Here is a 69,745-nt window from a genome sequence, read left to right as displayed (position 1 = left end):
ACGGAAAATGCAAGAGTACCTTCTGATAGTGCTCATGTTGAACTAGATTCAACTTTCAACCTCTTGGATGATATTTTTCCAGATATTAGTGCAAATATGAATGAGGAACATGAAGAAGGGTCGCCTGGGCAACCTATGGACACTGATAGACCATCAGCTTCAAGTGGAAATTCTAAAAAAGGAGAAGGTTTTGATGAGATGTTTGCTGACTACAATCAAGAGCTATATCCTGGATGCGATAAATTCACGAAGTTGTCCTTTATACTGAAGTTATACCATATAAAATGTATGTGTGGCATTAGTGACAAGGGGATATCCATGGTGCTTGATTTGATGAAAGAAGCATTTTCACATGCCAAATTGCCAGATTCATTTAATGACATGAAAAAGGTTATTCGCAAATTAGGAATGACTTATGAGTCAATTCATGCATGTCCAAACGATTGTATGTTATATTGGGAAGCTGATGCAGAAAGGGAAGTTTGTAAAGTCTGTGAGGCCTCTCGTTGGAAAGATACAAAGAGCACAGAAGTATCTGGATCAGGAAAAAAGAAGAAGAGATCTCCTGCAAAAATTTTGCGTTACTTTCCCCTGAAGCCACGGTTACAGCGTTTATTTATGTCATCAAAAACTGCTGCCCACATGAGATGGCATGGATCTGCTACTAACAATGATGGTAAACTACGACATCCAAGAGACGGAAGGGCTTGGAAGGAGTTTGATAAGAAATATCCTGACTTTGCATCTGATCCAAGAAATGTCAGACTAGGGTTGGCGACTGATGGTTTTAACCCATTTGGTACAATGAGTAGTAGTTATAGCATCTGGCCAGTGATATTATTTCCTTATAACTTTCCACCGTGGATGTCAATGAAGCAGACGTCAATGATTCTCTCGATGGTTATCCCCGGAAAACACATGCCTGGTAATGATATTGATGTTTACTTGCAGCCACTCATCAAAGATCTGAAGGAGCTATGGTCTGATGGTATTAAAACGCTAGATGCTTCCACAAAACAAACATTTGACATGCGAGCAGCCATCATGTGGACAGTAAGCGATTTTCCGGGTTTAGGAAATTTGTCGGGTTGGAATACGTATACAGCATCAGCTTGCCCAACCTGTAACTTTGATGGAATCGGACAACGTTTACGACATGGAAAAAAAATTGTTTTATTGGTCATCGTCGTTTTCTTCCTCTAGATCATGGCTTTCGGCAGAATCGAGCAGATTTTGATGGAAAATTAGAAACCAGATCTCCACCAGCCAAATTGACAGGTTCCACAATTATTCATCAATTAGAGCAAGTTAATGTTACTCTTGGTAAAAAAGATAAGTCTGTGGTAGTTGGAAGAAAGAGAGACAGAAGTGATGCCGGAGGATCTAGTACTCAGCAGTGGAAGAAAAAAAGCATATTTTTTGAGCTGCCTTATTGGGAATTTACAATGTTGCGACATAACTTGGATGTCATGCATATAGAGAAGAATGTGTTTGATAATTTAGTCTACACATTGTTGGATGACAAAACAAAATCGAAAGATAATCTGAATGCCAGAAAAGATCTTCGTGAGCTAAATATACGTTCTGACTTGTGGCCTGATGATAATGAAAAATATCAAGCTGCATGTTTTTCTCTTAACAATCATGGGAAAGACATTTTCTTAAGTGTCTTAAAGAATGTTAAACTGCCAGATGGTTATGCTTCTAACTTGTCAAGTTGTGTTGATGTTAACAGTCGAAAGCTATCAGGTTTAAAAAGCCACGACTGTCACGTGATAATGAGAGATTTATTATCAGTCGCAATTCGGAATCTGCTCCCTACAGATGTGTCATCAGCCATTGTCGAGCTTTGCCAAATTTTTAGAGATATATCTGCAAAAGTTCTTGATATAGATGAGCTTGATAAATTACAAGATCGTACTGTTATGACTTTATGTCGTCTGGAGATGTTTTTTCCTCCATCGTTTTTCACAGTGATGGTACATTTAATAGTACATCTGACAGAAGAAGCAAAACTTGGTGGACCAGTTCCATTTCGTTGGATGTATCCGATTGAGAGGTGCGTTGTTTTTATTATGTATATGTCTGTATATGTATATACACAAAACTGGAAACTTACATGATTCAGTTATTTACAGGACTCTAGGATACTTCAAATCATATGTTCGAAATCGTGCCAAGCCTGAAGGTTCTATAAGTGAGCAATATTTAGCTGATGAGTGTATAACATTTTGCTCAATGTATCTAAATGATATAGAGACACGATTTAATCGGATTGGACGCGTTGATGATCAACCTCCAGTTGAGATTAGTATAAGAACAAATTCAGAACTTCCACATATTTTTCCAAACCATGGAAGATTTGTTGGAGCAGGTCAAGTTTATTCTCTTAATCATGTAGAGAGGCAGCAAGCACATCGACATATATTAGTCAACTGTCAACTTCTTGATCACTTAAGAGAGTAAGGTTCTATAATTATTTTAGTTATTTTTTCTTGACGTCCTAATGTACATGTTTTTTTAACTGTTTGTATAGGAAATACAAAAATGAATTGTTGACAAAACAATCTCATCAGGGCAGGAGGAATCGTGCTATCGACATTGACCGAGAAGTTCATATTAATTTTTCAGAATGGATCAGACAGAAAGTACAGACTAATGAGATAGATGGGATAACTGATGATTTACGATGCTTGGCTATGGGTCCGTCTGAGAAAGTTTTAAAGTACACAGCTTACAATGTCAATGGTTTCAAATTTCGGGCAACAGAAAGAGAAGCTAACCTGAAAACACAAAATAGTGGTGTGTATGTGGCTGCTGAGACTATGAGCTATGCTAGTTCTCGTGATTCAAACCCAAGAACAGGAACTGTTAATTACTATGGAAATCTGATTGAAGTTATGGAGCTAAATTACTATGAAGTTTTCAAAGTTGTATTATTTAAGTGTAACTGGGTAAAGGTGATGTATCTCTCTAATTCTATTTTTTTGGTATTGTATTGTATTCTTCACTTTAAATAATGAGAAGGAGATCGTTGATTCATAGATTTGTTGATTTCAATTATTTTAGATCATGGATTACATGGACTCAGAAACACAAGAACCAGATGATTTACCATATCTGGAAACAGAGTACGACATGCCTCCTCCACTTGCTGCCGAATGCAAAAGTTTCAAATGGAAAATAGAAGTTATAGGTAATATAACTAAAAACTATTTCTTTCATTTACTTGAAATTTATTTTCTTAAAACTGTTTATTTTCTTAAAACTGTTATGTTATTTAGTCATCAAATATTTTTAATGTGTAGAGAAAGTTAAATTGAAATTCAGAGAACATATTATTAAACGTAGTCACTACGGCACCGTCATTTCTGTGGGCAAGGAAGATTCAGTTATAGTCAATTTATTTGCTATACCGTATTAACTTAGTTTATCAAGAGAGCTAATGTTTATTCTCCACAATGTCTTGTCTAGATAATCAGCTTTTTTTGTTGCAATGCTAGAATTATTTATATATGCTCCGTTCATAAAAAAAATAGATACTTCATGCTAATTTAGCCTATTATATAACACATATTTTGTTTTTATTAACAAGATACTGCTGGGAAAATCGAAGGCAAAATGATAACATCTAAAGAAGTTTGGAAAATTCAAAATAGCAAAGTGATTGTTCATTTTGACGAAGTTAGTGGCCAGCCAATCGGAGAGTCGGGAGGTCTACTAGGGTCATGGTTAGGTCAACTAAGCAATGATGTGAATTTGCTACCCATTAACTACAGTGACTGGAGAATGGTTAATCCTCACATAAAAAATAAAGTCTGGGAAGTAATACAGGTAATACATAACATTTAATCTCTTTATAAATTTTCAACTTTGAGATGTAAGATAATTTATTCGTATGATGAACATGGTTTGGTTTTTTATTATTATTTCAGTCCAAATTCTGGTTTTATGATCCAGCGACGAGAAAAGTGTTTGTGATGAGTGCATTAGGTAGCAGATGCAAAGATGTCAAACTACGTCTTTGGAAAGAATACAAGCGAGACAGTCTAAGTGAGACATTGCTCAATCGACCAGAAAATGTTCCTGAAAATCAATGGGGTCATTTCGTTCACATGAGATTCACTGAAAAGTGGAAGGTACAGTTTTATTTGTTAGATATTTATACATAGTTCTATATCAAATACAAGCAATATTTTTGTATGTGAGATTACAGAAAATGCAAGAGAGGAATACAGAAAGCCAAAAGAAAAATATCATGCCTCATGTATGTGGAAGAAAAAGTTTTTCAAGGAAAAGAAATGATATTGTAAGTAATGTAAAGTTAGTTTATTATATATTGATATAAACTACTTTACTATACTAATATTATATATATTTATGCATGTTACAAAGACAATCAAGACTGGAAAACGACCATGTCGAGCAGAGTTTTTTATCGAGACTCGTACAAAACCTAATGGAAGCTTTGTATGTGAAGAAGCAAAAACACGGGCGGTTAGTTTCAGTCAATATTATCATAGGTTTGTATGTTAATTCTACTTGATATTTATTCTTCATTTGTGGTTTAGGAAAAACTTACGACGTTGTTGGGCCAAAAGTCACATGTGACAAACAATGCTATTGCTTGTTTGGATGATGAATATGCACAAGTTTTTGGTCCAGAGCGTCCAGGACGAGTACGGTGTGTTGGTCGTGGACCTACACCTTCAAAATTAGTGAACCATTCACCTGTTACGAGACAAGAGATAGAGAATTCAGAAATGGTTATTGACCTGAAGTCACAAGTGAAAGAATTATCAGATCAAGTCAAGGGAATGACTACATTCATCCAACAAGTAATTGGTACTTCAACTGGTGAACAGGTAATAATATATTTTATAAGTTAATTGTATTTTTATACTTTTGATATATGTAAACTAATATATGCTGAACTAATTATTTAGGCAAGAGTATGGGCTTCAAGTTTTGCTGTAGCTTTTGCTAACATACCAAACCCAGCTTTTGCCAACGTACCATCTCCACCAAATCCAAATCAGGTAAATTATAATTAATTTTAGTTTTATAATAAATAATTATTCAAAATATTAACTGATTTGTTGTATAATTCTATTTCAGGAACGGAGTGATGATGCTGTTAGAGACTAAGACTCAGACGTTGGAAGCAATGGCAGTGATCTTCATCAACATTAGTTTAATAATATTTTCAGTAACTTTCAGTTTATTTTATTTTTATGAATTTGCATGATGGATTAGTTGATTTGATTTCTAATACTTTATTTATTATCTAAATCAGGTTTTACTCATTTAATTAATTTTCCTGCATTTTATATATATTTTAAATCATAAAAATGTAAATAAAAATAATATTTGTATCATTTATATATAAGTGAAATATATTAAAATCATTTATGAAAACTGATATAGATTTAGCATAAATTATATACAAATGATGATAGAAATTTAAATCACTAAATTGTAAATGATACAATTATAAAAATCACTTCTTAAAACTGATATAAATTTAACATCAATACGTAAAATGATAATAATACTTTAAATCACTTGCTTTAAATGATATAATTATTAAAATCACTTTTAAAAAAATGATTTAAGGTTAACATCAATTGTTTAAAATGATATATTATTTAAAATCGCTTGTTATAAATGATACAATTACTAATATCATTTCTAAGAATTGATGTTACAGTTACATCAGTTTATAATAAATGATTTAACAATTCAAATCAGTTTTTCTAATTGACACTAATACTAAAATCATTTCGCATAACTGATCTTAAAGTTAACATCATTTTCTTACAAATGATACATTTTAAAATCATTTAAAATAATTGATGTAAATATATAATTTTATTGCATCAGTTTTGATTAAAATAATGTAAATTATTTGCATCACCACTTTCAGAGTCATTTATTTAACTGATGTAAAAGTTTTTTACATCATTTATAACTAATGCAAATATATAAAATAAATGATGTAAACTAGTCTTTTTTTTTGTAGTGTTAGTCTTATATTATTCAAACTTTTATGTTTTATTAATTTTATTTTCGGATTTTGAAGATTAAGTATATTTGGATTTTTGTTAAAAAAATTACATAATTAAAATGGATACTCGAATCCGAACCGAATCTGCAATGATTCAAACCAAATTCAAATCAAAATTTGTAAATATCCGAATCATATTTAAATTTCTAAGTCTAAAAATCTGAAATCCGAATAAATCAACTGAATCCGAACGGATATTTAATGTCCATCCCTTGAAAAACTATACAAAAAATCTCTTATTATAATGTAAAATAAATAATCTAATCGATTATTTTACTACATAAGTTTTTTTGTGTAAGAGCGTGAGGAAAAAAGAAAGAATACAAACCCCTCTGAGCCTTGAGTGTTTTGATAGTTAATCCTAATAGTTAAGTCTAATGAGTAGAAAGAAGCTCATTAGTTAGTTATATAAGCCCAATTAGAAACACAAGAGTAAGAAGGTTGAACGGAGTTCGTGGAGACGCGATTAAGAGGAGGAGAACCAGAATCTGATCATCTGAGATGATTGACCCGGATTTATATCACGCTTGGAGTGTATCCAGTTGCGGGTGGTTCTGTCAATAGTGGTGATGATGGAGGTGTAAGGTTTGAAGCATTGACGATGGATGTAGAGAGTTAGTTAGTTGCCAGACCACAATAGAGAGTTTTGATCGCCGCCTGATTGCAGAGGACGCAAGTGGGGTCCACCATTAAGCCACATGATATCAGTCTGTCCTTTGAGGGGATCCGGTTGAGCACAATGAGCCATGTTAAGAAGCTGTTCCTTGGGATACCAGACCACAGATGCCCAAGGTACACTTACTTAATGATGCTTTAGAATATTATAATTATAATATACATATCACCAGTCTTGAACTTAGTCCAATTGCAACTATCCACTCTGTTGAATCTGCATCATTAGAAAGGTTAATCGAAGTTAGGAATGTCTGGATACACAGTTGCCTGTCTGAACGAGCCGGTCTTATGTTCCAAACCCCTTCCGTGCAGATATCTGAGAGTGATGCATTTAAGGGAACTCCCATAGTGTTTGAAGCTCTCGGTGATAGGTAGTCAAGTAGCTTTCCATTGAGTGACCAGTTGTCTGTCCAAACTTTTACCACATTCCCGGATCCAATCTTGACTTTGATCCATTTATATGCTTCATTTCCTAGTTTCAGTAGTTTGTTTACAAACCATGAGTATAGCTGTTTTGGCTTTGTTGACCAGAAGTTGTTGACTGAGCCATTTAAGATTTCTGATCTAAACCACGCAACCTATATTGATCCGGAGCAGCTGAATAGTAACCAAATTAGTTTCATTGTGCAGGATTTGTTCCAAGAGATCAAGTCGCGACAGCCTAGTCCACCTTCAGCTTTTGCAAGTGTAACTTTTTCCCCAGCAACTCTTGCTGAATGGGAGCCATCTGACGAGCCATGCCATAGGAATGAGCTACAGAGGGAATTGATCCCTTTGATGCATTGCTTTGGGTAGCGTGTGTTGTTACATGTATATATGAATACAAAAAATATCTGTCTTCGAATGTGTTGTGTTACTAGTTCTCTACTCTCTACGTATATACTTGGAGTTTGTGATTCTTTTAGCTCTTTTAAAAGTTCTGCATATACACTTGGGCTTGGTTCGAAAAAGCGAGCGTTTCTGGGGCCATGGCGCTAAGCGCCTCATGGCGAGGACCTCATCACTTCGGGACCCCATTGCCAGGCGAGGTACATAGATCCCCGCTTTTCCTTGATTTTCCTCGCTTTTTTGTTTCCTTAAAGCGCTAAAAGCGGCGCGATTTGTTGTACCTATATAAAAAAAAAGTGATTCAAAATTGTACACTTAACAAAACGGTTTACGAAGAATATCTGGTGTATCTAAATATACTCTTATCACGTATTAGGCGTGTAGAGGAGGGTATCCACAATCCCACTAACTTAGCCCACAATCCCACTAACCATATTTCATCTCCCATATAATAACTTTACAAACCTTAAGTTAAACTCATTAGCTTCTCTTCTCTTGAACTTACGGCAGTAGCATATCATTTCCAAGGTTTTAAGTTGATAGTATTAGTAACTCTCTTCTTTTGATAGTAACTCTCTTCTTTTGCGACATTATTTCTTGCCTACATGTTTATGATCTTTTCTTGTTTATAACATGGTTTGATTCTCCTTATGTCAGTAGCTTTTCTTTAGTATAAGTGTATGATCTTTCTTGTTTATAACACGCGTTTGATTCTCCTTATGTCAGTAGTTTTTCTTTAATATAAGTGCATGATCTTTCTTGTTTATAACATTTGTTTGATTCTCCTTATGTCAGTGGCTTTTCTTTAATATAAGTTTAGAATCATGTTCTTTAACGTTAGTTTAGTATCATGTCTTGTTTATAGTCAATAGCTTCTTCTCATTCAATGTTTGTCTATGTTGTAGTTGTGATCATGTCTGACGCTGGAGCTGGAGCTGGATCATCTCAAAGAGGAGGGTCTCAAGGAGTAGGACAACAAGTGGATCCGGGAAAGAAGTATGGAACCATGGTTAACAATAACGTCAACCACTGGAAGTGTATCTTCTGCTACAAGGTGTTAACTGCTGGAATTTCACGGTTGAAACAACATCTTGTTGGCGGGCACAAGAATGCAAGGAAGTGTCCAATCTGTCCAGAACATGTCAGAGTTGAGCTGCAGAATTACATAACCAGAAGAGCTGAAGAAAGAGCAGTTCTCACAATAAAGTACCAACCTGCCGTGCATGAAGATGATCTTGGATGGTGATCAGCCAATACAAAAGGCTATCAAGAGGAAGAACCATGGTCCTGTGGACAAGTTCGTGATGTCACTGCCTCCTGATGTGTTGAAAGGCAGAAAGGATATGAAAGGGGTGTTTGGAGCTTGTGACAAAGACTTAAGAGACAACGTGTGTGGAGCCATAGCAAGGTGGTTCTACGATGCTGGGATTCCTTTCAATGCTACCTCTCATGACAGTTTCAAGAAGATGACAGAGCTGGTCGAGCAGTATGGTATGGGGTCAAAGCCTCCTTCTCATTATGAGCTCGGTATCCTTTACTTCAAAAGGAAGTCGCCAATGTTCAATGAATAACTGAATGAATAATTCTGAAAATTTGATAAGTAATACTATTATTGAAAAGTCTATAAACTTTGTTTGCATATAAACATTAATAAAAAGTCTAATATAAAAAATTAGCTAAAATTTTTCACTCAAATTTGATGTCAAAGTTAATGGCCTGAGTAACTTATGTTATAGGTAGGACCTGATTTTTAGTCAAGTCGTCTTTTGAGTCCAAAATGAGTAAATAAACCGACAAATGTGGGAGACCCTAGTTGCATGCATAAAGACTACTATCATAGACTCAAATCCATCCCTTCCTTGAAGCTGGTAAAGCACAAGCTTTAGGCCACCAATTAGTAAAATAAATTTTGTGCCACATGTCTAAAATGTATATTGGTCAAGCGGCTTTATTTCTTAGTTAGGAGCTATTCATTTACTCGTTCGTATAATCCATCTGAGTAGAGTGAAGACACAACTTGATGTTTATTTTATGTATTAAAATGCCACTTCCAACTGGATCACTTAAATTCTTTAAAAACCACTTTAAATTCTTGTCTAAATGAGAATGAGTTTTCATGAAAGGTTATCATGAATTATAATAATCTTGACACTAAGTTTTTGTGTATGTTTTTATTTTAATAATAATTTCCTAATTGTGTAGTTCTAATGAAAATAGTATAAATAATACTAATACGGGCTAAAATATTTAATACAGAATATTAACAGATTATATACGTCAAATTAGTAGCTATTTAAATGTGACAAAGTTTTTGTAATAGAGAAACCAAAATGACCGAATTGAGAAATTGTAATAATACTAATAATTTGAGTGACGGATTCAAGACTTTTTTTAGTATGTAAGTGTAACGAATTGATGACAACGTTGTAGTCACTATTTAGGAAAATTAGTAACTAAGTTTTGTTGCAATTAATTACAAAATGGACGCATTTTAGTCGTCACCAAAGCCAACGGTTTAAGACCAGATTTTTAGTCAATAATTGTGACGGTTTTGTTACTTATATTTTTGTCACTTTTACTGACAAACTAGTTACTAGAATTATTTGTTACAAACTTAGACGTTTTTTGTTACCGCATAAATTTGTGACGACATTATTGCGACTATTCATAGATGGTAACAATTCTGTCACAATGGTTATATTGTTACGGAATTATTTTTATTGTGACTAAAAAATTGGTCACAATATAAATATTTTCTTGTAGTGAACATAACAATTAATATAGTACAGATCTCTATGTAAAGATTTTGTTATCTTAGCTAATGAATTAGACGATACATTTTTCAGAAGGAAGAATAAACACAATTATAATCGAGAAGTTCGGAAATATATTCTTCAGTCTTGATATATCTTTCAATCCAGTAGAAAAGTTTGGCCACGCTCCGGGATTTTGAATAGTTGAGCTTAGATCTTTACGGCCAGTGCCAAAAATCGGTCGTTAGTTGTATCATGCACTCCATTGCCTATAAAAGCACCTTAAGTTCCTAATGTAGTGATGAAATTTTTCTTTGTTGATTTCTTGCTCCCAAATGTTGAATTTCTCCTCTGGAGTTTTTTCATGTCCATCCACAACCACTGAAGAATGCGTCATGTGTCCATAATCTATCTATCATACATCTCTCTGAGATTGTAGCTTGCTCAGAAGATTGTCGCACAAATTATATTATTTCTTGTCTATTGTTAGCATTGAACCAAGCAATAAATTCAGATTCCGCATGTCTAACAGTTTCCAACAGGTCTTTGTCTATCCCTATGAATAGTTTATCATTTTTTGCTTTCTGGATATACTATAAAATCCAATAGTATGGACCTTTATCCAATTCAGGGTCTTCAGTATAATTTTTGCGGGAATAGATAATATATATTTGTGTAATGACTTACGCCAAAAAAATCAAAGGTAAAGACCGGTTGCTGCTAGAGACCTTTGTAAAGCCGGTGAGAATTAAAAAAATGCATGGTTAATAGTGTCATATTCTGCTCCACATCCAAATATCATGTAATTACATATTTTAAAACTAAAGAAATATTTTATGTAAAACTATATTTTATGTCAAAAATAATCCTGGTCATATTATATGAAACCCGAAAACCAAACCAAAACGAACCATAAAAACCAAGACTGAAACCGGACCAAAAATTACAAAACCCAAACGGTTCCTATATTTCAAAACCTGAAAAACCAAAAACAAAACCGAAACCAAACCGGGACCGAACCGAGAACTGAACGGCTACCCTAATTTTTTGAATATATTAAAAATATATATATATATTTTAATTTTAGTATATACAAAATATAATTTATAAATAAGAAATATTCAAAAGAATCCGAACTATCCGAATTACCCTTATATTTTTTGGGTTTTTTCTGGGTTTAACTCGGATTTTCGGAATTTTTTTGATTTTTTGGACTTTAAACCCGAACCAAACCTGATTTATTTATAATACGGTTCCAGTTCGGGGTTTATAAGAAAAATAGAAACCTGGCCCAAATCCGACATTACTCGAACGGAACCAATCTGAAAAATGTCTGGTTCTTAAATTGTTCCTAAACATCCCAACCCGAATATGCCAAAAACCGAATAAACCGAAACAACCTGAAACGAAAACCCGAATTCCTAGGACTAGTCAAAAACACAAAAAAAAAACACTTTCTCCACGGAAATTGTGGAATCACATATTTTTCAAAACCACAAAATTAAGTTTTTCCCACCAATGTCACGGAATCACATTTTCCCACCAAAATAAAAAAAAAAACAATTCCCACCAAAATCACAAAATCATTTTTGCCATTAAAACCTCAAAATCATTTGCTAAAATCGCAAATCACTTTTTCAGCCGGAGTCGCAGAACCACATTTTCCTGTTAAAACCACAAAAAAAAATTTCCCACAAAAATCGTAGACACATTTTCCCCAAAAAATCACTTTTCTGCCAAAGTCGTGAAATCACATTTTTGGCTAAAACCGTAAAATAACTTTTCCGTCAAATCCAGAATCACATTTTATTGTCAAAACCGCAAAATCACTTTTTAGTCAAAATCGTGGAATCACATTTTCTCCATAAAACCGTAAAATTATATTTTTTGCTGTCAAAATCGCAAAATTCATTTCCCGCTAAAACACACACCTTTCTGTTAAAGCTGTAAAATAAAATTGTCCCACCAAAATCACTGAATTACATTTTCCCACAAAAATTGCAAAATTACTCTTTCCGCCAAAATCACAAATCACATTTTACCGCCAAAACCGCAAAATGTGATTTTAAAATTTAATAAAATCACTTTTCCAGCAAAGTCTTGAAATAATATTTTTCCGCCATAACCGTATAATCACTTTTTGCCAAAATATCAGAACATTTTCTCATCAAAATCACAAATCGCTAAATCACTTTTCAGTCAATATTGTGGAATCACATTTTCTCGTCAAAACCGTAAAATCATATTTTTCCTACAAAACCCGCAAAATCTACTTTACCGCTATAAACACAAAATCACTTTTTTCTGCCAAAATTGAGTATCATGTTTTCCGATCAAACCGTAAAAAAAAATTTCCTACCAAAATCGCTGAATCATATTTTCCCACTAAAACTGCAAAATCACTTTTCTGCGAAAATGTAAATTCACATTTTACCGTTAAAACCGTAAAATCATATTTCAGCTAAAACTGTAAAATTATCTTTTCAGCTAAAACCATAAAAAGATTTTCCAGCAAAATTAATTTTTCCTGTCAAAGTCGCAGAATCATATTTTGCCAAAACCGCAAAATTACATTTTCATCAAAATTACACCAATTTGCATTTATTCTAAATATAATAAATGTATGATTAAGATCCAAATATAAATCATGTCTATCTAGTCTTTTTCATTAACAAGTGCATCTGAATCTAGATGCAAATTCAAAAAATAATCAAATTAACACGGTTGCAACTTCATCTGGATGCACAAGCAGCACAACCTAAATATAAATAGACAACATCCTGATATACATCAAAATCAAATACTATTAAAAAGGAAGAAGTGTTAAAAAATTTACCTATGAAAGTTGTTTGTACCCTTTTATTTAACTCATTATTTTTTGGTCTTACCTTAAATTTAAACTAACAATATGTTACCATATATTTCTCTAACAATAATTTATTCAATTCATTTATTTATTCAAATTTCACTCCTACATCCTAATTATTACTATTACTATATTTACCATTTTGATTTTTAATCGCAAAAGCATTAAAACTAATGTTTTATATTATCATTTTTATCATATAATATATGATTTAAAGTAAGAGAAGTTACACGACATATATGTGTACATTCTAACTTCCTCTTTTCTTTATAATAAAGTAATCATATCATATATAAATTTTCTCACTAAAATCTCATATCATATACTAAACTTTCAACCGTCTATAGTTTGATAGATATTTTCATATTTAAAAATTAGTTTTCTGAATATTCATGTTACCTTCAAAAATTTAGAAATTCATTGGTTCTGTTAAAGCTAACCCGACTTCACGATATCAATATTGATTATTCACGATTTTGAAAATTATTGGTTTAGATATTATACTTTTCACTTAAAAATGAATCAAAACTATTAAAAGGGAAGAAGTTTTTTAAAATCTAATATATAAAGTTTTTAGAGTCATGTATAACTATTTATTATTTTTTTGGTGATACCATTAATCATTCTAACCATACAATATTTTAAATATTTTTAACATATCCTAATATTATTCTGTATGATACCTTTTCTAAGAAAAATATTTTATCAACCATGTTTTTTTACAATAATGTACTTGAAACTCCAAACAAATACCCAAAAAATTCAAATACCTAAAAATTCAAAATCTTATCCAAAATCTGACATGATGAACTGAAAAATACCGAAAATTTTATTCATATAACCAATTTTTTTAATTTGAAAATTTACCTAAAATCAAAAACTATAATCGTAAACCAAAAACTTAGAAAAATATCCATAATACCGGAAACATATTCGAAATATCCAAATATACCTAATAAACACAACATATTTATGATCGGGTCTAGGGTATGATCCAGACTCAAACAAAGACCTGCGGATCCAAAAAAAACCAATAGGTTATCTTCTCTGGACCTGAACTAAACCTATATTTTCGGGTCGGTTCATTTTTATTTTGATCCGGATATAATTCTCATACCTAAAAGAAACTTTTACGTAAAAGTGTATATATAAATTCTCAAATAAACTAATTCATAGATTATATAACTGTTAAAGATTATATTTTTCGATATAATAAGACTTTATATTATAATATAATCCAATAAACCCGCGCTTTCCAAGTGTGGGTCAAAATCTAGTAAGACATTAAAATGAATCTTCTGAATGTATTTTTCAGATGTACAAACAAACAAACACCGTGCTATCTAAATGGAGATGATTTGTCACTTTTTGTTTTGGTTTATTAATTCCTATTTATTATCCTATTTTCCTCACTTTTATAAATGTTCAACAAAATAATTTGTGTTCTCTTCTTTTATTTATCTCATTTTTGTTTGACTAATGGTTTTTTAACCTATGTGATTTTGATTTTTGAAGCCATCTTTTACAAACAAAAAAATTCAATCAATATACTAATAAATTATAATTAATAAACTTAAAAGAACCAAGTAAAACTCAACATTTTTTTTTAAAAAAAGTGTTCATGCTTTAGATGTTAGAAACCAAATATTTTAGCATATCCAAACTATTAAATATAAAAATAATTAAGTACAATCAGAACTTTAGTAATGATACATATTTTATATTATTATTTTTTTCAAAATTCAAAGATTAATGTAGGGCCACATTTTAAAATATTCTTTAAGCCACTACAATATTAAAAAAAAGGCGCTGATAGACCGGTTGGTAACTTTACGTATTAATCAAATCGTACAGTTTATTTTTTTTGTGTAAAGAAAAATCAAAAGTCTATTCTAGTCATGTAACTCGTCAATTTTGTGAACCATCTGCTTTCTCGTGATGGAAAAACAGAGTTAAAATCACTGGAGAAAGTTTCTTAACTACCCACAAGTAAACAATCGGGTTTCATGTTCTTTTATATACGCTAACAGTGAATATCAAAAATGATTATATGAGTTTGTGGTTTAGATGGATCAGAACAGTAAAAACATTGTAAATTCTGATACTTCATATCTGAGAGCTTTTTTTACGTCTCAATTACTATATAACATAATACCAATGGTAAATCTTTATCAGAACTACACTACTCATGTCAAAAACATATTTGATGGTTACATGTTCTTGACTTAATAACATCGCCGGTACATACTCAGCGGAGGTCCTACTCAAGAAAATAATATTTATAATGTACAAAAACTTTTATAATTCAATATTTTATCATTTTATGAAATATATAAAATATATAAAAGTTTAAAAAACTGATTTTAAAATAATTGTTTTTCACTTTTTTTCATTTTAAACAATTTGTTTTTGTTTAATGTGAAGTTTTTTTTTCTAAGTTTCAAATACCATCATATGAGGTGACATTCCGACTCATTGTTTTTTCACTATAAAATATCATCCAAATTTTATTGACAAAATCAATATTTTTCAATAAACTAGAATTTGAGAGAACTTATACAAATGACAAATCTAATAAGTTTAATTTTCAATATAATTTTTAAATACTAGATACAATAAAAAAGGGATTTGAATGAAAAAAACAAAATAAAATAAGAAAGGTTTTGAAAAGAAAAAATCTCAAATCTTTGATCCAATAAGACTCCCCATTGTTGACTTATCACATAAGATAAAATGAATCATCTACCTTTTACGATAAATTTTTTAGAACAATCAAATCACTCAGGTTGTTAGATTTTAGTGTATTTTCATTTTATTTTTGTATCAACTGTCCATCAATCCAAGTGTTTTGGGATGTTAGTATGAGAAGCAAGTCTTAGTCTGTAGGTTTTTAGATTTTAGTATATTTTCATTTTATTTGTGTATCATATCTTTTATTATTTTAATGTTTTGTGTTTTTGACGTTTTTACTTAGGTTATGAATATTGGACCTCTAGAATTATAAAAAGTGATTAATATCAATCTACAATAAGAAGAAGTGATTTATTTCAAATCCAAATTATCTAATGATATTTTGTTATTTATAGAGAAGATTTTGATCTATCATATGCACCCCTTAAATAAATAAATAAAAAGTAAATACATAAATTGTCAATATAAATACTAAAATTAGATGATTGTTAATATTCATTTAAAATTTGTATTAAGTTCAATATTTAGATTTAAATTTAAATTAATATTTATATCAAAATTTGTTAGATATATGTTAGTCCGCACAAGTTGTATAGACACACCTAGTATTTAAATATTTTAGCATACGATGTTTAAACATTTTAGCCAGACACTTCTAAAAATACCACGATTTGAAGTTTTTGTTAACTTTCATTTAGACCGTCTCTAATTTATTATCTATTTTTTTTTAAATAGAATAATTTGTAATAAAGATAAACTTTACCCTAGTGTATTTTCTAAAATAGTATTTTCTAATTGTAGAGAAAAAATGTTATTTATTCTCTGATTATAAAGGAAAAATAAAAATCTCTGTTATATAACAAAAATAGAGATAAATTGAAAATTAATTTACCTCTAATTATTATATAAACAAATATATAAATAATTGGATAGGCTCAATTAGCATAAACTGTATATTTGAATACCACTTAAGTTTACCTCTCGTTGTAATTAAATCAGATACAAGTTCACAAACCAGAGACCTGGTGGTACACCACAAAATAGCTATGACTATTTTGTTTCTTGCTTTGGTTTTAAATATATTATATGAGTGCAGTGACAAATGCAAGCAAAAATACAAAGACCAAAACCCATTAATGAGACGCGTAAAGGAGAAATTTCTACCGGAGACTTATGCATGAAACTAAGGTCTACCACATTTGTCCCCTTGCTTACGAATTTTCGACGCAAAAGACCCGTGATATGGCTCTACGGTTGCTATATAGGAAGCTCATTGCATTTAAGGGATCACGATAGAGTTGAGAGAGAGAGAAAAAAAAAGAGGGCTAAGATAAACAAAAAGAAGACAGAATGGGTAAGAACAATACCAAAATCCTCATCACAGCTCTTGTGATGGTTGTAACCGCCGCGATGATGATTGAAGAAGCTACGAGCATTCCCATATGTGGCGTCAACACAAACGACTTGAAGAAATGTAGTCCAGCTGTCACTGGAAACAACCCACCACCTCCCACTCCCCAATGCTGCAAGGTGGCCAAAGCCGCTAATCTTGAATGTCTCTGCCCGTACTTCACCAGGTCCGGGCTTGACCCGGCCAAAATCAAGGCTCTAGGGACCAATTGTGGCATTACTAAAAAACCCTCCTGTTTGCCATGGTAAAAATCAGTAAAGTTATTGGAAACTGGTTGAACATAGGGAGAAAGTCTTACGCTAATTTTGTTTATTCTTTCTTTAAAAACGCAGATTGAAGAACTGAGCTGGAAGGGACAAATGCTGGCCTGCCACAAGATTAAGTCTCTAAGTTATTATGTCTTTTGTTGTTCTATTCGAATAAACCACCAGATTTTGCAATTATTTTTCAGTCACCTTTTTCTAAATAAAAAAACCGTGTTCTATATATTTAATAAATAAATAAAGTACTGTTTTGTCTTAATCCATTGTGTTATTTACTTACTTTAATATCCAAAATCAATAAAGAAAGAAATACAAAACCATTAAAATTCGTATCAACTAAAATGTTGGAACGAGAATGTTCTTAAAAATTGAAAGTTTCATATCTTGTCGAACTTGGTCATGGTTGAAGTTTTTGTACGTGAAAGTAACAAATAATTGTGACTAGTTATGAGTTAAGGAAAATGATGTAAAGAAAAACATCACACACAAAATCAGATTTAGTCTAACCAAGTATTGATTTTTTAAAAAGAAATTTTCATATCAGACCAAGAATTAAAAACATAATAAGATTGCTAGAAAAAATCAGAAAAGCTTTACAAGAAAAAAAATTCATGAAATCAATTGAAAAATAGAATTCAGGTGCCAATTAAAATGATCACATTATTTTACATGCAACTCTAATCTCTTTCACTCGACTGTGTCGTGTTTTTGTAATAGTTACCAATAATTTTTATAAGAATATACATATTATTGGTTATAGACTACGTCAATTTTGCAAGATGTCCAACAATATTGCCACGACGCCTGGTCATTTTTATTGGTATTCTTAAAGTATAATCCAATAATTATGTATGTTAAATAAGCCAAGAATATTTGTTTTACATTAATTTTATTTTGCTTTATATTAGCAAAAGAAAATAAGTATGGGTAAATATTTGGATCCGAAGAACCGAACTGAACAAGATTTGAAAGTAATACTAAACACAAACTAAGGAGGGTGTATTCAACTAAGAGTTTCACATGATTTGTATTAAAATGACAAATCCAGTGTTATTCAAACGAGGATTTTAAAAACATTTTAAAATCAAGTGTTACTGAACTTGTCATTTTATAAAACACTCTGAAATCCACTGTTATTGAACAAAATTAAAGTTGGAGATTTTTGAGTGTTTTTAGGGTGTTTGAGAAGTGTTTCTTAGTTATAAAATTAAAAATCCAAATCCCATGGTTTTATATGATATACTAGAATAGTTTAACAAAAATCAGACCAAATTCTAATATTCATCTAAAATCATCTAAAAATTCACTAAAATATATCACTTCAAATTTTAGATTCAATACACCCCGTAAAACTGATTAAGTACTCAGATAGATCTTTAATATCTAGATAAACAGACTCTAATATAAAAAAAACTAAAATATTTTAGATACCAAAATATGTAAATCACAATTATACACTTAAATATATTAATTATTATAAATTTTATTTCTAATAAATATTCAAAAATATGAAAATAACTAAAAATTATCAATATAACCACAATTAAATATTTAAAAATAACAGTAAATGTTGAAAACACTGATAATATTTATTTGGTCTCTATCCAAATATTTACAAAAAAGTCACAACTAAAGCAGTACACATGCAAATCACAAACATACCACAAACAAAACTATTATAGATTATTCTTCTACAAAGATATGCTTAGACTCCACTTGATATGAAAGAAAACTTCGTCAGAAGACTTCTAGGAAGACTTTTTTGAAGTCGTTTGGAAGACTTCCTGGATATCTTCTACCGCATTATATTTTACAAGACTTCCGAGAATACTTCCCATAAGTCTTTCAAAGTCTGATCCAGATCTGAAAACATGTATATCAAAGCCAGATCTGAAAAACATGCATATCATATCAGAAAACGTTCAAATGGCTTAAAAACAGAAAAAATGAGTGAAAAATTAGATAGATATAATTTTATAGAACACACAAAGTACATATCCAAGTGTAACATGAGACTATCATTAACCCCAGTCTCTTAACTGGGGTTCTTAGATTTGGCTAAGAGACGGTTCTTAGCTTTTTTTAGATTTTAACTCAGAAAAATTAAGAACCGTCTCTTAAATAAGAGATATAAGAGCCGTCTCTTAGCAAAAAAATGTAAAAAGAAAACAAAAAATCAAAAAAAAATGTCAAATCATAAGTTAAGAACTCCGTCTAAGAGATCGGGGTGAATGATGACCTGAGAACCATCTGATTAAAAACCTGCAACAAAAAGATAAATTAGTGAGAAAGACATGAGACAAAAATGAAAATTTCATATAAAGTTTAGTGTTTTCAAGTCAAAGAGATTAGAGTGGGTTTGGAGAGTTTTAGTTTGAGAAAAATGTATGAACTTTATGCAACAGAAGGTTACCAAATGAAGAAAAATCATACATAAAACTTACCAAAACGCTCGAATCTGTTAAGAAATGGAGACATGAGAGAAGACTCCGTCAGAAGACTTCCTGGAAGTCGTCTGGAAGACTTCCTGGAAGTCGCCTGGAAAACTTCCTGGAAGTCGCCTGGAAGACTTCCTGGAAGTCGCCTGGAAGACTTCCTGGAAGTCGCCTGGAATTTTTGTAGCCCATAAGTCTCCCAGATATGAAAAACCTGCATATCCAAATTCAGATCTGAAAAACCTGCATATCCAAATCCAGATCTGAAAAATGTGCATAGCCAAAAACGTTCAAATCACTTAAAAGCAGAGAAAATGAGTGAAAGATTTGATAGATCTACCTTTATAGAACACACAAAAATACATATCCAAAATTAATAGATTTACCTTTAAATGAGTGGAAGATGAGAACCATGTGATGAAAAACCTACAAAAACAAGATAAATTAGTGAGAAAGACATGAGACAAAAACAATCAATTGATATAAACTATAAAGTTTGATGTTTATAAGTTCAAAGAGATTAGAGAGGTTGGAGAGTTTTAGAAAGAGGAACATTACATTTTTTTTTTGCAGCCATTTGTGAGGAGAAGAGAGAATGTGAAAATATTTTTTTATATAGAGAGACAAAAAATATAATTAGGTTAAATATTTTCGATTCAGAAGACTTCACGGACGACTTACTAGTAAGTCTTCCAGAAGACTTCAATATTTTTAGCGGGAAACTAAAATAGAAGACTTTCTAGATTACTTACATGTTAGTCGTCTAGACCCTAAACATAACATTTAAACTAAATTAACTAAGTAAACACTTCATAAATTCAAATTAAACTTAAAAATTGTTTATATACACATAAATAAACACATATAGGTAAAAACTTAATTTTTCAAAAAAATATTTAATCTTTCCAAAATCTAACCCTAAGAATACGTACAATACTACAACATATGTTGTCAAACCCTAAATCAAAGAATATCATGATTAACTACTTTGACTCATCTATGTTGAAAACTATTTAATTTTATTATATCTTAATTTACATCACTTAAAACTATTTATAATTACATGATTTTAATTTTTCACTTGTCAAAATATTTTTTAAACAATTTATAAATTAGTTTTAAGATCAACAACACCAGACGACTTACCTGGAAGTCGTCCATACGACTTTCAGTATCTCAGAAGACTCAAAGGACTTACCGGGGCTATATTCGTAAAAATGAGTTATGATTTTTTGTTTGGTCACAAAGGGTTGAGTGTATTTTCACAAGGCTTTAAGGTTAGTTTTGCATTTGATTTAAGTTTAGGTATAAGTATGCATTTCATTCAAGTTTTGAGTCATATTTGGAAAATTTCCCTATAAATTAATATATAAACTCTTAGTAATCAAAAAAAAAAACTCTTAGTAATCATAATTCACTTTATAAACTCTCATAAACCAATTTATAAATCCTTCAAAAAAATTACAAACGTTTATAAACTATTTAGAAATTTTTTTTGTTATAGTTTTTATAATGTATATTTTTTTAAAAACAATTAATAAACCTATATAAACTCTTATTTAAGGGGTACATTTTTATAAGAGTTGATAAATGATACAAACCCTGTTAAATTCTTACAAAGGAAATTCCAAGTTTATAAACATTTATAAGATTCTATAAATTGATTTATAAGGGTTTCTAAATTTATTTTGAAGGAATTATAAACTGATCTATTAGGATTTATAAATTTATTTATAATGGTTTATAAATGGGTTTATAAGTGTCTATGAATTGATTTATAAATGTTATACATGTTTATAAACTGATTTAAGGGTTTATAAGTAGAATAATCTGACTTTTGTTTTATGTGTTACATAATGATTTATAAAGATTTATAGTTTGATTTATAAAAGTTTATAAACTAATTTAAAGTTTATTAACTTATTTATTCGGGTTTATAAACTGATTTATGAGAGTTTGAAAATTAATTTTAAGGGTTTCTAAGTTGAGTCATTAGTATTTATCAACAGACTTTTATTTTATGTGTTATAAAATGATTTATATAGCTTTATAATTTGAATTATAAAAGTTTATAAACTGATTTAAAATTTATAAACTGATTTATTAGGGTTTATAAATTGGTTTATTAGAGTTTGAAATCCGATTTAAGGGTTTCTAAATTGAAATACTAGCGTTTATCAACTGACTTTTGTTTATGTTATAAACTATGATTTGAGATGTTTGAGATTATTGCATTAACTGAGTGTTTGGATCACTAGGTGTAGTTGAATCTATCAAACTCGTCTCTCTACAATCACATTCACAATATAACTCATAAACAGAACATTTCTAGCAATTGGAACATTTTGACTTGGAACAAAACATCACAGTAATACCTTCAGTAACATATCCACAGTTTTATTATTGCTATATTTCCGCTAAACTTCATGGGATTCATCATCCGAGATGCTGCTATGACCACTACAGCTATTGGTTCTGCTGCTAAAACTCTTGTCAAGATGATAGCTTGAATCAGTGATCTCTATACGCTCATCAGTATCCAACCATGTTTTTCTTTACGAAGATGACAACATCTTCTTCAATAGTTCATGCTTTCTTATAGTTTTCCTGAAAACTAACACCATCACCACTCTCCCTTTCGCTTTGTTTCTTGGATCTAAAACACACCATATTAACAAATCAAATTAGTTTCAGGTCAGACGAACAACATAAAATCACACAATAAAGAATGACTCATTGACTATACTTCAAATCAAATCAACTCTCTAGAGAATCATACTTAACAGACCAAGCTAGAACATGTATTAATCAAATCAAAAGCACCGTAGATGAACATGTATGAACTTTCATTCAAAATCACGAATTTGGCAGACAAAACTATCCCAAAGCTATCCAACATGCAAAAATTAATTGAAAAAAGCAAAGATTTACAGTGAGTGATAAAAAAATATACCCATTTGATTGGATTAAGAACACAACAATAAAAAATCCAAACTTTAAGGAATCTATATATGATTAGACACAAACTCAAACAAACAAGAAAGGTCGCCTAAACGTGTGTGTGATTGAAAAACTGAAACTCATTGTCAATGCAAACGAAATCTGATGGTAACCAAAAGGTGGCTCTAGATCTTATCTATCACTTCCCTGATCACATAGTAATCCATTAAGACACCAGAAATAACACATCAAAAGCTCGATGAAGACGACGACGGCGAGGCTCGATGAAGACGACGATGAAACTTGATGAAATGTCGATGGCGAAGATTGATGAAGACGGTGGTGAAGCTTCTGCGTCTCTTCTTTGAGGGATGAGAATTAGATAATTATGAATGTTATTTTAGTCATTGTCATTTTATCTCTCTAGGTATTTATGAAAATGTTCATCTACATAAGGTACATTTGAAAAGTAGTATCCAAATTGTGGTAAAATTGATATTTTTTATTATTTATATTTATATCTAAAAATAAGGGTAGAAAAATCTTTTTGCCTATTTAGTGAATTTGTTTTGTCATTTTTTCTTTCTGGGAACTTTTTTGGTGAATTTTTGTAAAAAAAACTATTGGACAGAATTGTCCTATTCTTTTTGATACTTTCTATTATATTATTTTTTGAACGGTACTTCCTATTATATAAATTTAGATTAAAATTAGAGTTATTCTTGGGTTCACCCCCTAGTGTAAACATTTAGGTTCACCAACCAATATAATTTCAAATTTGATATCTTTTAAAAAAGAAAACAGAGTATTGTCAAGTTATATTATGTTTTTTAAAAAAAAGTAAAAAAAAATTAGTTACAGAAAAAAGGATTTAAAAAAATATTTATAACATCGTCAGCAAAACACTAAATCCTAAACCCTAAATCATAAACCCTAAACACTTGGATAAACGCTAAACCCTTGGATAAAGCATAAACTGTAAATAAAAACACTAAACCCTAAATTATAAACCCTAAACCCTAAATCATAAACCCTAAACCCTTGATTTAATGTTTAGTGATTGTGATTTAGAGTTTAGAATTTATCCAAGGATTTAGGGTTTAGGATTTAGAGATTAGGGTTTAGTGTTTTGCAGACGACGTTAATTTTTTTTTTTGTAATTACTACTAGTTTTTTATTTTTTTCTTATTACCTTTTAATTTTAAAAACATAATATAATTTGACAATATTTTGTTTCTTTTTTTAAAAGATATCGAATATAAAATAACACAATCTTATTGGTTGGTGAACCTGGTTCAACCTAGGGGGTGAACCCAAAAATAAGTCTTATAACTATAGAACAACAAGAAACATCAAAACCAAAAATATATATATATATACTAAAAAACCAAAGAATTTTTTTTCTAGAACTTATCTCGAGCCTCTAGAATCTTAGAATGACACTTAGATTATAAATCTATTCCATTAAAACAGAAGTACAAAATAATACTTGCCTAATTTTAACTGTTTTCTTACATATTTTCATTCCTTTTTAGACTAATTATAACCACTTCATTTATTGTTTTTTTCTAATTAATTCAACTTCATTTATTACAGAATTACAAAACATAATTATTTTATCTTTTACATTATTTTTTCACTTTTACAAACTACTTCATTAATTGCATTTACCATAATAATCCACTATAATTTATTTTATGTATATTAACCATAATAGTTTCCAAGGTTTGAACGAAGTTACTCTATTTCGTGACGAGAATTTGAACCGGGTAACAAAGATTTTTATTTTTTTTATAACATAATTAGTTAGACAAGTATATTCAGAGTACCTATCGGTTTTACTGGTATTCATTTTTTGGATTTTAAAATTGAAAGATATATAAAATTTTTGGACGTGGTTAGAATCAGATTCTTCCAGGTCCATGCAGTTTCATAGGAACCTAATATTAGACAAATAACCCATATACTTAAAAAGATACAAATAATTTATAATAAATAAAAATTAACATCTGCACAAGCGCGTGGATAAAGCTATAGTTTAGATTATAACTATAATTTTTTTTTCTAGAACTTATCTCCATCCTTCAGTCACATGGAGACATTTTTCACAATTGATTGGTTCGAGGTTTCCAGTCATTATTAATTACTCAACTACTACCCATGCACTCGATTTTAATACTCGTCTTTGTATTGTACATCTCAACTACTTTTATGTATTCGATGATCTGAACAAAAACAAGGTAAAACCTCGCTGATTGCCAAAAACTCATCAACACAAACCACGATCTGAGAAAATGGAGGAAGAACTCACAAGTTTGATCAAAATATGGATATCTGCAGTAATCTCCATATCATATTGTTACTACATACCACCTAGAATCAAATCTGGTGTTCCACGGTTACGCTCTCTTTGTCCTGTCCTTGCTTTGTTTCTTGTTCTTCCTCTGTGTTTCTCTTCTGTGCATCTATCTTTAATAACAGCCTTTTTTCTGACATGGCTCGCCAACTTCAAACTCATCCTCTTCTCCTTTGACAAAGGTCCTCTAATCCCACTTCCTCCAAGTCTCTCCCGTTTCATCTGCTTTACTTGCTTTCCAATCAAAGCTCAGCAAAACCCTAAATCTCAAAACCACTTGCCCAAACTTGTGTTTGCTATTAAATTTGCCATATTTGGTGTGTTATTACATTTGTATGGCTACAGAAAGAATCTGTCTCCTGCTCTGCTACTGGCTCTCTATTTTGTGCACCTCTACTTAGAGATTGAGATTATTTTATCATTCATCAAAAATGTTGTTTGTATCTTTCTTGGCTGTGACCTCGAACCACAGTCCAATAAACCATACTTAGCCACATCTCTACAAGATTTCTGGGGTCGTCGGTGGAACCTCATGGTTCCAGCGATTCTCAGACCAGCCGTTTACGCCCCAATGCGGCGAGTGTCTGAACGCAGAATGAGCTCAGATTGGGCTTTGTTTCCGGGGATTTTAGCGGCGTTCATCGTCTCAGGATTGGTTCATGAGCTGCTCTTCTTTTATTTAACACGTGAGATGCCAACATGGGAAGTTACAATGTTCTTCGTGTTACATGGCGTTTGCACTGCGGTGGAGTTGGCCGTGAAGAAGAAGACGACGGTGATACAGCGGTGGCAGCTGAGTCCGGTTGTGTCGAGGCTTCTCACTGTCGGGTTCGTGATTGTGACGGGTGGGTGGTTATTTACACCTCAGCTTATAAGGAGCGGCGTGATAGAGAGATTCACCAATGAAGCTTTATTGGTTGTTGATTTTATTAGTCAGAAGTTATTTATTTTGTTGGGGATATTTATAACTAGTATTGTCGTTGATTTCTATAAGAAAAATTTATTTGAGTTTTTGGGGGCGAGTTTAATGAATTATGGATGATGATATTATGTTTAATTCGATTTTAATAAAAATAAGAACCAATGATCAACTTGTTTTGTACTGAATTTCATTCATCTTACCTATCATGAATTCTTTCATATGTGATTTTTTTTTTTAATTTGGACCATCATTTTAAAATTGTATTAAATGCATTTTATTAAGACTAATAATATATAGAATCTTTGAACTATTTTAATCATAATATTTTTGATATTTTTCATTTTAAATATAATATAGTTATTAAAAATTCTAATAAATCTGTGTTAAAAACGATTTTAGCAAGATCTTTATTAAGAAAATTTATATTCAATAATTTCAAAATTAGTTCTGAAATATTATTATACAATATATATTCAGTTATCGTTTATAAAATGAAAATAAAAACTATATCTTATTTTTATCAATTATATAGTCATAATCAATCATATTAAGAGAAAATTATTATATTAAGCTAAATATGATAAACTGTATTAAATTGATAAAAAAATCATAAGTAAAAAATTTTATGTTTAAAAAGAAAAATATAATACGTTGGTAAGACGGATTAACACTAGCAAACTATATAATATATGTACAAAAATTAACATGTATTTCAATAAAGCTAATAATATAAAATCTTTGTAACTACTTTAATTATGATATCTTTTCATTTTAAATATAAATATAAATTTATAAATTATATTTTAAAAGATCTAACAAATTTGCTACAAATATTTTAACAATATTTTAATTTTCAAAAATTTTATGTAAATATTTTCACTAATTTCGTAATTAGCAATGAACTATTATTATGCAATAATATATATAGTTATCATTTATAAAATGAAAAATTAAAATTCTATCATATTTTATCTACTTTATAATCATAAGCATAATCATCATGTTAAAATATTATTATTATATTGAACTAAGTATGATAAAAGTATATTAAATTGATAAATTTATAAATTTTATTTTCATAAATATAAACTATTTATTTTAAAAATATAATACGATGACAGAACATCTTAAATTTAGCAAACTATATAATACATATCTAAAAATTAACATATATTATACTTTTGTATATATAATAATATATTATCTAAAATAAGAAAACATAAAAAATATTGGTAAAAGGTAAATATAAGTCGTTTTAGAATTGTGCACATAGATTAAGAAAATCTTTAAATTTTTTATGTACTGCCGGGTAAATAAGGGGAGTTCGTGTGTTCTCCTCTCCTTTGTCCAAAAAAAGACCGAGTTTGGTTTGTAAAGCTTTGGTTGTAGAGAGAGAGGTTCTATATCTTTGTTCTTAAGATTATTGTGAATTGCTTCCTTGCTAGGCCCTAGGAGCGTAGTCATTCTAGGTGAACCCTGGGTAAATAATTTCTTGTGTCTAATTCTTCTATCTTTCCCCGTTCTTCTTATGTTCTCAATTATTCTGTAAACTCATACTTTCTAACTTAGTGGAGTTTGTTGGAGAGTGTGTCAGCAAATTTGTGTATTTGATTCTAGTTTAAAGTCAAACTGTTCTTACCATTGTGGTTTTTAACACTAGTGGATTTCCAATCTAGACGAAATCTTAAGAATGTAGGAAACAAACTCTGTTAACAAACTTTATGTGTCGTTTACATTCTGCTCAATATTTCTGGATTCATCCCCACTTACACTTTTTACTTGTTATTCCTCTTCGCTTGTCGCAACGTTCTCGGTTACTCTATTCAGCTCCTCTTTCGCAGGTTACAATCTACAAATTTATTGTTACAATAATTATTCTTTTTGATAGTTTTGTCTTTTGTGAATTTCTGATCAACTGATATCATAATGAGGACACGGTTGATTACGTAATCCAACTCGTAATAGCATTACGGTTATAATCGCTGGGTTTAGTATTATTTTATATTACTGTAATGTAACATCGATACAATAAACTATTTATGTGGTCTCGTTTTGTTATAATATCTAGCATTTACATGCCAAAACAATTGGTTGAATTGAGTTTGATGAGCTCCTTTATTGAGATAATAATCTAATCCTGCAAAATGTTTAGAGGAGTAACTAGGATCAGCAGTCCATTTCCCGCTAGGAAATATCTGAATACGAGAAAGAGACAATTGTAGGTACTGGTTTCAGTAAATGGAGAAGTTTGGTCTAATGCTTGTTTTTTTCTTCCTTTTGGGAAAATGTTTCTACTTTTATTGACCTGCAGCTTGGTTAGGTGATTTGTAAGGTGATATGATCTGGAAGGTAGTTTTATTTAGTATATGAATTTGTAGGTTAGAATTGTTGTGTACAAATTAAAGTGGAGTGAGAAAAGGGGCACAAAACATACATGAGTCACCTACTTCTAATAATCCGATACCGTGAAAACATGCCTCTCAACTTCAAACTCAAAGTTATAAAAGTTTCATAATTTTAAAATAATGTATTTTTCTTTGAATTAATTTAACATATAATTTCAAAAAAAAAAATGCTACTCTCCAATAACTCTTCCGGCAAACTCGTCGTGGCTGTTGCTCTCCTCTTTGCCGGCGCTCTATATATCTGCTTCTCCTCAAGTTTGATCTCTGATCCTATATCCGGCCTCCAACACAATTTTAACATTCTGGTAAGTTGTTTCGTATAATATACTGGAACCTAGTGTATATATAGGGTATACTATATGTATTAATACTTCGGAAGTGGTGACAGAGAACGATAAAGTTTCCAGTGGACGACCTAGAGGTGGCACTGGACAGTGCAGCAATAGGAAACAACAAGACGGTGATTATAACTATGGCGAACAAAGCCTACGTGGAGGAGGTTGAAGGAGGGAGGTCGATGTTGGACCTGTTCCTGGAGAGTTTCTGGGAAGGAGAGGGTACCACGCCATTGCTGGACCATCTGATGGTGGTTGCAGCGGATCAGACGGCCTATGATCGCTGTCGTTTCAGGAGGCTCCATTGCTACAAGATGGAGACGGAGGGAATTGACTTGGAGGGAGAGAAAGTATATATGTCAGATGATTTCATTGAGATGATGTGGAGGAGAACTCGATTGATCCTAGAAGTTCTCCGCCGTGGCTACCATCTCCTTTTCACGGTTAGTTAGTTGTCGGTTTTGGAACATAAAAATATAAAACACAACACACTTTAGGGTTTTTTTTTTTGATCAACACACACTTTAGGGTTTCTGAACCTTTGTTGCAGTGTTTTGAAACCCTACCGACCCGCGGTTGAACCGGATTTACCGGTGACCTAGAATACGATTTGAGTTTTGCGAAAAATTCAATAAAACCCGCAAAAATCCACTGAAATCCAGTTACCGATTGAACTACTGGTTGAACCAATTAATAATTTCTACTTCTTTTTAGTTCTTAACTATGCTTTTAGAACTGGTTTTGTATTCTAAATTTATGTTAGGTTTTTAGTTTAATTTTTGTTATCGACGATTTATTGCACTAATATTTTACTTTTGGTTTATTTAGACTTGAAGTTTAATTTTATCATTCACATTAAACATTTAAATATTTTTGAATTTTAAGTCTTGATATTTTTGTTAGATGCCATAACTCTTAATTTGTTAAAAAAAATTTTAATAGTCTAAACTATTTTTTAAATATTTTGTATGTCAAATGAAAATAAAAATATAGAAACTAAAGTTAAATATTATCTAAAATATTTTGAAGCATAAAATATATACATATCCAAACTATTATTTTAATTTTTTTTAAATTTTTAGAAAATATTTATTTTAGTTTTTATATTTTTATTTTATAGCTAATATATTATTATATAATAAAATTATTTAATTTACTAATCTGCGGTTCGCCCACAGTCGATCCAGTAAGGTCAGTGTTCGGGTCAGGTTTCAAAACATTGTTTGTTGAGTACTTTCTTCATTTCAAATTAGACGTGGTTTTAATTTTGTTCACACAAACTAGTTAAATGTTTAATGTCACCCTTATTTTACTATTTAAATTTCATAACATTTCTTGTTGTTTTTAATTTAATTAACGATAAAATATAAATTTATGAGAAAAATTGCATTTAAACAATAGAACTACATTTATTTTACAAATAAAAAGTTATTTTACAAAAAACACTTAAAACACACAGAAAATGTTAATTTGTCAGGACACGGACGTGATGTGGCTGAGGAACCCCTTCTCTCGGCTAAGCAACAACGGGACCTTGGATATGCAGATAAGCGTTGACAGCGGCATAGGAGGACACTTGATAAACACTGGCTTCTACCACGTCCGTTCCAACAATAGGACCATCTCTCTTTTCCAGAAATGGTACGACATGAGACTCAACTCGACAGGCATGAAAGAACAAGACGTCCTCAAGAATCTCCTCGACTTGGGTTTATTCAACCAGCTTGGTCTCACCGTTGGCTTCCTCAACACCACACACTTCAGCGGTTTCTGCCAAGATAGCCCTGACATGGGTGCTGTCACCACCGTCCACGCCAACTGCTGCCGTCACATCTCTGCCAAAGTCTTTGATCTAACTCTTGTTCTTCACGACTGGAAACGCTACAAAGCCTCACATGTCAACACCATATGGAGCCCCCATGCTAAGTGCTGGGGTTCATGGAATGATACCCAATATACCCCCAAAACCTGAGCTTCTTGTCGTTTTATGGTGATGAGATTGCGTCTATATACGTACACACAACACAATTAATTACTTACATCTCTTCTTTCTTCACCTGATGGTTTCTGTTTCTTGCCCACCGTTGTTTAGAAGAAAGCTGTTTATCACCTAGCTATTGGTTATAGCTATGGTAGAAATTCTATAAATTAATACTAAAATAAATTAATAAACACCATAAATTAATAAGTTTTCATGATTCAAAGTTATGATGATTCAAAATATGACATAAATCGATAAAATAATATGATAATAAATTTTTAGAAAATCCTATGTAAATATATGATCTCATTAAAATTATAATTGATAATTTATATGAGTATATGTTTTATATGTGTATAAACAGACCATTATGTTTTTTTTTTTTATATTCAAATAGAATTATCTTTATATTTTCTTAACACTTAATATATTTTGATGAGATTTAACAAAATTATATGTAGACTACATTTAAACTCTATGAAATATAATTTATATACGCCAAACAATATAATAAAAACAGTATGAATGTCAAATTTCAAAAATTAAATTAATCTATATATTTAAGGACTAAAAATCTTTTAAAAAAAAACTTTTTGTAAATTAATAACGCTATAAATTAATAAAATATTATAGTCCCAATATTATTAAATTTCATAGTTTTTACTGTATATAACCAGGTAGATAGACATACTGTCAAATGGACTAGGCATACAAGTTTGGTCTTCAGTTGCTCCAAAAATCAAAAGAAATTGCCTTTTATTTCCAATATCTATAGGCAGTGTGTTTTGTGGTAATGTCACCGAAAACTGTTTCAGATACATGCAGCTCAATTCCACCTTGTAATTTTGTGTATCGATCTTGTACTCTCTGATCGCCTCTGAACAAAATCTTCATAGCAAATTCTATTGTTTACTGATTTTGCTCTTTTTTTTCTTGTCAACACCAAACAACCATCTAGTTTCTTACCACATGTAAGTAACTGAGTAAGAACACCCTTCTCAGTGGGTCTCTTATTTTTAGTTTCTTAACCACCTTTTATTAATATTTTAGTATGATGTAAGTAAATTATTTAATTTTAGTTTTGTTAATCAAAGAAAATCCTGGTACTAAACTTTAGATAGATTCACGTGATGGGGCAACTTAGAGCATCTCCAACGGGGAGATGTCTTCAAATATCTAAAAATTTAAAATATTAAAAACCTAAAGAGTATGAGAGAAGTCAAGTTACGGTCCTCAAATAAGACAATTAATTTAATTTAATTTAGATTTGTTTAAATTCAGTTTGATTCAGTTTTATTTGTGGTCCAAATTAAGTTATGCTTTGGTTTAGACAATTAAATTATGGTTTGGTTTAAATTCACGGTTTTGGCTTACACAATTAAATTATGGTTTGGTTTAAATTCACGGTTTTGGCTTACACATTTAAATTATGGTTTGGTTTAAATAAAATCCGGTTTACATGGTTTATCACGATTTTGCTTAACCAGTTCATTTTGGTTTGCTTTGGTTAAAACTATATAAGTATGTCTTCAAAAAGAAAAAAAAACAAATTTGTGGAGAAAAGTAAATATTCTGTTGAAGTTTGTTAACTAAACCTATTGAAAAGAAATAAATCGGTTGAAAAATATATAAGTCTATCAAAATTAAATAATTTGTGGGCAAATGAAAACAAATCTGTGTAAAAATAAGCTTGTCAGAAAATAAAATAAATCTGTGTCTAAAGAACAAATAAATCCATCAAACCTTATTTCAATCTGCCAAATTAAGATAAATCTGCAGCTACAAGAAATAAATTTGTTGACTATTTAATAAATATGTTAAAATTAAAAAAAAATCTGTCGTAAAAAAACTGTCAAATGTGAAAATCAAATTAAGTCTATCTTTTAATAAATTTATCTTTTAATAAATTTATGGAATATAGAAATAAATCTATGGATAATAAATTTCCTTTATGTAAAAAAAAAGGGCAATTGTCAATAATAGCACCTTTTGAAGTTTATGTTTCAAAAATAGCACTAGAAGGAGAAAGTCACAAAAATGACATTCATTAAAGGGTAAAATATCCCTAATACCCTTGGTTTAAAATTAAATAAACAAACAAAAATAAATTTTTTTAAAAAAAAAAAAGAAATTTTTTTTATAGTTTCAGATTATATGTTTTCAGATTCAAAATTTTTATAAATTTTTTTTTTGAAATTTGTTTTTTATTTTTTTTTTCAAATTTTTTTTTTATAATTTAAAAATACTTTTTGAAACTGTTTTTAAAATTTTTATTTTTTATTTTAGTATTTATTTTTTATAAAATTTTAAACCCTAATTTCAAAACCCCACCTCTTAACTCTAAACCCTAAGGTTTGAATTAATTAACCCAAGAGATATAAGTGTATATTTACCTCTTTAATGAAACCTATTTTTGTGACTTTGAGCCTTGAGTGCTACTTTGGGAACAAAAACTTGGTTTGGTGCTATCCTAGTCTTTTTCTCAAAAAAAAAAGGGCAAATCTCCAAAATAGCACATTTCTAAGTTTATATCACAAAAATAGCACTCAAAAACTAAAATGACCAAAATAGCATTTTATCTTTTGAAAAATTTAAATTTTTTTATTTTTTAAAATTTGAAATCTTATCCCCAAAACCTCACTTCTCAACTCTAAACCCTAAACCTAAACTCTAAACCCTAAACCCTAAATTCTAAACCCTAAACCCCACCCCTTAAGTGCTATTTTTGTGACTTTTGACCTTGAGTGCTAGTTTGGGAACAAAAACTTGATTTAGTGCTATTTTGGTCTTTTTCTCAAAAAAAAAATCTGTTAAATGATAGAATCGTAATTATTTATTTATTTATTTTAATTAAAAATTACAATTATGGTAGTTTTGTAACGTGTCTTCTTTTGCTTTTTTTCTTTCTTTTTTCGGGTTAAAGGCAGTTCCTTTTTTTTCTTCCCAAAATGGGCCTTTATTTACATAACCCAAGTAAAGGTAGCGAGGAAAGTAATCTCCACTCCCTCAATACGGCGTCGCATCAAGACTCGCTGAGCCATACGGAGTGTTTCTATAACTTAGCCTCTACAATACAAAAGGGACAGAACATCATCAAGGCAGGTAAGAAATCCGTGAGGAGTGTCCTGAGATTCAATTCATCTTCATCTCCGATTTCATCGTGGCCGAAGGTAGTTGCGTCAATTCGATTATCTAATACCCAGATTCTCATTTCAATTGAGCTCAATTCTCACAAATTCTTGTTTGATTTCAAAGTTAGGGTTCATAGTTTAATTTTGGGGATTCGAGTTTTCCGTCAAATCAACATCATTCTTTCCTCGTATCCAATCCATATACGTATCAAACTTCTCAATTTCTGACCCGATTCGATTTGTATTAAGATGTTGCATGTCCCCCTTCTCGTTTTGATCTGACCAATTGAAAATGTGTTTATGTCTTTTTGTTTCGGACCGAACCTCAATAGCCTCGAAACTATCCGTACTAATTAATTGTTGTTGCAATTTTAGAAAAAAATATTAAATATCTTTCCTTTTTCATTTGTTTGATCAGAGTTGATTGTGAATAACTTGCCTTTTCGGGTATTATGGCCACTGAGGCGTTTGTGAAACCTGTGGTGCCAAATGGTCATGACGGGTACGACGATGATGATGAAGATGAAATGCCTTTGGTTTTCAAGAGAAGCAGTAACAATAATAACACATCATCATCTTCCTCTAATCGTCCAAGGCCTAATAGTAACGCTCAGAGAAGTTCTTCTATCGGTTCCACCAAGTCCCCACCACCATCGAGGTCTCCTTTAACAAGCCCCAATAGATCGGCTTCTTCCGGAAGAAGTTCACTGATGAAACCGTCGTTGCCGTCATCTTCTTCTGTTCAGCGTTCGACGGTGAAGTCGCCGCCAGTAGGGGATGGTAGATCCCTTGTTGCTAAGGAGAGGAACGGTTTGGGAAAAGCTCCACCTGTGTCCAAAAGTGACGATGAGGATTCTGAGGATGATAAGCCTTTGAGTGCCAGGCTTAAAGGGGATACCAAACAGGCGAGCTCTTCTGGGCGTGGTAGCTCGCTGCAGCCAGTACAAAGGAGCAACGTGAGGCCTCAGGGAGTGAATGATAACAGTAGAAAGAGAGATTATGATGAGAGAGTTCAGACAAAGACCAACGTGGGAGCATCATCAAGTAGCAAGGCTGTTAATAATGATCAAAAGAGGCCTTTGGTTAACAATATCAATAGGAATGGTTTGAAGCCGAAGATCGAAGGGAATGGTTCTCAGGCACCTGCGAAGAGACCTCTTGAGAAGGGAAACTCTTCGAATCAGTCTTCCGTTAAAAGGCCTAAGCTGTCAGAGCCAGCTAGACCTGTGAAAATCGAGCAAGGATCGCGTAATGCAGCCACTACGCCAGATAGCAAAGGAAGTAATTTGGAGGCGTCTAAGCCGCTGAGAGCTAACCAAGCAACTGATAAAGAAGATAACTCAGATGGTGATGATCATGTCCCTATCGCCTCGAGGATGAGGCAAGATTCCTCTAATAAGAAACCATCGTCCGTGAAGCCAAATGCTAGTATGATAGCTTCTTCATCCAGGACAATAGCTAAGAAGCCCAACAAATGGGTGAAAGATTCTAAGTACTCGAAGTCGACAAGATCTTTACCTTCTGGAGATGGGCAAAAGAAATGGAAAACACTAGAGCACAATGGTGTTATTTTCCCACCTCCATATAAACGTCACGGTGTTAAGATATTGTATCTGGGGAAGCCAGTTGACTTGACTCCTGAACAAGAAGAGGTCCTTTTTACTTTCTCTATCTCTCTGTTTCATGATAGATTCTTTGTTTGCTTACTTTCTGGAGTAATTCTATCTGCAGGTTGCCACTATGTTTGCAGTGATGAGAGAAACAGAATACTACAATAAAAAGATGTTCAGAGACAACTTCTGGAATGATTGGCGGAAGATACTTGGGAAGAACCATGTGATTAAAAATCTAGATGATTGTGATTTCAGTCCCATATATGAATGGTATATGCAGGAGAAGGAGATAAAGAAACAAATGAGTGCAGAAGTAAATAACCACTTTCTCATAATAGAAACAGCTCAATTAGCATGCTATCCCTATGTGCTGTTGTTGATAATATTGTAATGCTAATGATGTGCAGGAGAAAAGGATTTTGAAAGAGGAGAAGCTAGCGCAAGAAGAGAAATACATGTGGGCTGTTCTTGATGGCGTCAGAGAAAAGGTGGTTTTTCATTTTGTTGATAGGAATCTATTTTTAGCTTCTCAGGAATTTGCTGACCATAAATTTACAACAAATGCAGGTTGGAAATTTCAGAGTTGAACCCCCTGGCTTGTTTAGAGGCCGGGGAGAACATCCTAAGGTATGTTTGTTCTTACATCATCCTTGCACTATACGTGTTCTCTTGTTCTCATTTTAGTAATTCTCTGTTCTGTATTATTACTTTCTAGATGGGAAAACTGAAAAAGCGGATTCGTCCTTGTGATATTACAATCAACATCGGTAAAGAGGCACCTGTTCCAGAATGTCCTATCCCTGGAGAAAGGTCTTTTTTTTTCTTTGTGTGTTTCCCTTTTAAAAAGACACATCTGTTTTTTTTTTTTTCTGTAACGTGATTTTGTGAGTGTTGTTTCTTTTCAGATGGAAAGAAGTTAAGCATGACAATACAGTCACCTGGCTTGCTTTCTGGAATGATCCTATCAATCCAAAAGAGTTCAAGTATGTATTCTTGGCAGCTAGTAGTGCGCTAAAGGGACTGAGCGACAAGGAGAAGTATGAGAAAGCGAGGAAGCTTAAGGTAATGAGCTTTTGATTCCGATAAAGCTTTTTGCGTGAACCATCATGCTTTCCTTCTTCTAATCGGCAACCTATCGTTTTGTTGCAGGACCGTATAGGGCATATTAGAGCAGCATACACTAAAGATTTTAGTAACAAGGATGTAACAAAGCGGCAAATAGCGGTAGCTACATATCTCATTGATAAGCTAGCACTAAGGGCTGGAAATGAGAAGGTAATTTAACATAAACTTGTTCCTATACTTCAAAGCAATTTTCTCACATTTCCTTTCTTGGTTCATATAGGACGATGATGAGGCAGATACTGTCGGTTGCTGTACATTGAAAGTAGGAAACGTGGATTGCATTCCTCCAAATAAGTTAAAGGTATATATATACTTATTGAATGTCTGGCTTAGGCGTTTTGGTTGCATATTATAGTTACTCATGGTATCTGCTTTGGCATTTTCAGTTTGACTTCCTCGGTAAAGACTCGATTCAGTATGTAAACACAGTCGAAGTTGAGCCTCCTGTTTATAAGGCAATTGGGCAGTTCCAAGCGGGTTAGTTTAACTACTAATTGGTTATCAAATCTCACACTTGCCTTTTGGAAATTTTGATAAAAGACTTGAGGGTTGGCTTCTATACAGGAAAATCGAAAACTGATGATCTCTTTGACGAGCTAGATACTTCAAAACTAAATGCTCATCTTAAGGAACTTATGCCTGCTCTCACAGCCAAAGTGTTCCGTACATATAATGCATCCATCACATTGGATGACATGGTATGTTGTCAACCTCTTTGCACCCTTGAAAAAGTTGTATATGTCTGGCCAATCTTAGTAGTACTTATTATTTATATATTATAAATACATTCTCTGGAGTTTTCTTTTTCTTTCCCTTGAGCTGTTTTCGATTGGATGTTGTAACAGTTGAGTAAAGAAACCAGAGATGGAGATGTTCCTGAAAAAGTGGTGGTTTATCAACAAGCAAACAAGGAGGTAATGGCGATTATTAACCAATCTTCTCTACTGTTGCCATAGATAATTAAAGAGATTGTTAGCATCTGAATTGTTTGGCTATATATCCTTAGGTCGCCATCATATGTAACCATCAACGTACAGTCTCAAAATCTCACGGGGCACAAGTGGAGAAGCTGGCTTTGAAAATAGAAGAATTAAGGGTAAGCAAATCCAACAGCTTATGATCAAAACAGTTTCAACTTTCTCAGTCTCCTTATCTTTGTATTACTACTATGCAGGAGCAAATAAAAGAGCTGGATATCGATCTGGACAGAGCTAAGAAAGGAAGAACGCCGTTAGTGGGCTCTGATGGAAAGAGAAAGAGGAATTTGACACCGGAAGCGTAATACTCTAAACCTTTTGTTGTTAACTTATATATCACGTAAACATTACCTTTAAATAAAACTTCTGTGTGAACAGTTTGGAGAAGAAGATAATGCAAACGAATGCCAAGATCGAGAAAATGGAAAGGGATATGCAGACCAAGGAAGATATGAAAACTGTAGCATTAGGCACGTCTAAGATCAATTACATGGACCCTAGGATCACTGTTGCATGGTGCAAACGACATGATGTTCCCATTGAGAAGGTATATAAAAAAAAAGCTTCAACATGGTGACAGATTTGGCAAGACTTGGAATTCACTTTTGTTTTGTATTTGCAGATATTTAACAAGTCTCTTCTGGCTAAGTTTGCTTGGGCAATGGACGTTGATCCTGAGTTCAGATTCTGAGTAAAGCGTTCGTTGTGGCCAGTTTCACCTAACCATTCACCATACATTTACAGAGACATAGAGAGAGTTCGAGAAAGAGTAGAAGAAAGTAACCAAAGAGGTTTCTTCTCTCTTTATAGTAAAAACCAAAAAGACTTTTTTATCAGTGGGATGTTTTATAGAAAAAACAGTTACAATTTTTTACTCAATAATGTGTATGATAACATATTAATACTGAACAAAATGTTTGCATGACAACTTTTTATTGGTTAAATAACTTAAAGGTCAGTTATATAAATAAATAAATCTATCTTCAAATGGTTATATTGTTCAGTAACCCATCCTGTATCAACTTGTTGCAGTTTCGATCCCAAACGGCGTCGTAAGAAACGAAAAGGGTCCACCACACTCGGATCTCTTTAGCTACACTCCACTGTTGATATTTTTGTTTCTTCGTCCACACTAAAACCCTAAAAGAACCATCTTTTGTTTTGTCTCTAGTCTCTCTGAAATTGATTGAGAGGAAGTAAAATCAAGAATGGCGATTAGTCCGTTGGCACAGCTTAACGAGCTACCAATCTCTTCCTCGTTTCTTGCGACATCGATATCACACTCGCTCCACAGTACCAGAATCAGTGGCGGCTTCTCAAAACAAAGGTCTAAGCCAACACGGTTGAGATGCTCCTTCTCTCCGATGGAGTCTGCGAGGATTAAGGTCGTTGGTGTCGGCGGCGGTGGTAACAATGCCGTCAATCGCATGATTTCCAGCGGCTTACAGGTCACCCACCATCTTCAATTTTATCTCAACTTCATGTTTTGACTTCGATTGATAATTGAAAGTTGCCATTTTGATTCCGCACAGAGTGTTGATTTCTATGCGATAAACACGGACTCTCAAGCTCTCTTGCAGTCTTCTGCGCACAACCCTCTTCAAATTGGAGAGCTCCTAACTCGTGGCCTTGGTTAGTCTCTCGCTTCAGACAAGTAGCGTTGTGACAACTCGGAAGTTAACAAGTTCGTGTCTTTGTTATTGCAGGGACTGGTGGGAACCCGCTTCTTGGAGAACAAGCTGCTGAGGAATCTAAAGACGCAATTGCTAATGCTCTTAAAGGATCTGACCTTGTTTTCATTACTGCTGGTATGGGTGGTGGCACTGGCTCTGGTGCTGCTCCTGTTGTTGCTCAGATCTCGAAAGACGCTGGTTACTTGACCGTTGGTGTTGTTACCTATCCCTTCAGCTTCGAAGGTCGTAAAAGATCTTTGCAGGTAACCATTTCTTGTTATATTGGTTTGATGTCTAGAGAGTCTTGTTTTGTTATGGTTTAATTTCTTTTTTTTAACTCTGTAGGCACTTGAAGCAATTGAGAAGCTGCAGAAGAACGTGGATACCCTCATCGTGATACCAAATGATCGTCTCCTAGATATTGCTGATGAACAGACGCCTCTTCAGGACGCTTTTCTTCTCGCGGATGATGTTTTGCGGCAAGGGGTTCAAGGAATCTCTGATATTATTACTGTGAGTCTGTGTATATGTGTAAAGCTTTAACATGTTTGTTTGATGAGAATACTCATTTTGATTGTGATCCCTAAAAGAAAGATCTCATTGTTCTTTTTTCCAGATACCTGGACTGGTCAATGTAGATTTTGCGGATGTGAAGGCGGTTATGAAAGATTCCGGAACCGCAATGCTCGGGGTAGGTGTTTCTTCAAGCAAGAACCGAGCGGAAGAAGCAGCTGAGCAAGCCACTTTGGCTCCATTGATCGGATCATCCATACAATCAGCTACTGGTGTCGTCTACAACATCACCGGTGGAAAAGACATTACTTTGCAGGAAGTGAACCGAGTATCTCAGGTGCCACAATCTTAGCTTCAATTGTAAACGTTATTACAAATGCACAGTCTTGTCATGTTTTTGGGGTGGTTTTTGGTTTGGCAGGTGGTGACAAGTTTGGCAGACCCATCGGCCAACATCATATTTGGAGCTGTTGTGGATGATCGATACACTGGAGAGATTCATGTAACGATAATAGCCACGGGGTTCTCACAGTCTTTCCAGAAGACACTTCTCAGTGATCCAAGAGCAGCTAAACTACTCGACAAAACGGGATCATCAGGTCAACAACAAGAGAACAAAGGCAGTCACCAGAGGCAGTCTCCTGCAACTATCAACACCAAATCATCTTCTCCCCGTAGATTGTTCTTCTAGTATCTTTTGTTTTTAAGCATATTCCTTTTATGAAAAATGTAACGATCTTCAGGCTCAAATATCAATTACTTTTCTCCAAATTATCTCAAAAGAAGTAATTTGTTAAACCAATTTTCAGACATTATAGCTGGAGATGGCTCTGGTCGCAGAAACAATTTGGAACTCAGCTTAATGACCGTAACATCCTCACAAAGACGGCTTGTTAGTGGTTAGAGATGATTGATCAACAACACAAAGTTATTTAGACACTGGAACCGTAAGTAAATATTGCAGATCATTGCCATCATCTCATGTTTTATGCATACAGTCGGTATGTGGTGTTGCAAACCATGTGACTTAAATAGAGAGAGGTCTTCTTGTTCTGGTAAACAGATGCATAAAACTCTAGGGTTTAAACAGATTGATGTTTGTAAGATTTAAAGAAAAGACAAGACTCTAAGACTCAGATTCATTTCCAAACTACTAGTCTAGTTTTTGAGGTGGGATATAGTAAGGGCCCTCGCCTCTAACAGTTCCAATAAAGTGGGAGTTAGCTAGCTCGAAACGTGTGACTAAGAAGCAGAGATTCTTCTGCATTTTTACAATCTAGTCACAGAGAAATAATAAGGTGCAGGTTTCTTGGCTGGAGCTCCTCTCTGTTCCTGCACCATAAAGTCATACTGTTTCAGACAAATCAATCCATAACTTGGAGACAAAGTTGCATATGTTTCCTCAGGTTCTTCTTAAACTCATGAAACTCCTTGTTTAGATTCTCATCAAGCTCTAGAATTTCGGCTGCATTACCACATCAGGATCACATTCAAACAGCACTAACATCAACACTCAAGCCAATCAAAAAATAAGATCACACGATTGAAGATTCTGGTGAGTATCTAATAATTAACCTATAACAGTAATTTGGTGCTGACCAAACAGTGAATATCTGACTATTGAACGTCCATTTGTTGTAACCTTCCAAAACTAGGTGATGTGTTTAAAATACATTACAAGGCTGCCGCCAACAGTATCTTCTGGATAGATATCACACATAAATGTTTTCAGATCACATTCGCAGGCCAAGTTCTTGATCTGGGCCAAATGCTTTTAAATTGGACTAACTCATTGGCCCATACATAACAAAAGTAACTAGGCTCAATTAGACTTGTATCTCCATAAATATCCCACACTTGCCAAGGATGCGTAGACCAATATAGCGAAATTCACCCCAATGCAGATTTCAAGCTTGTGACAGAAGAAATGGATGAAACTACTAATGGTTTAATAAGTTAATTCGGTTGACAAACAATCATATTATAAAGTTAAAGTAAATTATAGAATAGCTGCTAAAATGAAAAAAAATGTAAAAAAAGTTAAACGTAAAATACAATCAGAAATGAAGTAGATTGCTTCGCTTGTGTTGGACTGTGACGAGCGAGATAATTTTTAAGCTTTTGTGAAGTTGTTACATGTATAAAAGCTAAAAAAAAATTTTATGCTGTCTACAGCTAATAGGTCACCCATACCGCTCTCTCGATCCGTAGACTTCATTACGTGCGATGATCGGTTAGTTAATATTTTGAAGGCTCAGAAATCATGTTTGTTGACCCTACAATCTCGACAAGTCATCCATCATTCCACTGTTAGAGTAAGTGTACTTTGATGACATACATAGCCAAATCAATTCTCTTAATCTTATTAATATATATCAGAAATCAGAATTTAATCAGAATTTTACATTCTGATTGAAAACTATAAAAGTATACTAGATAATTAAAAAGAAAACTAGATCAGAAAATTAAGAATATGCATGGGCGTTCAGGTCCGGGTCTTTCGTTCCTAAACATTTGGACCCAATAGGTACTTTAGATTTTTTGGTTCGGATCCGTGTCGGTTCTTTTCGGATTCAGGTCGGTTCGGATCTATAATTAAAATAACTATAAAATACCCGTAATTTTTGGGTCCATATCGGGTCCGGATCGAGTTCAGGTATTTAGGATCTGAAAAAGACATGACATATCCAAACTCTATCAAATTTAGTCAATATTTGTCATATATATCTAAAATTTTACAAAATAACTTAAATCAAACTATTAATAATTAAAAAAAAAATATTTTTAAATTATACATTTTACATTTTAAGGTTTCATATTACTTAAAATGTTACAAAATAATAACAAATATTGCTAACAAAAGATATTTCAACTAAATCATAAAATAATATATCTAAAATAGAACACAAAACATAGTTTTGGATATATATGTTGTTATTAAGTCGGATACAAATCGGTTCTTATCGGATCGGATCTAACCGGTTCAGGTCTTTTCGGATCTGGGTTAATTCGGACTGGTTCCTTTCGGTTAAAAAAATTTGGATCCAAAAAGTACTTGTAAATTTTTCGGTTCGGTTTCAAGATATTTTCGAGTCGGTTCCGGTTCAGATTTCCGAGTCCGGGTTAAAATGTGGTCCTAAATGACATTCATAAATAACTTTTTAAACTCCTGTGAGATAACGAATAATTGTGTATAGGTCAAAGTCCAAGTAAATAAAGCAAAAGTGTAAAGAGTGTTGAGAATCGAAGAAAGACTCTCTGCTTTTTGGACCTAAAAAGACTTCCTATTTATTTTAAAAATTGACTTTGAATGCCCCAGTTTTCGTAAAGTTTGGTGAGCATTTAATTTTCAGTTACGAGCAAACGATTTACTAAATAAAATCGTTAGGCGCAAGAAGATAAGCCATTCACAATCTGTGGTCGATGTCATCGGGAAAGCAACATATTCTTTTGTGTCTGTTAAATGTGAAATAATAGAATAACCTTCAAAATATCTCAATACTAATGAAACAATTTAACCAGCAGCTCCAACCTACGGTAGGTTGTTAGAGGAGTTCTCAAAATTAAGAAAAAAAAAGATAAAATGATAAAAACTTGAAAGAGAGTGCAAAAGTTCTCAAATCAGGATTTTAAGGACCGATTGAAACAAAAGGAACATGTGTCAGTTTGTTAATTTTTCGACAGATTCTAAAATAAATATAATTATATAATTAAAATAGTAATATATATTTTTCTTTTAGAACCCCACATACTTTGTACTGTACTAATGCTGCTCTTAGCCCTTTGTAATGATAACTGATGATGTTAGTTCTAAAAGCCTCATGGGAGAAAAACAAAGCACTAGTATGATTTATTGAAGTGCATTGATATAAGTTGAATTTCAAGTCAATTGGTAAATCTTAACTAATCTCCTCCTAACTAACCGTTAGTCTTTTTGTTTTCTTCTAATGAGAAAGAGCCCATTACAAATATTTCAATATATTGTCCACTAAATCACTAATCACAAGCCAACATAGTCTATTATATAGATTGATTCTTTTTAGCATTATTATCAGTACTAATCATCAAACCTTGATGTCAAATAAAGCATTTAAAGTTTTCGGACCGTTTTAATAATTAATTTTTTTGGTTTGTTGAATTGGATACTTATTTGCTACAAAATAGGTCGTTAAGAAGAAAGCTAATAGATAGTTTATATATATATATTAATTTTTTGGTTTGTTGAATTGGATACTTATTTGCTACAAAATAGGTCGTTAAGAAGAAAGCTAATAGATAGTTTATATATATATATATATATATATATATATGTGTGCACTTAAAGATTAAAGTAATTCAAGAGCACATCTTGAGGCATAGTGCTACGTGAAATAGCGAAGATCACGGTAACCCTTATGTTAAAAGACTCGAAAACTTTTAAGAAAACAGACTTCCTGGTCTTCTGGTTATTAATCTAAATTGCTTTCCACTTTAGGGACATAATAAATTTCATATATATATGATCCCCAAAGTGTAGTTATATCACATGTACAGAGTTTAACATTCTTTAGTTTATATTTGTGTTTTTCCTCTATTATGTTAGCGCCTTAGCGGTGAAATATGAAGATCTAATTTATCAATTTATCAATTAAGTTTGTAAAAGTTAGGTCAACTCTTGTCTAAAATTATAGAAGAAAAGAATAAGGATAAACTTTGGCCAAAAAAAAAAAGAATAAAAAGGATTATGGAGGCAAGATAGCACCAATCTAATAGCTTCAGTTATTCCGGATCCAGCCATGAATCCTACATAATTGAATTTCGGAATTCGAATCTAACTGACATCCTAATGTATATTCAATAAAAAATATAAGAAATTGTGCCATAGATACAAACAAACAGTATTAGTATTCCAGTTAGTGGTTGTGGATGAATTAGGTATACGCGAGAAACCATGATTATATCTGAGAATCATTAAATCATAACGATAATTAGCGGTTGATTATCGTTATATACAGTTGATTGGTCTAAATTAATTTTTAATCATACAGTTTCCTTCATGTCTCTGATCAATGTCTCATTTTCTTTGATAAAAGTATTAATTTAAAGGTAATCCTAATTAAACAGAAAACATTTTATCAAAATTGTTTGGTGTAATACATATACTACTTTTTGTAAAGTATATAATACTAGTACACCTTTGGCACTTAATGATTAAAGGTCTCTACACCTATATCGACATTTGAAAATCAAAGGTAATTATGATAATTAGTCACTATGAGTAGTATTAATTTTATATCGGTTGTGGAAATTATTCATGTAGGAATATTAAAATCGTAACCAACTTGTATAATTGTGACACTCTCGTTACTTGAAAGTTTGTAGTCATTGGTAAATCCAAATCGCAATTAAATATACATCAAATATCATTAGTCAATAATCTCTCCCATTTCTTCTAATTACCTTTTCTAGCTCATTTTGTAATTATTCAAATGTACTAAAAAGGAAAGATGAGTTTGTTACGTACAAACCATTTGTTATCTTGAGATAAGAATAGATAAAACAAGTATATATATATATATAGCTAGAAAAAAGAAAGAGATAACAGGTAAAACATCAAAAGTAAATGGAAAAGAATATTTTTAAATTGAATGTGGATTTGGTGAAACATCAAAAATGACAGCATATCCAAATGAAACAGGATGTTCAACGATACTACATGTGAAGAATATATAATTTTTAGTAGTAATAATAGCAAAAAAAGGCTCTATAGAAAAAGATAAAGAAAGGTGAGAAAATTTCAGAGGGCTGGTCTTGAGATCTTGGAGATTGGTTGTGAATTAGTAAAAACTTCAATCATAACTTTTTGTTAAATAAATTTGAAGACTTATGTCTACTTAAATTTTTTCAAAATTTTTTGAATCTCTATGCAAATGTTTCACTTTGCTTTTTCTAAGACTGAACCTAAAATTTTTTTTTGTTTTTCTTTCTCTATAATTTTTTTCTTTTTGTCACTATTTTTTCCTGTTTCTAATGGTCGTGGTGGTTTCACCGAATTGTTTACCATTCCAAAGCTTCCTTGTCCATCCTTCTTTTCATGTTGATTTTTCAAATTTTTCAATTTCTCTTTCTTCATCGTCTATAGTTTCTCATTGGATAGCGGCCATATACGATAAATTAAAATAGTTAAGGGTGTGTATTCACATTCTTGGAGCGATAGTGATAGCGATGTCGATGTTTTGGATGGTCGTTTTTCTTTAGGTGGCGCTGCGTAAAAGTAGATCTAAGTTTTGGCTTGTGTTAGATTTGGTTTATATCCGCTAGATAGATTACACCATAGTTGTATAGCATCACTGCCTATATACTCACATGGTTTGTTTGCTCCCTCCTGTTGTCTTCCTTAGTCTCCTCTGTTGTTTCCTCTCTTAGTAATTCTTAATCTAGATCTTTCGGTCTGAGAAGAAAAGGCAACCTTGAAGCCTTTGTCAGAGATTTCTCTTCATTATGTTTTGCTCAGCATATCATGGTGTTTTTCGATTCATATATGTCTCTTCTAGTGCTTATAGATGTTTTAGGGTTTTGGCGATGTTGCTCTTTTGCAATGTTGTTCTACTGTACTATTTCATCTTTGCACCAAAAGTAGACTCTTTCTTCTTCGTCGAAGTATATTTGGAACATCCAATTCCCACACTCTTCTTAGTTCTAGAAGGAAGGTGTCTAGCACCGATTCATGGATTTGAGTCATTGAACTTCCGCTTGCTTCTCCATTATCTCTCTGATGTTTCAACATTGACCTTCACCTCTCGGATTTGGATTCAGAGAGAAGTATTATGTCATCTTCTAGAGATTCAATGTTTTAAGTGAACTTCACCAAATTATGGTTGGAGAAGGAACTTATCAAGCCTCCTTCGCATATCTTCATTTTGCAATTGTCTTCATTTTGCAATTGTCTGTTATCATTAGAATAATCCTTGAATTTTCTTTTATAATCAAATTTTTGTTACAAGTTTCCAGTGACATTCAAAGTTTCGGTCTATTAAAATTAAATTGTTATCTACGAAATGAAATTTCACTAAGCTTTAATCAAATTCCTGCTTTGATTAAACATTTTAGTCTGTGAAAGTCTTTTTAACTTTTTGTGGTTTTTCAAAATTTCTGTTTTTGCTAGCTATCCTAGATGCATTAGATATTGATTTCTTCAATGTCAGATTGCATGTCATGTATTATTATCAATATAATGAAGTTTACACACTTATCAATATATATATATATATATATATATATATATATATATATATATATATATATATATATATATATATATATATATATATAACTTTCAAGCAAACATATCGTAATGATTCAAATTTTTAAGTAACCCTAACAAGTTTCAACCTCTAAGGTTCTCAGAATTGCCCGACGAAACAATGCACAGATTAGAATAGAGTAAGATCAGTAGGACTTCCTTTTCACGACTCTTGTGGCATGCTAGTGAAAATTTGGTTGTTGGCTTTATATAAGGTATATTGGACCCACTCGTATCTTTACTTCTTTTTTTTTTCTTACCTTTTTCTCATTATTCTTCTTTCTTTTTTTATGCAACACTCTTCTTATTATCTAACATCATATTACCTACGAGTTGCATGCAATAGCTATCCATATTTGTCTACTAACAGACGCCTTAACCAAGTGATATTTCCAATTTTTAAAAAGACACATTAATTATCTTGAATTAAGTGACTAACGAATACCCTTCAAAGTTCAAATATTCATGAACCACAAAGTATATTACATTATTCTTATTTTTCTTTCTGTTGCCAAAATAATATTACTCTAAATTAGAACATGGCAACCGGGATGGACAATAATTTTTTTTTAAAAAAGAAAATGTTATGGACAATAATCTGTAATGCTTTTATTCGATCGGGCTCGTTTCGGCTGTCTTGACTTGTTCGATGTTGAGAAGATTGAATACAAATACAGGTAGCTATTTTTTTAATATTTTAGTATGGCTAATTTTTGTTAATTTTCTAAAATAATAGATACTTATCCTCCCTCCTTCAAACTAGAAACTTAATATAAAAAAAAACTTGCTATAAAGAATAACAAATTTTGTGAGAATGCAAATTAAACCCAATTCTAGTATTTCCAATACAATATGCAACAACATGCAGATTAAAAATAAATAAATATTTTAGTACAAGAACGCTGACTAAATTTAAACCTCAGAGCATCTCCAATAGAAATATTTAAATGAGTAATAAACTTTTAAAATAAATAAATAAAGTAGAAAAAATAGTAAAGAAAGTGTAGTAAAATTCTCAAATGAGAACTTATAGAAAACTCATTAGAACCTCTAATGTCATATGTCCCCTTATTGTTCACTTATTATCATCTAAATCTGTTTAGGAAATTAAGTTAAATTATATAAACAAATTGTATTAAATAATAATATATTTATTTGTTTAGGTACTTGTTTTGAGATGTTGCTCTCAAAGATCACAAATCTAAAACCTGTAAAAAATTGGGATGAGAACTCAAAATTCTTAATAAGAGCAGCATCTTGTTTTAGGTAATTTTTATTAAGAGTCGTATAGTCTATTTGTTTCTATCTTTTATTAGTACTACAATATACATTGCGTATGGGTATGCCAACATTATGTTTGGTTGAAAATAAGAAAATAATAGCATCTAGTTTTAGGATAGGGATGATGAAAATGTAGAGAAATGGATAGAGTTTAAAAAACCGGCAACATGATGAATAAACTACTCTCTTTTCTTATATTGCTTCACTCTCTCTGTTCCATTGGATTCCATGAATTTTCGGCGTCAATCTCGTGACTTACCCACTCTTATTTCCTACATATGCTACTTTTACATTTACTCATGCATGTACCCAACAAATTAATCAATTTATTATATTACGGAATAAACCAACTAATGGAGATTTAAACCTTAAAATAAACAAAAGGTTTTAAGCAATGGAGATTTAAACCAGCCATTTTGTGTTCAGATGAATATGCCATGTAAAATTAAGATAAGCGTTCTAATTATAAGATTACGGATGGATCATACATCACCTGAACTTATACGTTCGATTGGTTTAATTACCTAATTCTACATTACTTGCATATATATACTCGACCATATGAACATATAGCAGCCTGGTGTCAATAAAAAGAACGGAAGTTATAATGACATCGTCTAATTAACCATATTTTGGGATAGCTGATAACTTGATAGAGATCATTAGCCGGCAATCGTTAGGACTTGGTAACAATACTCTTTTATATTAGGGCCAATACTTTTTTTTTTTGAATAATACGATAGTGGATAAAAAGCAATGGATGAAGAATGTTTGAAACATGCATGAATCTAACTACGATCGTATCATAGCTTGAATACTCCTAGTGTCGCCTCGGGTGGTATCAAATAGAAACACATTCATTTTCCTTTTGATTTTTCTCATCATGGATATTTAATGCCAGCCAATAAGTTATTACTCTTAAGACTCATTAATTTACCCTAACCTTATGCCCCACTTACAAATATTAAAAACAATAATTCTTGTTATACCATAGTTGTTATTACATCATCCATCATATCTATTCATTACAAAATCAAAATCTTACCATATCACAGTACTCTTAACTAGCATTCACTGATCTAGTTATCCGCTGAGATGATTCTCCAAATCAACCAACAACAAGTTGATTTTTTTTCATTTTTTTAAAAAGACAAGAATTACCTATATTTAATATATATCTCGATCAATAGAAACATATTAACTACTATAACAACCACAAAATAGAGCTAAAATAACACTTATATACTTTCAAAAAAAAATATTACCACGAAATGAACACACTTTTCAAATAAAAAATTACTAGTATTTTATGACCGAATATTTTGCTTCTATGTTTTCTACCTGTAGAAAGTAAAATTTTTTTTTTTTTTTGGATAACTCTGGTATCTGGGCAGCCACATTCCCAACTATCCCCCGAAAGGAGTCCAGCGCCCCAACGGAAGGGATGTTAAATCCGTTGTGACCAAGACTCGAACCCGGGTGGCGGGAAATACAGCTGTACCTCCTTTACCACCAAGCTACGAGCCCTTGGTTAAAATTTATACATCAGGATGAATAAAAATGTATACTTGTGTAGATGTGTGAGAAGTACAAGTGCTATTTTTTATACACAGAGAACACTAAATAACAGTTGTCATAATACTTAACAGAAATGTCATTTCTAGATATTTTCATTCAAATCACAACCGCAAAAATACTTGACAAAAATATCACATCAAGGATTCATACAATTATACGTGTGTGGCAAATAACTATATATATTTTCTACTCTTTACTCCGATGAACCCTACAAGAAATGTGGTTGACAAAAATAATAACCTACAGTACACAAAATGACAAACCATGTATATCCCATATATCATGTGGCACAAGTACACCACATAATTATATTTTGTTGTTTGGGAAACAAACATAATGATGCGTTGTTTTTCATGAATAATCAGTATATACACAATATGTACGCAGAGGCACATTTAATTATATGTTTCTCCATTCAACTAATTTATATACATATATCATTTCCTCTCTTTGTCCTCTTTTTCTATAAATATGTGTCGTCCCTTCAAGCTTGTCTCATTCTCAAAAACAAAGTACAGAGAAAGAGAGAGAGGAGATAAGAAGATAGAAAGAAAAAGAAGAGAGAGTAAGAGAATGGGTTCTAAGGGAGACAACGTTGCTGTATGTAACATGAAGCTCGAGAGACTTCTCAGCATGAAAGGTGGCAAAGGACAAGACAGCTATGCAAATAACTCTCAAGCTCAGGTCTCTACATCTTTATTAATAGTTAATTTCATTAAGAAAACTTCTAATAACTCGATTATATTTTTATCTCCAGTAATAAAATTGGAAATTTATCAAGAAATTATGTTTTAAGCAAGGGAGTGCTCAAAGATTAGCTAAATCTATTAAATATCTTTAAAGCTTAGTTCGAGTTCAACTGAGTTTAGTGCAAATAAGAAATCAAGTCGATTTTTATTTATCTTTTGTTTGTATATGTTTGAATCGGATTGGAAACCTTTGATTTACGTTAAATTAATTATTTAAGCTGTATATAATCATACACAATGCGTATAATTTTAACACAGATATAGGACATTGTCGACGTGCATGGAAGTGTACATATTTTACTAAGTCACGAGAAAAAGATATCGATAGTTTAAATATAAAAATCCTGAAAAGTAAAAAAAATTTACCAAATATATGCAGGCGATGCATGCACGGTCCATGCTTCATCTCTTAGAAGAAACACTTGACAACGTTCACCTAAACTCCTTGGCCAACCCTTCACCGTTCACGGCGGTTGATCTCGGTTGCTCTTCCGGCGCAAATACCATACACATCATCGATTTCATCGTTAAACACATCTCTAAGCGTTTTGATACCGCCGGGATTGATCCACCGGAGTTCACTGCTTTCTTCTCCGACCTCCCAAACAACGACTTCAACACTCTTTTTCAGCTGCTTCCACCACTTGTCTCTAACTCTTGCATGGAGGAGTGCCTTGCTGCCGACGGAAATCGCTCCTACTTCGTCGCTGGTGTTCCCGGATCGTTTTACCGGAGACTTTTCCCGTCGAGAACAATTGATATTTTCCACTCTGCCTTTTCTTTGCATTGGCTCTCTCAGGTATGCTCACGTTATTTACAATTGGCATGGTTCGGCTCGTATAGTATAATCTTTTAACGGTTCTATATTTTCTAATTTCTTTTCTGTTCTAACCTTAATTATTTTATAAATGTTTGAAATATGGTTAGATGTTAATCAGACGCTTAGGTAACAGTGGTTGTTAACTTGTGATTTTGTTTAATTTTGGATTAATTAATATTAACCAGAAAATCTTTTTTTTAATCTGATTAAATTGAGAAATGGGCAATTTGGTAGGTGCCGGAGAGCGTCACGGATAGGAGATCGGCGGCATACAATAGAGGAAGGGTGTTTATACACGGCGCCGGAGAGAAGATAGCCACGGCGTACAAACGCCAATTTCAGGCGGACTTGGCGGAGTTTTTGAGGGCAAGAGCGGCGGAGGTTAAGAGAGGTGGGGCCATGTTCCTCGTTTGTCTCGGTCGTACCTCTGTAGATCCCACCGATCAAGGTGGTGCCGGTCTACTCTTCGGTACTCATTTTCAGGACGCTTGGGACGACCTTGTCAGCGAGGTACGACCTTTAAAAGTTGAACTATTTTTGTTTGGCAAAGTGAAAGTTTAACTCTTTCCCCCCCATATTACTTATTTAATCTCACAATTCTAAATTATTAGCCTTGAGCTCATAGAGCTATAGTATAAGTTGAATTATTTTTGTTTGGCAAAGTAAAAGTTCTACTGGTAACGTTTTCGATGTATAAATTGCAGTATGTATTATCTTAATCAATAATATGACTATCAATATAATAATATTTATTATAACTTTAATAAAATAGATTAGAACATTTAAAATTATTAAACTAAAATAGATAAAATATACTAACTAAAAAAAATTAAATTACAATCAAAGAAAAATACTTATTTATATATTCTAACAAAAATACCTATATATTTACATATAATTTTATGTTGTAAAATTTTAGTTACCAAATAGAATTAGAAACTAAAATTATAGGAATAGTTTTGTTTAAATAATAGCTTATAAACATTTTTGACAAACTTATAAATATATATACACATTTTTTAACATGCTTTTATCAACTAACACAAACTAAACGTGCACATGGATGTATTAAAAAAAATGTTAGAAAATGTAAAGTAACCGTAGGCAACTAATAAAAAACAAGAAAATGCTAACTCAATTTCTAATACATGCAATTTTGCTTGATGTTGAGTTAATACTTGATTTATCAATTTTACTAAAAAAGTAACTTAAAATGGTAAATCATGTACAACACATTATAACTCAAACATTAACACAAAAAAAAAAAAAAATTAGTTCATCATTGGTAACATTTTTGAGTTGAAATTCTAATTCAAATCTAATCAAACATAATTCATGTCACCGATCAAAGCCAATATATCTGCACCTAACCATACTGTTTTAAACACCCTGGCGTAAAATCAACAAACCTAGTATACTAGTTTCGTATATGTAATCAAATATTATCCACGTACACATTTCTTGAAATTCAGTTTTTTGACACGATAATATATTTAAAGAATTGTCAAACATAGAAATCTAGTTTTGTATATATGGTGGAATGTTATCGTTGAACAAGTTTCTTGAAGTTGTGTTAACTTTGCTCGAAAAGAATAAGTTAACAAAACTGAACTTTTGCGTAAAAACGATATACTAACGAAACAGAAGCAGATGATGGTGGTTCCTTTTAGGACCACGTTAGTACACTCTTACCACTCGTTTTAAACTTAAGAATCATTCGTACCCGTCCGATTCTCCTCTCACCGACCCCAGATGGATCTTAACCATCTATTGCGACGTTCATTCTATGCAGTTGCCAAAATATCGACATCATGACCTTGTCGAGGCAAACAGGCCATATTATTGGACAACAACGTACAGTGGAAAAAAGACATACAAAAAGATTCAACAAGAATTGTTACGTTGCTTTCTAACATAATTATTATCACCCCGTTAAATCATATAGTCACTACCAAAAAGTAAAGTTTACATGTGTTGAGTCATTATAAACATATATTCACACCTAAAAGTTAGTGTACCCCTTTATAATTATTCACATATTTTTATGATGAATAGTAGTACCGTATATTCCAAAAAGTAAAGTTTACATGTGTTGAGTCATTATTAACATTTTCATGTTTGAAAATTAATTTTAATATATGTTATAATCGTGTTAAATATATAACTATAAAGTGAAATCATTAATCTATTAGTACTATTATACGTTTTGTTATTTGTTTTATCAAAACTCTATGGAGTTAAAATATTTTTGCTATACAATTACTCGGCTAGCTAGGCGCTATTTCATTATCCCACTACTTATCCAGATACACCAATTAGCCTCTTTTTGTGTTCAACTGAACCGTCATATATATTTCCATTGACATTAATTAGTTTAACTGGCTAAGCGTCCTGCTCTTATCAATGATTTTCAGTTCCAGTATTTTAACGTAACATAAAAAGAGAGAATTGACGTAGATGTTTTACAAAAATCATTGATGTTAGGGTTTGGTAGCGGCAGAGAAGCGCGACGGATTCAATATTCCGGTGTACGCTCCAAGCCTGCAAGATTTCAAGGAAGTAGTTGAAGCGGACGGCTCCTTCACCATTGAGAAGCTTGTAGTTTACAAAGGAGGGAGTCCACTTGTGGTGAGCGAGCCGGACGATGCATCCGAGGTCGGTCGTGCTTTTGCTAGTAGTTGTCGGAGTGTGGCTGGAGTACTAGTTGAAGCTCACATCGGGGAAGAGCTAAGCAACGAGTTATTCTCAAGAGTTGAACGTCGAGCCACTAGCCATGCCAAGGATGTCTTGGTGAACTTGCAGTTCTTTCATATCGTCGCTTCTTTATCTTTTACCTAGAACCAGAATAAAATGAAAAAAGATAAAATTAAAGAAACGTGTTCGTGTGCTTTTGTTAACTCCTTTTTTTCCTCTTAGGGCGTATTATTGTGTTCTGTTTTTCTTCGCTTATCTGTCATATGGCTGTTTGATCATGTAATCGAAAATAGTTAGATAAAGTTTTCTTTCTTTAAATGTTTATGAAAAGGAAGTCTTTGCTTCATTCTGTGTCGGGTTCCTAACCAAATCAGCTAAACCAAACGGATATCATAACAATAAAAATCGAAATTTAGACAAAATTTGATTCACTATAATAATCTCTATATGTCTAATAGTTGTATCTTACCATTACATTCTAATATTTATGGTTAGCAACAAATTTCTATGTATTTTCAGACATAAAAATATCGAACGACTTATAAGAAAAATGCATAATATTACCAACGTTAACATATATAAAACATAGTATTTAATTACTAAGAACTAGTTCATAATTATGTCTATGAGTGTTCCCCTTAGACTACAAAGAACCAAAATCATCATCATCATCAGTAGTAGTACGATCTGTACTCACTCATCTCGGTATAATTCCTGACGCAATAATAAAACAAGCTCCCATCAAAACACCTCCTTACCGCTTCTTTTGATAAGAATCCTTCTTTGTCACTGGCTAACGCATACAATACTCCCCATTCCACCTTGCTCGCTAACCTACACACACCAATATATACACTTCTTCATCAGAATCCATGGATTGGTTAATAATCAAGGAATTATAACCACATTTGATCAATTTAATAATTATATACCAGCCGAAAAAGTCAAAGGCATCCCGGTTTCCTTCAGTCATGTCCCATAGTTCTCCAATACTCAATCTGTCTGGCACTGTTCTCGCGTATTTGCTAAACATCAACTCAAGATTCGCTGGTGTATACCTTCCACAATCGCGCACATACACACAAATATAAAGCAAACGCTAATTGGCATATCACGATACGTTATATAGGTTGCAGTTATGTTGTTACTTTACCTTCCTTCATTGTCATATGTTTTAGAATCGCTTCCATGCTTTGCCTTGTGAATGTTGTTTATATATATAGGGAAGAATGGAGACGGTATCCACCCCTATAATAATAGTAAAAAAACATACCCATCATAAACGGATTGGTAGTGTTAAATTAAATCAAACCTGTATAATGTAGACCTTACCGGGAGAGTAGCATAGCTAAGAGCTATATGGATACCAGCAGCCAAGATAAGCGACGCAAGTAAACTGAAACCGAGTAACCGGAATCCTGGTGGGTATCAAATCGTGTATATGTATACACAAACCAGAAAATGTCATAAATCTTTATAGAAGCCATGCAAAAAAAAAAATCAAACCAACATATGTTTAAATATGCTTTCTAAACTAGAGTATCTAAATATAGCCACTAAAAACTATAAAAATATTCATTTTGAATTGAGGCACTGTTAAGAGTGTTCCAGTTGCACACGTTAAAATGTCTCATATGTAAAGATTGAAGTAATATGTTTACCATAGAAGGTTTCGGAGGGATAAATGATGCCACTATCATCCAAATCGAAGAAAGCCACATGTTGCTGAAGAACACTAAGGCCATTATGCCTATGCTCCGGTGTTCCTAGCGGGTGCTCCATATCTGGTGCTTGAAGTGCTCTTGGCAAATCTAGTTCATCAAAATTTATAATTAGTGTACCGTAGAATTGAAGACACCCATTATAAATACTACGAGTGCTTGATGAATATGTATAGATTGAGGGGTTGTGGGGCTTTTTTTTTTTTGCTACAAAGAGGGGTTGGGGGTTATAAGGAGAAGTACAAGGTTTAGGAAGTGTGTCATCCAAGTCACCACGAACACGCCTGTGATAAGTCACGGAAGCGCAAGGAGCCACCGTCTTCATCGCGTCTCTCTCCATCATTTCCATCGTCGTCATTGCTCTCTCTCTCTCTCTCTCTACAGCGAGAATAGAAATGATAATTAGGAGGAAAAGGAGACCGAAACAATTTGATGTTCCGTGGCGGACATGCACGCGGCACAGTGCCACCGTTTGCCATCTCTCATAATCCTAATAATATCACCTGTCACTTGAGTCAAGGACACATGTTATGAAACATGTGACGTACAAACCAAACCAAACTGAACCCTAACAATATTCTTGCATTAAAAGGCTGAATGGAATCAAACCGAAATAAATCAATATTTTCAGTAAACTAATTAAACTTCTACGAAATATATTGTGGAAGAACTATGGTCTATTAGTGAAAAAAAAATATTTCAAAACATAAATCACCGATTACATTATCATATCGTCTCTAATTCTATTACATATGATATGATAACCAATTACGTGTTGCATATACAATACTGATAAACAATTTCATGGATAATGATTCTGTGATGAAGCTCTCCTAAAACAATTGGATTGATTGATGATTCTGTATTTACGACATTCTCGATGTGCATGCTCTCTGCATCACAATGAACGGTTCTACCTGCATTACTATGAACATTCGATAAGATTAGATCTTATCATCGACAAGAAATTGCATTGTTTGGGATTCGAACAAAGACTTTTATGTAAATTCTTTAAACCTTCACCATTAAAATATAGCACTTAAACATATTAGTCAAAGTTTAAAAGGATTTAATTAAATTAAGAGTTTTAACTTATAAAAAAAAGTAATTTCTTACATATTATAAAATGTAAAATTTATCAAAGATTCTAAAAATTGTTCGTTGTGATCGTGTATTGTGAAAAAATGTTATCCATCAAAAATGTCATATACGCAAAATTTTATGTCAATTTAAGTGTTATAAAGAAAGCTACATCGTGAAATCATCTATTTTATTAAAAGAGAAGGAGTCTTGAGAAATCTACCTATAAAAGTTGTTTGGACCTTTTTATTTTATTATATTTTGGTCTTTCCCTATAAATAAGATTGTACAATGGATTAGGCTCTGTTCCATGTTTCCATCATTTTCACCGGAATCCTATAAACAACGGCAATGCCCACGGAGACAAGATTGACAAGCAGGTGTTGTCATCTATAAACACAATAAGTCATAGAACATAGCAGATTAACAAGCCATAGCCATCTGACTATCCATGTCTGCCAATAAGTCAAGATGATACCAACTATCAAAAACAACACTAACAACACACAGATACACATTCTACTCTCAAATATCTTTTTTGTTTGTTGGTCTTCTTCTCTCAAGTGTTTTGTTTCATACAACCCTCTCTCCCTAAACAGACAAGAGTGTAAACTACAGATGTTTGCCTTTCATATATTCAGGGTGAAGCTGAAACATGATCTGCAGCGCCAGAAACTGGAGATGAAGCAGCAGCTTCCTCTTTCGAAATGGCAACGTAGTTTGTAGGAGCAGCCGGCCTGTCTATCGTCTCCCTTCTCCCTCCTTTTGCAGTCGACCTGCTTCCGTTCTGGCTTGCATTCAAAGATAAACGCCGGTTTGGTGCTCCGTTGTTGTTAGCTCGTGCCCCCACCGGTTTCTTAGCACTGACTGGTCTTGCAGGGCTTGGCCTGGTGCTGAAGGCAGTGTCTTGCTCTACGTGTGGCTGTTCTTGAACCTTCTTTTGTTCCTGTTCATTAAGACAACAAAAAGGATAAGTTTAAAGAGTGAATGACATGTTGGCTTAATAGTAGAAATGATAAACTTACCCTCAGCCTCCGTTTCTCATCTTCTCGTTCTTGCCTAAGCATACCGTACTCATCTAACATAGCTAACAGAGGAACGCCATCGTATGCAAAGGACATGCTGTGTTCCTCTTCCCAAGCTCGGGTCTTGGCTACCAATGTGTCAACCATAGCTTTTTGCACATACACGAAACATCCAATAAGATACAAATATCAAAGAGAAAATTTGCTCGCAAAAGTCTTCTACTCTTACCAGGAATCTTGCTAACCAGAATCCGAGCTTTCTCAGCTCTCTTGAGATTCAAATGTGCACCTCTGCTTGCACTGTACCTGTTCTGATCCTGTTCTCACAAACCAAAACCATGCAAAAACAGCTCAAGATCCAGTCTAAAGTTATTGTGTTGTATCAAAGTATGATTACCCGGTTGTAGTCCTCTAGCCAGCTCTCTTCCTCACAAGCAGACATCCATTTCTCAACTCGGTCCAATATATCCTTCCTACTAAACGCTTCCTCTTTAGCCTTCGCTATCTGACTATCCATGTCCGCCAATAACTCAGTTGGCTCAACGTTTCCAGAGTCAATCAGCGACATGATCCTCTCGCGAGCTGTTTCAGGGTTTGTTTCCACGTGAGCGCGAGCGTATATCTCCTCAAGCTCAGACTGTTTCTTGAAAGCAATCTCCTTCATTCGGCTGGCTTTCAGCTGGTCAAGCCTGTCCACTTCCACCTCGGCCTGCTTGATCAGATCACGTGCAAGAGCACCTGGCGTAGTCACCTCATCGACTGAAGCTGAAATGTTACGAGTAACGTGATTGAAAAGATCCCTTTCCTCCTCAGGTGTGTCCATCAGGTTCCATAGATCAATCAGCTGAGTAGCAAGCTCTTGAAGCTGACAACAGAAAAAAAAAAAAAGAAAGCTTAGAGAAACGAAACAAGTAAAGGATGCCGAGAGATTTGTGTGTGTTACCTTTTGAAGTCTTTGCTTCTTATCATCTTTAAGAGTCAGAACGGTTTTAGCCAAAGTCGAAAGCGTCTCATTGCTAATGCTCTTGGACTGGACACCGGTTTCTTCATCTAAACTCGGATGAACTTCTCTGACAGTGGTTAAGAAGTCCAAACCAAGAACAGCGCATAGATCGTGAACAGTGCTCACAAACTCGAGCACCTTCTGCAGCCTATCACTCTTCTCTTTCTGAAGCTCTTGGAGTTGGCTATGGAAATCATCTAGCTTCTTAAGAGAAAGATCAGACTCGTCGACTATAGGAACCTCGCTGCTCAAACCACCAGCGATCTCTCCACAAATCTTCTGGATTTGTGACTGAACATCAGAGAACTCTCTCACTCTCTCCTCTTTCTGTTGCCACAGTTGCTCAAGAGCCGGTGCTATAGCAGCAAGCTGTTCTTTAATCGTTCCAGAAGACTTATCCGGCTGCAAGAAACAAAACAAAACAAATCAAGATCCAGTTGTAAAACTTGGGGAAAGAGAATATCAAAAAAAACTTACAATGCCATTATTAAGAAAGTTTTTATCTCCAAGAGAGGTGGTGAGGCTGGAGAGTTCAGCGTTAGCATCCGACAAGGTTTGGAGAAGCTCGGCTCGCGATTTGGCAGCCTGCTCGACTTTTTTCTTGTAAACGCCAAGACACTCTTGCTCTATCTGGAGAAGGAGTTTGTCTCGTTCCTCGTCGCTCTCACCAACTTCATCCCATATTTCCTATTTAAAAAAAAGGATTTGTACTAAAGTTCGCCCTTGGCAGCTTATTAGATGGGGATGGTTGCGACATTTTACCTGCAGCTTTTGGAGTAAGGTACCACAAGTGATCTCTCCAAGAAGAGGACTTTCAGCATCTGTGACCACCATTGTCGCGAAACTCAGAAGGTTTCCCTGAAGAAAAGATTAAAGCAAGAACCAGTTAGATCTTACTTAAGCATCAGACTGCAACAAATACTTTTTTTTCGTAATCTTAAAGCATCCCCTAATCAATTTAATCAAAGATTAACCCTCTACAGACAAAACAATTAAAAAAAAGAATCCTTTGAATGGGAAACAAAAAGCTTGAACTTGTGAAGCTCAAAAACAATCCGATCAAGCAGAAGTAAAGAACAAGCAGATCTCTCTGTGTTAGGAAAAAAAAACACGAACTTTAAGGGAATCAAAACTGCATTTGGTGATAAAACCAAAGCAATCAGAAACTAAAGAAACGAACATGAAACTGATCAAATCTAAACAGTTGTAATTACCGAGATTGAATTTGTAAGGGTTTTAAAAGGGTTTCTCTATCTCTCTCCACAACAACTCCTCTTCTTCTTGTAGATCTGGAGCTCTGTGGCGACAGTATAAACTCACTGTTCGAGAGTGAGAGAAAATAGTTTTTACATATGAAGGTGAAAAAAATGAAAAAATCTATGTATGGATGGAGAGAGGTGGAAGAGACGGGGAGGTGGTGTGGGACCCATACTTTTTGTACGTGAAATTAAACATAGAGAGCGAAAAAAAACATTTAACCCCCTAGTTTTTCTGCTTTATTACCAAAAACATGACACTGTTCACTCACAGACTGTGTTACAAAAAAAAAAAGTTTACTCACAGACTTTGTGTCTTCTACTCTTCCATGACTTTGTTCTTTGCTTGTTTGACACTTTGACGACCCACACAATTTACTTCTTTTTACCCCTTTTTCTTACAAGTAGATTCTTAGAACTAAATAAAAGGCTTCGATAATTGTAACGTCTTCCACACAAAAAAAGAACACTTTTCAAAAATTTAATAGAGATTACTTGATAATTACTTATTAGTAAAAGACAACAAACATAATTATTTGGGGATGAATGAAGGAGTCCGTGAACGGTGAAAGCAATCTATAGTCAAAAGTAGTTACTGGGAACTTGTCTGATTTCGGATGGTCTTGTTATTGTTGGAATAAGCCGAGGTACACACAGTGCTTTAGTCACTCATGTGGATACGAACGATCGAACATAAAAACAGACTAAAAGTAAAATGATGGCATATATTACATTGTAGGTTCACTCCAGAGAATTCAAAGTTGCTAAAAGTCCGAATACAGCCTTCAACCACATGTTATATCGTGTCATTAAATAAAGCTTCACCGTGCTAATGTATAGGTAATAGGCTAATAGCTCTACAAAACAACTACCACCAACATTTTTTACCAATTACTACGTTTTGGGGACCATAGGTCACAATATGGTCCATTTTTATTCTTGTTTAAAAATTACTTTATCCACTACTATAAAAATTTATAAGGCTGTAAATATATTCGGTTTCAATCAATCTATGACTTTCTTGACGGAGATAATTATTTCTCGAAGATGTTTAAAGTTCAACAGAACTATAAATATTTAGTTTGAAAAATCAAAGCAAATAACGCAGACAACTGTGAAAATACATTTTAAAAATGGATTTTTTTTTTTTGTAGAATTGTCAAAAGTATAAAAACTGTGTTTACTTTTCTTTTCAAATTAGCAGTAACTTTTTTATTATTATTGGAGAAATTCTGTTAATACCTAAGGTTTGATTGGCAAGAACTGTGGTTTCATTTTTTAGTTGTAGAGTTATATTTGTGATTTTTTTTTTTGCTTTGACTCTAGGTTTTAATTGTTAAGAATCTTTTGATTAAGATATTTATCTCTTAAGAGCAATTATAATAAATTAATAATGTGAGTTTAAAACAGAGCTGTGAAATTTTTTTAATGGTTGTAAACTTTTAAAAATATAGTTCATTCGTTTTATTTTAATTGTTGTTTTAGAATTATGTACACAGATTAAAAATATTTAATTTTTATATTTACTAAATTAAAATATAATTACCAATACATCTAATCACATTTCAACCAATAAAAATATAATGAAATATAAAGTCAATAGATTCTGCATTGAAATTATAAAACAACACTTTTTAGAATAAAAATTTTATTCTATAACAACAACTGAACTGAAACAAATACTCCCTCCGTTTTTTAATATAAGTCGTTTTAGAGAAACTTTTTTGTTCCAAATTATATGTCGTTTTTGGTTTTTTATGTAACATTTATTAGTAATTAATGTTGTCTGACCAATGATAATATATCTTTTATTTTTCTATTGGTTAAATTGTGGTTAGGTAAATAATTAATGATGTTTTTGTTTCGAAAATATAAGAAATTAATAATTTTCTTAATCTATGTGCATAGCTTCAAAACGACTTATAATAAAAAACGGAGGGAGTAGAATATAAATTAAGATTGGTGTAGACTTAAAGTTATAAGTTATAGGTGTAATAGTGGCTATAGAGAATATCTATAGCAATAGCCAATTATACCTCGAATAGTTTGTAGCTAGTACTATGAATGGTGAAATTGTATTTACTTATCATTTGAGTCTGAACATGGATCACGAGAGAGGTAGTTTTGTAAATTCAGCCAAGACAAGCGCTAAGGATGAGGTCAGAGGGAACATTAATTAGTCAAGCGTCAATATAAAACCAAACTAGAAAAGAAAAGGAGTTATGTGACAAAGAAAACAAGTCATAGTCAATGTTAGTTGGCAGATTCAATGTGAAATCGCCATATATACTTGTATGTTATCTAGGACATATATGCATACATTGATAAAAACACAGATTTTGAAATCAAAAAGTGAACAAAAATTACAAAACAAAAACGGGTGCTCTTAGAAATCATTTATTGCTGCAACTAATGTATTAATATCACATAAAATTGTCAAACATAGAAAAAAACCTTTATGTTCTGACAAAATAATCATAATTTTAAGAAGTGATTAAAATTTACAAAATAAAAAGCAATGTTATCACTACAATAATTTATTGCAGTTATATATCTTACAAACATCAAAAATAGTTAAAAAAAAAATCTCATGACAAAATACCATAGCTGAAAGTGCCGAGAAAATGAAAGAATGACAAAAAATGCGATGAGAATGCGGAAGAAAATTTGCTACTACCATATTAAAATGTATCAAATTATGTTCAATTGTACAATCCTCCTGTATTTATACCCCTATTAATTATGTACACGTAGACACTATTATACAACGGTATTATACACTATATCCTATGTATCCAATATAATTCCAAAACAAAAAATGCTCATAAAACAGAACATATACATAATCTATGCTAATCAACGAGTAATTGTATTGAATTTCAGCTCGTTCTTTTCTAGCACTTTCGCTCCTTCTAAAATCTCTTGTACCTGAACCACCAATTCAAGAAGAACCTCTCCCTCTTTCAGTTATCTTATAGTTCAAGGAAATGATAATACTTAAGTCTGACGGGAGAACTAACCTGATCTTTCACACGTTCCTCATCGTACTCTTGTTTATGTTTCCTGAACTCTGTGATAGAGTTCTCCACCTCTTTAACTAGTTCATCTGTTGAGAACTGCATTCAAGTTTTTTTGGACATTGTTTTGTTACTAATTTAGCGTTTAGTCTCGGAGACAAAGACTATTAAGCATGTACAAGTACCTCTAAGTTTTTGCGTTTGAAGATATCTCCAACAGCCAAATTCTGCTTTATTATGTTGGTAATGCTCACTCTTTAAGTTTCTAGAAATTCAACTACTGCTTTTTGACTTGAAAGAGAAGCCAATTGTTCTTCTGTGAGCTACATGTTTCCCTACTGCAACATGTCATAGATCATTAAGCATCTTAGTGACAGTAAAAGAGAATAAGAGAAATTGAGTTAAATGCTTACCTGAATCTCTAGAAGCCTAGCTCCATAAAATTGTCTTCCTTGTTCCTCGAATAAAGATTGAGGAATCTCTACTTCAACCATCTGAAAACAAAAAAAAAAGCAGCAAAGGACAATATGTTTTCAATCAAACTAATGAACAATGTTACTGCTTTAAAATGCTTTATGGTGCAACCAGGGAACATTTTATCAGCAAGTGAATCGTCTAAGTTTATAAATCTCTTTAGAATTGTTCCTTATAGTCAACCTGAAACAAAAACAGACATGGTTTAGCATATCTAATGTTATCATGTCTTGTATATCCAGAAGAACTCACAGTGAACTGAGCACATTGGCACAAAGGTTTTCTTGTTTCCATGATTCAGGAAACACAAGCGAGAATGACTTTGATTCCCTTCCCTGCTCGGATTCCTAAGATTGAATCAAGGAATCTAGGAAGCAATATATTCCCTTCTTTCGTGTCAAAATGAAAACCTGTACAATTTACCATACACTCGGCATGTATTTTCAAAACGGGAAAGGTGATTTCAATGGAGTAAAAGGTATGGCTCTGTTGACATATAACAAGTTCTAAAACTTTGCTTTCAGCATCTGGCATCGCTTGACCCATTGACCCATCTTCATCTAGGTTGTAGCAGATATATCAATGATTGCAAGATCTCCCACCAGCACGGTTTTATGATACAATAAGTGAGATTTTCTAACAACAATACAAGGATATGGGAAGTTATGCGAAGAGTTACATGTAGACCTCGTGCAGTTACAATCTTCAGTGCACCAAGGGACTTATATTTCTGTCTTAGCTGTCTAACTCTACAACGATCTTCATATCTTTATACCCATTCTCAGGATTCCATCTTTATACCACCTCAGAACTGAGAGGAACAAGAGAGAAAAATCAGAAAACATGTAAAGTTTAGTTAGTATACATGCAGCATTCCTAGCTCCTACACCGTTGTTTCAAGATTCTTGCATATGAAAAGTATATTAAACCTAAGAGTCTTGAGCTGAGAATAAGCCTTATCCATATCTAGAAAGCTGCGTACTATCTTTATAGAGTCTTTTAATGCCTTTCCAGTAATCTATACAAATCCAATATCTGATAAGTCATCTATGCTTACACAAAATCAAACTAGAGAATACAAAAAATATAGAAATGTTACCGACTCCATGGCGTGAGGAAGTGTTGTCTTCAAGATAGATTCAACAGTAGCTCTCAAAACGTATTGAACAGATTTTAATTATAGTTGAAATGTTGACAGTTTCATGAACTCGGTTATAGGACTCTTTGGTAACAATCTTCACAAACAATTGCTGGAACTTCCACGCTCATTTTCACCTGCAATTGAGCGTTACATCCAATCTCAATGCCACACACATATTCCGACCACCGCCAATTTTCTTGGAGGAGGAACAAGATAGCTCCAATGGTTTAATTGGTTTATTCACCCTCCCGTTAAACCGTACGTAACACAGAGAAACTACCACGAGAGAGGAGAAAACAAAGACGTCGAGCTGTTAACGCAGAGCTCCATTTTTGCTCTTTCTCCCTTGCTTTAGCTTTTTTTTGTTTTTTTGAAACACCTCTCTGCTTTAGCTTGAAGGAGAGAACTGAGCGTTTTTAAGCGCCATTTCTTTGAAGGAGACGATAAAACGCCGCGTTTTTTACATATCCTTAAAAGAGATACTAGCTGTAAAACGCTGCGTTTTTTACAAATCCTTGACCCCTATAACACGCTGCGTTTCACATATCTTTACAGAGACTTCGCTATAAACGCTGCGTTTTACGGACCGAGTAAGACAAGCAGCAGCAGATACATTAATTAAAGTAACAAATAGTTCTGTCGGGGCAGTGACAGAGAGAGAGAGAATTTGGTTGGGGGAGATGGAAGGCGTAGGGTCGAGATTGAGCCGAACGTCATCGAGATACAGTGGTCCGGCTGCGACGGCGGTTTTCAGCGGCCGTGTAAGGAAGTGGAAGAAGAAGTGGGTACGTGTCTCCACGTCACCAGTCGGCGTTTTCCGAGCATCTAAATCCAACGGTCGTAGCAACAATAACAACAACAGCAGCAGCAATTCTCCACACCATCTGCTTCTCCATAAGTGGACCCCACTTCCCTCTGACGCTAACGGTTCCGGTGAGACGGAGGAGCCGCCTAAACGAAGATTCAGATACGCTCCAGTAAAGTTCTTTTCTTGGAAAAATCTATTTAGTTTTTTTTTGTAGGGAATTGAGATTTGTGTTGAATGATTACTTTTGCAAGATTGCGATGTTTGAGCATAGGGAGAGAGTGGGTGCTAAGGATTCTGAGGTTGAAGCGGAAGAGACTGACGAATTCGACAATGATTCTCCATTGCCTAAAGCCGTTGGTCTGGACATGAACTTAACTGACTCAGACCAAACTAAGGTGAAGCTTCTAACTGGTTTTGTATGATTGCGATCAAGTGTTGAGTTTTGTTCATACTTGTTTTCTTCCTCTGGTAGGAGGCAAAAACTCGTCACTTGAAACTGGGACTGTGTCTTAATTCTGAAGGGACGGAAGAAGAATGAAAAGATAAATCATGCTAAACTGAGGGATGAATCAACTCAGGATTTGGTGTTGTTGTAGCTACCTACTACCATGTCTCATAGTTTAACTCTTATAGTATCCTTCTGGATCTGTATCTTGTTGTAGTAGTGTATCTCTAGTTAGAAGAAGCTATATGTGTATGATCAAAAAGCCTGTCTCCATCAGAATCAAAATCAAAATCATATCATCCTATGTTCCATTGTTATAACTTAAAGAAAATTTTGTGAAATAAAGTTACAGAACCAGGGCTTCCCTGGAAGTGCAGCAACATCAAAGCTGCTTTATGAGATCTTGTTCATCCAATGAATATGTGTGTGTGTGAGAGAGAGCTATCGAGTGTAAAAGAAAACAACAACATGAAGGTGTAAAGGTTCAAACAAAGCTCAACTCTTTCGCCACGTTTGAGTTTCTCAAGCTTCGGCCTCTTTCTCTTGGTTCACCGCAGCGCAAGTAACACCGACCTCAGCTGGTCTTATAACTCGATCAAACAACGAGTATCCAGACTGCAGATATATAATAAAGCAAAACCGTCACCAAAAAGGTTACAAATTATACAAGAGAACCCATAATGTGTGTGGATTTGCAAAATATAGCATATACTTAGATTTATCAGAGCAAATCCTGTTATAGTAAGTTTAGTAGTAGTACCTTTAGGACATGAGCAATAGTGCCTTCTGGCTTGGAAGCATCTGGGACTTGGAACACTGCGTTATGTCGGTTTGGATCAAACCGTTCATTTAATGGATCTTCTTTCACCAACCCAGACTTCTTAAATACCTGCAAGTTTTTACAGATTATCAGAACCAGTCCTTCGTCTCATCTTTGTCTAACCTCAATGAAGGAACATTTATAATACCTCAGCTAATTGTTTCTCAGTCATCTCCACTCCTTCTAAAAGGGTTTTCAAGAGTGGAGTAGCACCAGCCGAATCTTTTGAAATGTCAATCTTGGAAAAACTCTCCTTGACAACCGAAGAAGCTCTCCCGAGATTATCCGCCACATCCAGAAGGCTTGTTGCAAATTTCTGCAGCAGAACACAATCTCAACAAATGCATTCTGGGTTTAGATAGAGAGTAAGACAAGTAAGGATTAGTGTAGAAAGTAAAACCTGTATGGCGAACTTTTTGTCGTTCTCAGCATTACGTTTAGTCCTGGCCATAAGATTCTCCATCTCAGCATAAGTTCGAACAACTTTATCTTGCATTTCCTTCACCTCTTCCTGCTGAACACTGACGAGATCTTCCTTCTCAACCACAAGCTTCACCAAATCGTCCCTTGACAAACCCTCAAAAGCATCTAGAAACACCAGATAACGCAATTGGTTTAGTAAAAACCTATCAAACTTCCTTGTGCAGCAGAATTAGTCACTTCTTTTGCCTCACCTGTAGTAGCTTTCTTCATAGACTCCACATCCTCAGAACCTTGGCTGCTCTCATTTTCCTTGGATTCAGCTGAGGAAGAGGAGAAAAAGCCGAACCTTTGAAAGACATTGAGATCTGGAGATGAATGGTTGAGGAGCGACACTGGAGCTGCAACAAGCTGCGAATATTAAAGGATCCAAATTGAGTAAACTTCCTAATAAGTTGAAGATTCACAAACAAACCAATATGCATCTAAATAAGCTCAAGCAATAAAAACATATATACTTTCAGACATATAACACCAAAACAGTGAACTCTGTAATAAACAACTCAAATTTGGAAACGATGGAGTTGAGATTAGTTTGAACAATGATTGCGATAAGAAACTTCCTAATAGGTTGAAGATCTACAGCCATTGAGAGAAACCAATTCGGACCCCTAAAAGAGAGTATTCAATCAATTCAAAGCATATACTCTTTTGGTTCAGACAGCTAACAACTAAAAGCGTGAACTCTGTAATAAACAAGTCAACTTTCGAGTTGAGATTCGTTTGAGCAAAACCTTAAACCCTAGAAAAACCAAACGACAAGATATTAACCAAAATCGGAACCTTATTGGGAGTTCCGTGTAGGAAGGAGTGAAATTGGCTGGAAAGAATGGGAAGAATCTGATTCCTTTGAGGAGAAGACAAGGAGGAGAGAGACGAGCGTAAGCTCGAGGTACGAGACACTCTTGATAAAACCCTAGTTAACAACATCACGGAGGAGGAGGAAGAAGCGCAATTGAATTTCAGAATCCAAACAGGTTTATGTAGAAATCGTAGATGAAAGGAGAAATTAATTATAGGGACAAGACGTTCTTGGGGAAGAAGTAAATTGGTCTCTGAGGTTTTATTTAAATCTACGATACTACCCCTACCGATTGTTTTCGACTTTGGAAAATGCAAAATTCTCTTTTGGTTCATTACGTATTGGACCCACCCTCTCCCAAGAATTAAAATGTGGTCAGTGCCGGTCTAACATGTTTAGATTAGATGCTCTAAAAGCAAACTTTTAACAACTTCTTTTTTACATTTTTTTCTAATAATCATATATAAATATATATATATATATATATACTATAAAATATCACATTAATTTTAAATATTAATGATAAATTTATAAAATTAATTAATATTATCACTAACATTTTCACCATAATCAATCATAATTTACTAAAATCAATTGCTAATACAAAATCTCACATTTTTAAAAGATATTATTTTACTTAAATTTTTTATAATTTTTTATTTTTTATTATTTTATTAATTTTTACTTGTATTTTATTATTTTATTAAAGTTTATAACTAAACATAATTTATATTTATTTAATAATAATAATAATAATATTCGTAAAAACATTAATGTTCTTTATGTAATTTATTAATAAATATGTTACATGGATAATGAGAAAAAATTAAACAAATTAGAGAAGCATTAATTGCATTGGTCTCTTAGAGTAATGGATTTTATCACCGGTTAATAATTCTCAATAAGTCATTTTTATCTGAAAAAACTCTGCATAATTATAAATACTAAAATTTCAAAAATATATTTTAATTGGGATGTCCTAATCGCTGGCTTGGGTGGCTTCGTCTGTGGGCCGGCCATGAATGTTGTGCATAACTTTCAAAAGGAAACACTGGTTGGGTCATTTATGAATTCGAAACAGGAACCATTAATGTGTATTTGATGGTTTAAGGCTCTGAATGGTAAATGCGGTTTGAGCGATGCGGGATAAACGGTTTAACTACGGTGCAGTTTTTACAGTTATAAAAACATATAGATATATGTATATGTAGATATTTTTGTTACTGTTGACTGCGGTGCAGACGATGCGGTTCGTAAGATTCGAAGCCTAAGTAACTGGTTTTTTTGGGCTATCAATCTTTACTGCCTA

General features: G+C 33.0%; 10 protein-coding genes, 1 long non-coding RNA gene and 1 pseudogene across 12 annotated transcripts; 8 read left to right on the top strand and 4 right to left on the bottom strand.

Moving 5' to 3' along the window:
- The first annotated feature begins 6,396 nt into the window (after nt 1-6,396).
- LOC125579159 lies at nt 6,397-7,668 on the top strand. The gene is made up of 2 exons (XR_007317159.1): nt 6,397-6,859; nt 7,373-7,668. It is a non-coding gene; the product is annotated as an uncharacterized LOC125579159 (long non-coding RNA).
- A 9,487-nt stretch (nt 7,669-17,155) lies between these two features.
- Nucleotides 17,156-17,813, top strand: LOC106371418 (putative lipid-transfer protein DIR1). The gene is made up of 2 exons (XM_013811486.3): nt 17,156-17,535; nt 17,624-17,813. Coding segments are annotated over exons 1-2 (306 nt in total). The 5' UTR covers nt 17,156-17,230; the 3' UTR covers nt 17,625-17,813.
- Nucleotides 17,814-25,106: 7,293 nt separating this feature from the next.
- Nucleotides 25,107-26,392, top strand: LOC106370300 (probable long-chain-alcohol O-fatty-acyltransferase 5). Its single transcript, XM_013810337.3, has one exon. It carries the CDS (start codon nt 25,224-25,226, stop codon nt 26,325-26,327), a length of 1,104 nt encoding a protein of 367 aa, XP_013665791.2. The 5' UTR covers nt 25,107-25,223; the 3' UTR covers nt 26,328-26,392.
- Nucleotides 26,393-28,593: 2,201 nt separating this feature from the next.
- On the top strand, nt 28,594-31,006 carry LOC106370301 (uncharacterized protein At1g28695-like). Its single transcript, XM_013810339.3, has 3 exons — nt 28,594-28,917; nt 29,001-29,390; nt 30,425-31,006. Exons 1-3 carry the CDS (start codon nt 28,780-28,782, stop codon nt 30,917-30,919), a joined length of 1,023 nt encoding a protein of 340 aa, XP_013665793.2. The 5' UTR covers nt 28,594-28,779; the 3' UTR covers nt 30,920-31,006.
- Nucleotides 31,007-33,920: 2,914 nt separating this feature from the next.
- Nucleotides 33,921-38,702, top strand: LOC106371419 (DNA topoisomerase 1 beta-like). Its single transcript, XM_013811487.3, has 16 exons — nt 33,921-34,098; nt 34,478-35,711; nt 35,791-35,985; nt 36,080-36,160; nt 36,240-36,299; nt 36,388-36,482; nt 36,578-36,734; nt 36,822-36,947; nt 37,018-37,098; nt 37,184-37,274; nt 37,362-37,495; nt 37,643-37,711; nt 37,804-37,893; nt 37,972-38,075; nt 38,153-38,321; nt 38,397-38,702. The coding sequence occupies exons 2-16, from the start codon at nt 34,512-34,514 to the stop codon at nt 38,463-38,465; spliced, it is 2,721 nt and encodes a 906-aa protein (XP_013666941.1). The 5' UTR covers nt 33,921-34,098; nt 34,478-34,511; the 3' UTR covers nt 38,466-38,702.
- A 193-nt stretch (nt 38,703-38,895) lies between these two features.
- Nucleotides 38,896-40,734, top strand: LOC106371420 (cell division protein FtsZ homolog 1, chloroplastic-like). Its single transcript, XM_013811488.3, has 6 exons — nt 38,896-39,222; nt 39,307-39,406; nt 39,481-39,710; nt 39,793-39,960; nt 40,064-40,297; nt 40,382-40,734. Exons 1-6 carry the CDS (start codon nt 38,983-38,985, stop codon nt 40,649-40,651), a joined length of 1,242 nt encoding a protein of 413 aa, XP_013666942.1. The 5' UTR covers nt 38,896-38,982; the 3' UTR covers nt 40,652-40,734.
- A 9,803-nt stretch (nt 40,735-50,537) lies between these two features.
- LOC125579158 (indole-3-acetate O-methyltransferase 1-like) lies at nt 50,538-54,710 on the top strand. Its single transcript, XM_048742849.1, has 4 exons — nt 50,538-50,785; nt 51,230-51,649; nt 51,905-52,180; nt 54,155-54,710. The coding sequence occupies exons 1-4, from the start codon at nt 50,573-50,575 to the stop codon at nt 54,506-54,508; spliced, it is 1,263 nt and encodes a 420-aa protein (XP_048598806.1). The 5' UTR covers nt 50,538-50,572; the 3' UTR covers nt 54,509-54,710.
- LOC106371423 (peroxygenase 2) lies at nt 54,000-56,492 on the bottom strand. Of its 2 annotated transcripts, XM_022687426.2 has the most exons (7): nt 56,329-56,492; nt 56,026-56,175; nt 55,697-55,782; nt 55,518-55,612; nt 55,297-55,422; nt 55,123-55,198; nt 54,000-54,504 (listed from the first exon to the last, which is right to left on the bottom strand). In XM_022687426.2, the coding sequence occupies exons 1-7, from the start codon at nt 56,441-56,443 to the stop codon at nt 54,478-54,480; spliced, it is 675 nt and encodes a 224-aa protein (XP_022543147.1). In that variant the 5' UTR covers nt 56,444-56,492; the 3' UTR covers nt 54,000-54,477. The 2 variants fall into 2 exon arrangements, with proteins under 2 accessions (XP_022543147.1, XP_013666944.1); XM_013811490.3 differs by lacking the exon at nt 54,000-54,504 and having other exon boundaries at nt 54,883-55,198; nt 56,329-56,487.
- Nucleotides 56,493-57,537: 1,045 nt separating this feature from the next.
- LOC106371424 (65-kDa microtubule-associated protein 1-like) lies at nt 57,538-60,635 on the bottom strand. The gene is made up of 8 exons (XM_013811491.3): nt 60,408-60,635; nt 59,956-60,051; nt 59,671-59,880; nt 59,134-59,595; nt 58,588-59,055; nt 58,420-58,507; nt 58,191-58,339; nt 57,538-58,111 (listed from the first exon to the last, which is right to left on the bottom strand). The coding sequence occupies exons 2-8, from the start codon at nt 60,025-60,027 to the stop codon at nt 57,803-57,805; spliced, it is 1,758 nt and encodes a 585-aa protein (XP_013666945.1). The 5' UTR covers nt 60,028-60,051; nt 60,408-60,635; the 3' UTR covers nt 57,538-57,802.
- A 2,269-nt stretch (nt 60,636-62,904) lies between these two features.
- Nucleotides 62,905-65,508, bottom strand: LOC106369603 (annotated as a pseudogene).
- Nucleotides 65,509-65,673: 165 nt separating this feature from the next.
- Nucleotides 65,674-66,638, top strand: BNAA10G09450D. The gene is made up of 3 exons (XM_022687424.2): nt 65,674-66,058; nt 66,141-66,284; nt 66,362-66,638. Exons 1-3 carry the CDS (start codon nt 65,762-65,764, stop codon nt 66,425-66,427), a joined length of 507 nt encoding a protein of 168 aa, XP_022543145.1. The 5' UTR covers nt 65,674-65,761; the 3' UTR covers nt 66,428-66,638.
- Nucleotides 66,614-68,803, bottom strand: LOC106371425 (grpE protein homolog 1, mitochondrial-like). The gene is made up of 6 exons (XM_013811493.3): nt 68,418-68,803; nt 67,829-67,985; nt 67,555-67,742; nt 67,303-67,470; nt 67,095-67,223; nt 66,614-66,949 (listed from the first exon to the last, which is right to left on the bottom strand). The coding sequence occupies exons 1-6, from the start codon at nt 68,769-68,771 to the stop codon at nt 66,857-66,859; spliced, it is 1,089 nt and encodes a 362-aa protein (XP_013666947.2). The 5' UTR covers nt 68,772-68,803; the 3' UTR covers nt 66,614-66,856.
- Nucleotides 68,804-69,745: the final 942 nt, after the last annotated feature.

Source organism: Brassica napus, chromosome A10 (assembly GCF_020379485.1).
Source record: "Brassica napus cultivar Da-Ae chromosome A10, Da-Ae, whole genome shotgun sequence".
NCBI lineage: Eukaryota > Viridiplantae > Streptophyta > Magnoliopsida > Brassicales > Brassicaceae > Brassica > Brassica napus.
Note: the sequence above shows the minus strand (reverse complement) of the source record. Positions and strands in the feature narration are given on the sequence as shown.

Excerpts from the sequence above, each read along its gene's own strand:
- LOC106371418 (XM_013811486.3), top strand. The coding sequence starts at position 17,231 with ATGGGTAAGAACAATACCAAAATCCTCATCACAGCTCTTGTGATGGTT.
- LOC106370300 (XM_013810337.3), top strand. The coding sequence starts at position 25,224 with ATGGAGGAAGAACTCACAAGTTTGATCAAAATATGGATATCTGCAGTA.
- LOC106370301 (XM_013810339.3), top strand. The coding sequence starts at position 28,780 with ATGCTACTCTCCAATAACTCTTCCGGCAAACTCGTCGTGGCTGTTGCT. Across the intron at positions 28,918-29,000 it reads AACACAATTTTAACATTCTG|AGAACGATAAAGTTTCCAGT; the intron begins GTAAGTTGTTTC and ends AAGTGGTGACAG. Across the intron at positions 29,391-30,424 it reads GCTACCATCTCCTTTTCACG|GACACGGACGTGATGTGGCT; the intron begins GTTAGTTAGTTG and ends TTAATTTGTCAG.
- LOC106371419 (XM_013811487.3), top strand. The coding sequence starts at position 34,512 with ATGGCCACTGAGGCGTTTGTGAAACCTGTGGTGCCAAATGGTCATGAC. Across the intron at positions 36,300-36,387 it reads GCCGGGGAGAACATCCTAAG|ATGGGAAAACTGAAAAAGCG; the intron begins GTATGTTTGTTC and ends ATTACTTTCTAG. Across the intron at positions 36,735-36,821 it reads AGAAAGCGAGGAAGCTTAAG|GACCGTATAGGGCATATTAG; the intron begins GTAATGAGCTTT and ends GTTTTGTTGCAG.
- LOC106371420 (XM_013811488.3), top strand. The coding sequence starts at position 38,983 with ATGGCGATTAGTCCGTTGGCACAGCTTAACGAGCTACCAATCTCTTCC. Across the intron at positions 39,223-39,306 it reads TGATTTCCAGCGGCTTACAG|AGTGTTGATTTCTATGCGAT; the intron begins GTCACCCACCAT and ends GATTCCGCACAG. Across the intron at positions 39,407-39,480 it reads GCTCCTAACTCGTGGCCTTG|GGACTGGTGGGAACCCGCTT; the intron begins GTTAGTCTCTCG and ends TTGTTATTGCAG.
- LOC125579158 (XM_048742849.1), top strand. The coding sequence starts at position 50,573 with ATGTGTCGTCCCTTCAAGCTTGTCTCATTCTCAAAAACAAAGTACAGA. Across the intron at positions 51,650-51,904 it reads CTTTGCATTGGCTCTCTCAG|GTGCCGGAGAGCGTCACGGA; the intron begins GTATGCTCACGT and ends GCAATTTGGTAG. Across the intron at positions 52,181-54,154 it reads GGGACGACCTTGTCAGCGAG|GGTTTGGTAGCGGCAGAGAA; the intron begins GTACGACCTTTA and ends CATTGATGTTAG.
- LOC106371423 (XM_013811490.3), bottom strand. The coding sequence starts at position 56,443 with ATGACGACGATGGAAATGATGGAGAGAGACGCGATGAAGACGGTGGCT. Across the intron at positions 55,783-56,025 it reads TCCCTCCGAAACCTTCTATG|GATTCCGGTTACTCGGTTTC; the intron begins GTAAACATATTA and ends GATACCCACCAG. Across the intron at positions 55,613-55,696 it reads TTAGCTATGCTACTCTCCCG|GGGTGGATACCGTCTCCATT; the intron begins GTAAGGTCTACA and ends CTATTATTATAG.
- LOC106371424 (XM_013811491.3), bottom strand. The coding sequence starts at position 60,027 with ATGGTGGTCACAGATGCTGAAAGTCCTCTTCTTGGAGAGATCACTTGT. Across the intron at positions 59,881-59,955 it reads CCTTACTCCAAAAGCTGCAG|GAAATATGGGATGAAGTTGG; the intron begins GTAAAATGTCGC and ends TTTTTTAAATAG. Across the intron at positions 59,056-59,133 it reads AGAAGCAAAGACTTCAAAAG|CTTCAAGAGCTTGCTACTCA; the intron begins GTAACACACACA and ends TTCTGTTGTCAG.
- BNAA10G09450D (XM_022687424.2), top strand. The coding sequence starts at position 65,762 with ATGGAAGGCGTAGGGTCGAGATTGAGCCGAACGTCATCGAGATACAGT. Across the intron at positions 66,059-66,140 it reads GAAGATTCAGATACGCTCCA|ATTGCGATGTTTGAGCATAG; the intron begins GTAAAGTTCTTT and ends TACTTTTGCAAG. Across the intron at positions 66,285-66,361 it reads CTGACTCAGACCAAACTAAG|GAGGCAAAAACTCGTCACTT; the intron begins GTGAAGCTTCTA and ends TTCCTCTGGTAG.
- LOC106371425 (XM_013811493.3), bottom strand. The coding sequence starts at position 68,771 with ATGAACCAAAAGAGAATTTTGCATTTTCCAAAGTCGAAAACAATCGGT. Across the intron at positions 67,986-68,417 it reads TACACGGAACTCCCAATAAG|CTTGTTGCAGCTCCAGTGTC; the intron begins GTTCCGATTTTG and ends TAATATTCGCAG. Across the intron at positions 66,950-67,094 it reads CTATTGCTCATGTCCTAAAG|TCTGGATACTCGTTGTTTGA; the intron begins GTACTACTACTA and ends ATATATCTGCAG.